At 40.6% G+C, this 72,089-nt stretch overlaps 1 long non-coding RNA gene across 1 annotated transcript; it reads left to right on the plus strand.

The window, feature by feature from the left end:
- Positions 1-31,222: 31,222 nt before the first annotated feature.
- LOC132379238 (uncharacterized) lies at positions 31,223-52,402 on the plus strand. Its single transcript, XR_009507338.1, has 3 exons — positions 31,223-31,289; positions 49,157-49,304; positions 52,318-52,402. It is a non-coding gene; the product is annotated as an uncharacterized LOC132379238 (long non-coding RNA).
- Positions 52,403-72,089: the final 19,687 nt, after the last annotated feature.

Below are 72,089 nucleotides of genomic sequence, written 5' to 3' on the forward strand. Positions count from 1 at the left end.
AGTGTGTTAAAGCAAATGAATTAATATTGGAAGTGTGCTTACTGATGAAATGTAGGAAACCTTTCTTATTTTGATTTTAAGGAGTGAATGATCGTCAAAATGCCAAAAGACTTGTGGAGCGACACACACAAAATACAAGAGGAACTCAGCAGGTCAGGCAGCATCTATGGGGGGCAATAAACAGTCAACATCTTGTGCCAAAACCCTTCACGAGGACAGTCCTGATGAAGCCTCTCAGCCCCAAACGTTAATTATTTATTTCCCTCCATAGTTGGCTACCTGATTTGCTGTGTTCCTTCAGCAAGCTGGGTACATTTCACTTGATGTCCAGCATCTGCAGAATCTCTATAGAGATCTCAGAATCTCTATGGAGGAAAATAAAATCAACATTTTGGGCCAAGACCCTTCATGAGGACAGTTCTGCTTTTTCTGGGGCTCTTTCTGGGATGCACTGAGGTCAGAATCAGAATCAGGATTATTATCACCGGCATGTGACGTGAAATTTGTTAAGTTAGCAGCAGCAGTTCAATGCAATGCATAATATAGAAGAGAAAAAAATCAAAATAAAATAATAATAATAAAAAATAAACAAATATATAATTACAGTGTACATATATTGAATAGATAAAAAATTCATGCAAAAACAGAAGTAATATATATAGAAAGTGAGGTAGTGTCCAAGGGTTCAATGTCCATTTAAGAATTGGATGACAGAAGGGAAGAAGCTGTTCCTGAATCGCTGAGTGTGTGCCTTCAGGCTTCTGTACCTCCTGCTTGATGGTAACAGTGAGAAAAGGGCATGCCCTGGGTGCTGGAGGCCCCTAATAATGAACGCTGCCTTTGAGAGACACCGCTCCTTGAAGATGTCCTGGGTACTTTGTAGGCTAGTACCAAGGTGGAGCCAACTAAATTTATAACCCTCTGCAGCTTCCTTCAGTCCTGTGCAGTAGCCTCCCCCCCCCGCCATACCAGACAGTGATGCGGCCTGTCAGAATGCTCTCCACAGTACATCTACTGAAGTTTTTTAGTGTATTTGTTGACATACCAAATCTCTTCAAACTCCTAATGAAGTATAGTCGCTGTCTTGCCTTCTTTATAACTACATCAATATGTTGGGACCAGGTTAGATCCTCAGAGATCTTAACACCCAGGAACTTGAAACTACTCACTCTCTCCACTTCTGATCCCACTATGAGGATTGGTATGTATTCCTTTGTCTTACCCTTCCTGAAGTGCACAATCAGCTCTTTCATCTTATAGAAGTTGAATGCCAGGCTGTTGCTGCGACACAACTCCAGTAGTTGGCATACAGACATGCTTTATTGATCCTGAGGGAAATTGGGCTTTGTTACAGTTGCACCAACCAAGAATAGAGTAGAAATATAGCAAAATAAATCCAAAAATAATTAAATGATAATAAGTAAATTATGCCAAGTGGAATTAAGTCCAGGATCAGCCTATTGGCTCAGAGTGTCTGACACTCCGAGGGAGGAGTTGTAAAGTTTGATGGCCACAGGCAGGAATGACTTCCTATGATGCTCAGTGTTGCATCTCGGTGGAATGAGTCTCTGGCTGAATGTGCTCCAGTGTCTAACCAGTACATTATGGAGTGGATGGGCGTCATTGTCCAAGATGGCATGCAACTTGGACAGCATCCTCTTTTCAGACACCACCGTCAGAGAGTCCAGTTCCACCCCCACAACATCACTGGCCTTGAGAATGAGATTGTTGATTCTGTTGGTGTCTGCTACCCTCAGCCTGCTGCCCCAGCATACAACAGCAAACATGATAGCACTGGCCACCACAGACTCGTAGAACATCCTCAGTGTCATCCGGCAGATGTTAAAGGACCTCAGTCTCCTCAGGAAGTAGAGATGGCTCTGACCCTTCTTGTAGACAGCCTCAGTGTTCTTTGGCCTGTCCAGTTTATTGTCAATTCGAATCCCCAGGTACTTGTAATCCTCCACCATCTCCACACTGACCTTTTGGATGGAAACAGGGGTCCCCGGTGCCTTAGCTCTCCTCAGGTCGACCACCAGCTCCTTAGTCTTTTTCACATTAAGCTGCAGATGATTCTGCTCACACCATGTAACAAAGTTTCTCACCATAGCCTTGTACTCAGCCTCATTTCCCTTGCTGATGCATCCAACTATGGCAGAGTCATCAGAAAACTTCTGAAGATGGTAAGACTCTGCACAGTAGTTGAATTCCGAGGTGCAGATGGTGGAGAGAAAGGGAGACAGGACAGTCCCCGTGGCACCCCAGTGCTGCTGACCACTCTGTCTGACACACAGTGTTGCAAGCACACATACCGTGGCCTGCCAGTCAGGTAATCAATAATCCATGACACCAGGGAAGCATCCACCTGCATCACTGTCAGCTTCTCACCCAGCAGAGCAAGGCGGATGGTGTTGAACGCACTGGAGAAGTCAAAAAAATGACCCTCACATGCCTCGCTCCTGTACACCCTCTTGTCACCAGCTGAGATGTGGCGTCAGTTGGGAAACATTGTCCAGATAAGGTAACATGTCTTCAGTATACCCCACAGTGACATCTGTATGGCAGGTAAAACTCCCAGTCATCTGACCTAAAGGACTGTGTTTTACTCACTGTTGTAATAATTCCAGAGACTGCACTAATAATCGCCAACACGAGGAAATCTGCAGATGCTGGAAATTCAAGCAACACACACACAAAAAAATAATCGCCATCCGCTCTCTGTTACCATGTTATTGTTGCCCATTTTAGTTTTTATGTTTCCTTGTGACCTGATCACTGCTTTTGCATCACTTTGTACTGTCATCACTCCAACAATACTTTGGCCAAATCCATCTTTTCCTGATTAAAGTAAACTGTCACAGTCAGCAGGGTAGCAATGTTTCTTTCCCTCTCTTAAACCAAGCATAAAACCTTTCCCAGAGCAGATGACATGAAGATATATGTCTTCAGTACCCAAGTGTGATGGAATCAATGGACTTTGCACATTCATTATCTAAACTATTCAGGTGGTTTCCCGACCTTCCTCCAGGGTAGGAGTCCATCACTGAGTAGCATAAGAATTAATTTAACCCTTTAAACGAGGAGCGGTTGAAAAGACCACACAAAGCTAATTCTGCTCTGAGGGGATAAAGGCAGGTTGATAAATGGACTCGGCTGTAAACACATCAATGGGATGTTACGACAAGGAGGTTAGGCCCTCTGAATTAGAAGCAGCTCCTTCATATTTCACCCTTAATAGACCTGAGTTGTGCTTTATTTTCACAGGTGAATGATTGGCATATTGGAAGACAATATGAAATGTTTGCAATTGATAGTGATGCAAAGATATTGGTAGCCTAAACTTGCTGAGTTAAACCTTGAATATAATTTCTGCCTCTTTTAGGAATCTGTTGTTTAACGACCTATTGAACAGATGAGATTTCTGTTCATGTCAAAAAAGGAGTTGTTTTTATTGTATTTGCCTTGCCTCATTTTGTCTCCTCCACAATTCTGTTCTTATAGAAGAACAGGGGACCAGAGGGTAGAGCTGCTGCCTCAGACCTCCTGTCACCTCACTTCAATCCTGCCATCCAAATCTGTTTGTGTGGAGTTTGCATGTTCTCTCTCTGGCTGTGTGGATTTTTTTCTTGGTGCTCTGGTTTTCATCTCACAAGCCAAAGATGTGCACCTTGGTATGTCTTCTCCTTTCTTCGTAGGTAAATGGTAGAATCTGGAGGAGAGGAGGGCAATTTCAGGAGAATAAAGGGCTTATTGCAGGGTGTGCAGATGTGGTGGGCTGAAGGTCTTTTTCTGTAGAAGCACAGGCAAAATGCTGGGGGAGCTCAGCATGTCAGGCAGCATCTGTAGAGAGGAATAAACAGCCAACATTTTGTACTAAGACCCTTCTTTAGAACTGCAAAGGAAGGGGGTGGAAGTCAGAATAAGAAAGTGGAGGGGAGGGAAAGAGTGCAAGTTGGTGGGTGATTGGTGAAGACAGGTGAGGGGCAAGGTGGGTTTTGAAGAGAAAGGATGGAAGGTGATGGTTGCATGAGGTAAACGGCAGATCAAGAAACAATTTGGTAGGAGAGGAGTGGACCATGGGAGAAATAGAAGCAGGAGGGGCACTAGAGGAAGGTGATAGGCAGATGAGGAGAAGAAAAAGAGTAAGAGCGGAACCAGAGTGAGGAATGGAATAAAAGAGAAAGTGGGGGGAGTGGAATTATCAGAAGTTAGAGAAATTGTTGTTCATAGTTGGTGGCTACCCAGAGGGAATATGAGATGTTGCTCCTCCAACGTGAGAATGACCTCAGTGTGGCAATAGAAGGTCTTTCTCTGTGCTGTGCGAGTTTGACAATATTTATTGCTCTATGCAATATGTAACATTATAATCTAATATGAGAACAGCAAACAATCTGTTAGAGGGTCACATTGGTTCGAGCAGATTATGTTGGGGAGAAGGAATTGTTGATGTTTCTGGTCAAAACCCTGCATAAGTACTGAAGGTAGGGATGGAAGATTGTCAGTATAAAGGAGGAGAGGGATGAATGGTGAGGCAGGGTTAGTAGATGATTGGTGGAGGGAGGAGGGATTGGAGAATGATGGACAAGAGGAACCAGTAGAAACTAGCTTTCTTTTTGTCGGCCTGCATGTATCATCCTCCTACCTTGTCCTCCCAACTCCATACCTCCCATTCCCCTACCTAAATCCATCTGGCCAATAATCTTCACCTTTCCTTGAGCCACCAATCACCTATTAGCCCCTGTCCCATCATCCCCCCTCTCCTCTTTTGACTGGCTAACTTCCATCTCTGCCCTCCAAACCGATGCAAGGTTTCAATCCAAAAAAATCAACAGATCAACAGTCCCCCCCTCACAAAGATGTTGTTCGACCCCCAGAGTTCCGTCTGCAGAAGGTTCGTTGCTCCAGATTCCAGTGACCACAGTCTCTTGTATCAACACAGCCAGAAGGTTTTTTGCATGCCTGAACATTGTTTCTCCTTCACCATCCAAATAAAAGAATTAACAATGTCTTCCAACATACTGCCTTCCTCCTGTCGCCTGGATTCATCTATTACCTGCCAACTCTTGCTTCTCTCCCTCCCCTTAACCTTTTACCTTGGCTTTTGCCCCCTTTGTTTCCACTGCTGATAATGTGTTTTGACCTGAAATGTCGACTGCCTAGTTCCGTCTATAGATGCTACTTTGAAAGGTTGTTTGAGATAGGAGCTTTTTCCTTGGAGCAAGCTGGATGCAAGGAAATTTGATACAGGTATAACAGAGAGGAATAGACAGTGTAGATAGCCCAAAATCATTTCTTTCCAGGGCAGGAATAGCTAATACCAGAAGACAGTGTTTTAAGTTAAGTGGAAGAAGGTTTAGGGGAGATGTCAGAGGTAAATTTTTTACACTGAGAGTGGCATGTGCCTGTAATGCACTGACATGCGTGGTGGTCAAGGCTGGTACATTAGGGACATTTAAGAGACTCTTCGATAGGCACATTGATGAAAGAAAGATGGAGGGTTATGGGCTGTGCAGGAGGGAAAGGTTAGATTGATCATGGAGTAGATTAAAAGTTCAGCATCATTATACAAGGGGCCTGTACTGTGCTGTCCAATGTCCATTGTGGTCAGAATTAATTGTGCTTTTTTTCGTTTATAGAGATGGTCTTGAAGACAGATCATGGAGTTGGGGATTAGATTAGAGTTTAGGGATGGGGGAGGGAGTTATAGGTCAGGCTGGAGTCCAGGTTAGAGCACTCCACAGCTGAAGTCCAACGATCTCCTTGGATGGATGAGTCAGCAAGCGACGTGGATGAAGACAAGCAAGGATGAGAGCTGGTGACACCCAGTTTGACGAGACCACCAAGTCAGGATTGGAAGTCCATATGGACAGAAGGCATGAGGGCTAATGACCCCCTAGGTCTGAAATTTGAGGCCTAGAGTTCAGGGTCATTGGCAAGTCCTGGAGTCAATACCAAAGATCTAAGTCTGAAAGTCAAAGACAAAAGTGGGTAAATCTGGAAGATGAGCCCCACAGTCGAAGCCCTGGGTTTATGCCTCTAATAATTTTACGAACTTCAATCAGGAGTTGAGTTTTGCAGTGATGTTTTATAGCACACACCATACAGATGCCATGGATCACTCATAAAGAAGCAATTCTTTAAGTATTTATGAGAAACCCACCAGCAGCGCTCAGCCTATGGACTCCAGTGTGGAGAAGTCATCTTGAACCGCTCCACTCCCCCACCACCCAACTTCATCTCCTTTCAATGAAACACACCATTTCTTTCAATTTAACTGGTACTGCTAAAGCTTATTTTCTGCAAATAAAAGGGTCTAGAGCAATTTCACCAAAAGAACAATACAGTAACTCTCAACACCATGTATCTCAAATGTGTGCAAGAGATGAAGGATTTCTATGCTCTGATTTTTGGTAAGTGACTGTGTGTTTAATATCGGAATGTAAAACCTCACAGAAACAGTTTAATTACCCAATGATGAAGAGCTTGAAATTAATTTCATAATTACCTTACAAATCAATAGTGCAGAGATACATTGAGCCTTTGATAGAAATGAGAGAGAGAGGAAGACTTCTCGAACACAGTTAAATATTTCACAGGAGCATTTCTCTCATGGGTTTGTGGTTGTTTTGAGAATTATCTACTTAGTCTCAAGTTCTGTCCTGATCCACCACACTTAGGCACAAATTGACAGCTTCTCCCCCTGCTTTTTGGCAGCATTGGCCCTATTAAATGCATCTGCAGTATATTTCCACTCGAGAAATGCTAGAAGTTTCAGAAAAGGAAAAGTCTTCCTTCAGAAGGTATGAGGAGGTCAGACATATTCTTGCTCTGGAGTGAATTTTATGGATCCAAATGTGTTTACTGGAATTGACTGGCTCGAGGTGAAAAGGCTTTTTTTTCTATTGGCAGGAGAGTGTCGAACAAAGGAACACTGTGTTAATAAAAGGGGTCAGTCATTTAGAACTGAGGAGAAGCTGTGAACCTTTGCCATTATTTACCTCAGAGGGCTCTAGTTGTTGTGTACATTCAGAGCTGATGCTGATGGATTCTTGAAAACCAGGAATATTGATAGATTTAGGGATTCAGCATGAAAATGGATCTGGTAGGAAAGTGCTAGATTTATAGAATCATAGAACATTACAGCACATAAAAACATACCCTTTGGCCCACCTAGTCCATGTCAAGCTATTATCTGCCTCATCCCATCGACCTGCACCTAGACCATCACCTTTCGTAATCCACCCATCCATGTACCAATCCACAATTCTCTTAAGTGTTGAAATCAAATCCACATTCTCCACTTCTGCTGGCAGTTCATGCAGTGCTCGCAACGCTCTCTGAGGGAAGAAGTTTCCTCTCATGTTCCTTTTAAGCATTTGACCTTTCACCCTTAATCTATGTCCACTAGTTCTAGTCTCACTAACAACAGTGGAAAAAGCCTGTAAACATTTACTCTATCTGTACCCCTCATAATTTCTGTATACTTCTATCAAATCTCCCTTTATTCTCCTATGCCCTTATCTTCTTACAGACTTTGACAACTGTGCTAGGGAAAGAGAAAACCAGATTTTCATTTCATGCAAGCACCTCATCACACTTCTCTGGTATTTCACATTTTCTGTCAGCAATCATCTTCTATCTGAAGCAAATAAGCTGGGAAATAGTCTTTAAGTGCAGCAGACTCCTATTACTTGTTGCAGGATTTCAAAAGATGGTGTAAAACAATGTTTATCTTTGTGATCTTCAGAATGGTGTGTGTAAGGTGATTGGAGAATTGCTCACATTAATTCCAGAGAGCATTAGGTACTCCATCAGGATAATTGCAGCCCAATAACCTGACAAATCAGCTGCTGAAGATGTTGGAACTGTACAAGAGCTCTAATATCAAATCTTATCGTCTTATCGTCTAATATCAACTCTATCGTCTCGTTCTTCCTGATGCAGGGTCTGGGCCTGAGATTGTGGCCATCCCAATTTCTCGATAGTTGCTGCTCAACACTTTTGAGTTTCTCTACCAGTTTATTTTTGCTATCTGCATAGTGCTCCTTGTTCATTAACTATCTGATGTAACAACTTCTGTACCAATGATCATTTCAAGGCTTTTATTTGCATTGAGCTACATGGCTTCTGTCATCTAAGGATAACAAGAGATGTTGGCCTTGCCAGCAATGCATAAAAGGATTAAAATTAAAGTTATTTGGCCTATCTGATCTGTGCTGGCATTTGTGTTTCACACAAGCTTCCTCTTTTTTCTTTACCTCACTATCTCAACAGACCCATTTATTTCCCCTCCTTCATATATTTAGCATTGTATTTTAAGATTCATCAATGCTTTTCACCTCAAATGCTCAAGAAGGACATATATCAGCATATTTGGGGGAAAACAATTCCATCTGTATTATCCACGATGGGATAATAATCTGTATTCATTGTCTCCAGTTGTATAGATCCCTTCTACTCCATTAAGCCCTTTATAACTTTAAGCAGCTCCATCAAGAAATTCAACTGTCTTCTCCCTTTATAGACAATGGATTCCCAACCTGTTCAATCTTTGCTAGTGGGCATAACTTATCAAATCTAGCATCATTTTTTATTGCATATTGTCCTGTCTCTCTCTTTCAGAATCAGAATCAGGTTTAGCATTACCGGTATATGTTGTCTTTGTGATAACAGTACAATGCAATATAGAAAAAAAACATGGATTTCAGTAAGTATATATAAATTAAATAGTTAAATTAAATAAGTACTGCAAATTTTTTTTAAAAAAGTAATAAGGCAGTGTCACAAAGTGCTGGAGGAAATCAGCAGGCCAGGCAGCATCCATGGAAAAAAGTAAACAGTCAATGTTTCGGGCCAAGGACCCTGACGAAGCGTCTGGGCCAGAAACATCAACTAATTACTCTTTTGACAGATGCTGCCTGTCCTGCTGAGTTCCTCCAGTATTTTGTGTGTGCTGCTTGGATTTCTAGCATCTGCAGGTTTTGTCTTGTTAATGAGGTAGTGTTCATGGTTCAATGTCCATTCAGAAATCGGATGGAAGAGGGGAATAAACTGTTCCTGAATCATTGAGTGTGAGCCTTCAGGCTCCTGTACCTCCTTCTTGATGGTAGCAATGATCAGGGTGATAGGGGTCCTTAATGATGGACGCTGCCTTTTTGAGGCATCGCTCCTTGAAGATGTCCTGGATATTACAGAGGCTCGTGCCCATGATGCAGATGACTTAAGTTTACTAAGTTCCCTTTTTCGGGATGAGAGTTGGTCACAGTATTCCAAGCGTGATCTAACCAAAGTTTGATAATAACTTTCATATAACTTCCCAACTTTTCAAATGTAGCCCTTCGGAAATAATCCCAGATGTCATATTTGTTCGTTTCAAGTTCTTATAAGCTAACATTGCTACATTAATGACTTGTGCTTCTGTTATTTTGCTTCATATTAAGACTACTTTGCGGCTTTCTGGAAGCAATGAGAGAGCTTATTCCTCTTAGAGCTACTTACTTTTTTAACCTTTTCCATTCGCTGTGGGGCATCATGTATGCCTAGATTCATCAACAGCACTGAACACTGAATAGGGCTGGTTGCTCTGCAGTGTAAGCTTTTGCTCAGTGGGAAGACGTTTCATCTGTGTTTAAAGGACTGAACACTCACTCCGAAGACTTGGCATGAAAACTTTGCCATGCAGAAACACACTAAGAGAGCGCCATGCTGTTGGAGGTGCCATCTTTTGGAAGTGATGTTCTATCTGCTCTCTCTGGTGGAAATATATATTCTATTGGCTTATGTTCAAGGTTAAGTTTACTCTCATCTGACTGTACATACAGTATATACAACTGGACCCACAAAACAGCACACACATAATAAAAATAAATATTACCAGAAATAAGTGAAGAAAATATAATTCAAAGTGCATATAATGCATGGCACAGGTAATCAAGAAACAGTAAACAGCTTGCAGTCTTGGAGACGAGACCACAGTGGTGGCAAGGTATTAATTAGTCTCACAGCCTGAAAACTTGTAAAGATCTGGGGTGTTACCTTCAATGTTTATACCTCTTAACACCTCTAACCTAGATTATCTGGTTGGCAACATGTTGACTATGCCAGAACAAATTAACTGACATATATTAGCAAAGTACTTGCACTTTGAAAGTCTTCTGTTGGTTGCTCTGGATGAGATGTGAGTGAAGTTTCAGAAATGCCAGCCTTCCTATTGCAACCAGACCCAAGTGCTACTGTACAAAGTCCTGATAGGACCATTAAAGGACCACTAAATGCAAGCCTTCCTTTTGCAACCAGACTGTACACCACTGTACAAAGCACTGATTATACCACTCCTGGAGCACCCCAACCAGTTCTGGGCACCGTTTCTTTGAAAGGAACTTGGAAGGAGTGCAGAGCTCATTTATAGGGAAGATATCTGACTCCGTGGGATAAAGAGAACGAGGGGAGAACTGAGCAGCCTATTCAGTTCAGGTCAGATGTTAATGAGTCATCCTCTCCTTTGAGTAAACTCTTTGACAGGGGCTCTGTTTTGCTTCTATGCTGCCAACCACAATCATGAAAACACTGGACAACAGTCAGGACATTTCTGGAAGATCTGGCTTCAGGATTCTGAAATAGGCTTCCTGATCCTAATGCCCAGATCCTGCTGGTTCCTGTCACAGGGCTGCACTCTGTCAATCTCCACTGGAGCCGAGTCTCTTGTTTCCAGTCATCAGTACTCAAACGCTTCATCACCTGTCACTTTGCTGCTTCTAAGCATCTCAAGCATACATGATACAATGGTGCTGACGGTACAGCTGCCACCTCACTGGTGAAGGAACCTGGTTTGATCCTGACCTTAGGTGTCCTCTCCATGGAGTTTGCACATTCTCTCTGTGACCATGTGTGTTTAATTCCACGTCTCAAAGATTTTTGTATCTTTCCCCCCATGTAGGCGGGTCATGAAAATGTCAGGCTAGAGTTGCTGGACATCAAGTCAAGTCACTTTTTATTATCATTTCGATCGTAACTGCAGGTACAGTACACAGTAAAAACGAGACAGCGCTTTTTCAGGACCATGGTGCTACATGAATAATACAAAAATTACACTGAACTACGTAAACCGACACAAAAACTACACTAGACTACAGACCTACCCAGGACTGCATAAAGTACACAGAACAGTGCAGGCATTACAATAAATAATAAACAAGACAATAGGCACAGCAGAGGTCAGTAGGTTGGTAGTCTGATGGCTTGGGGGAAAATCTATTACATAAGTATACAGCTGATTGGCAGTGTCTGGGATTCCGTTCGTGTCTGTACTCCCGCCGAGTATTTCATTGCCACAGATGTAGTCCAGTTTAATGTCCATTGGAGAGCAGAATGGACGGGAGGGCCGGCCGGCTGGGGCTTGCATTTTCCCTGGCACGGACTCCTGCCCACCCGCCTCGCTTCCACTTCCTCGCACAAGACAGGTAAGAGATGATAGGTTATAGAGAATAAGTGAGAGAATGGGATTGATGTGATTGCTCTGAGAGTCGTCATTGACACAATGGACTGAATGGCCTTCTTCTAATTAATTAATTTATTTAAAGATAACAGTAACAGACCCTTCTGGCCCAATGAATCCACAGCATCTAAATACACCCCTGTGAACAATTAACCTACTAACCCGTACATCCTTGGAATGTGGGAGGAAACCGGAGCACCCAGAGGAAACCCACATGGTCACGGGAAGAATGTACAAACTCCTTACAGAGAGCAGCAGAATTGAACCCGGGTTGCTGGCAATGTAATAGTGTTATGCTAACTGCTACATTGTCATACTGCCCCATTTTGATGTCATAGGAAAATTTGCAATATATGAATATATGGGGCTAGTTTGTATATATTTATCTGTTCCTTCATTGTCGCTGGCTCTGCTTCCTGGAACTTCTTCCCTAACTACTCTGATCTAAACCTGCAGGACAGCAGCAGTTCAGGTAGACAGCAGTGCACCAGGGCAACCAGGAATGGGCAATAAATGCTGGCCTTGCCAGTGGAGCTCAGTTTCTGAAAAATGAATAAATAATTTGAAGTTAGTCATTGGTAGTTGGATTATCATTGTCACAGGGTCAAGTTTGCTTTGCATGCCATCCATACAGATCATTTCAGAATATCACTATATCAAAGTAGTACAAGAGAAGAATGATAAACAGAATGTAGAATATATTGTTACAGAGAACATGCAGTGCAAGCAGACAACAAGGTGTAAACCCACAACAAGGTATTCAATAATGTTATAACAGTGGGATAGAGGTGTAGAAGCTGCACTTACACGTGCCATGCTAAGAAAGTGCACCAGCACCTTTACTTCCTTAAGAGGATGAAACATTTGGCATGTCCCCATTGACCATCACCAATTTCTTTTTGGATGCATCATGGCTTGATACGACAACTGGTCTCTCCAAGACCACAAGAAAAAGCAGTGAGTTGTAACACTACTCAGCACATCACAGAAACCATCCTCCCCTCCTTCTTATACTCTGTCTTCCCTTCTTGTTTCCTCAGTAGAGCAGACAACATAATCAACGATCCTTTCTGTCCCAGAGTTCTCTGTTCTCTCCCCCCCACCCTTTCCATCGGACAGAATATTCAAAAATCTGAACAAGCATACCACCAGGGTCAGGGACAGCTTCTATCCTGCTGTTATAAAACAACCAAATGGTCATCTTTCATGATGATATGAACTTTTAATTTCATAATCTTTGAAATGACCTTGCACTTTATTGTCAACCAGCATGGCGTACTCCTGCACCTATTTTCTATGTTTTCTATGGCACTTCCTCTCTAACTGTAATGCATTCTGTTATTGCTTTTCCCTTGTACTACCCTGAAGTATTAGAACAGTACAGCACATTACAGGCCCTTCGGCCCACAATGTTGTGCTGACCCTCAATCCCTGCCTCCCATATAACCCCCAACCTTAAATTCCTCCATATACCTGTCTAATAGTCTCTTAAATTTCACTCATGTATCTGTCTCCACCACTGACTCAGGCAGTGCATTCCACGCACCAACCACTCTCTGAGTGAAAAACCTTCCTCTACTATCCCCCTTGAACTTCCCTCCCCTTACTTTAAAGCCATGTCCTCTTGTACTGAACAGTGGTGCCCTGGGGAAGAGGTGCTGGCTGTCCACTCTGTCTATTCCTCTTAATATCTTGTACACCTCTATCATGTTTCCTCTCATCCTCCTTCTCTCCAAAGAGTAAAGCCCTAGCACCCTTAATCTCTGATCATAATCCATACTCTCAAAACCAGGCAGCATCCTGGTAAATCTCCTCTGTACCCTTTCCAATGCTTCCACATCCTTCCTATACTGAGGCGACCAGAACTGGACACAGTACTCCAAGTGTGGCCTAACTAGAGTTTTATAGAGCTGCATCATTACATCGCATTTCTTAAACTCTATCCCTTGACTTATGAAAGCTAACACCCCATAAGCTTTCTTAACTACCCTATCTACCTGTGAGGCAACTTTCAGGGATCTGTGGACATGTACCCCCAGATCCCTCTGCTCCTCCACACTACCAAGTATCCTGCCATTTACTTTGTACTCTGCCTTGGAGTTTGTCCTTCCAAAGTGTACCACCTCACACTTCTCTGGGTTGAACTCCATCTGCCACTTCTCAGCCCACTTCTGCATCCTATCAATCAATGTCTCTCTGCAATCTTCGACAATCCTCTACATTATCTACAACATCACCAACCTTTGTGTCATCTACAAACTTGCCAACCCACCCTTCTACCCCCACATCCAGGTCATTAATAAAAATCACAGAAGTAGAGGTCCCAGAACAGACCCTTGTGAGACACCACTAGTCACAACCCTCCAATCTGAATGTACTCCCTGCACCACGACCCTCTGCCTTCTGCAGGCAAGCCAATTCTGAATCCACCTTGTCAAACTTCCCTGGATCCCATGCCTTCTGACTTTCTGAATAAGCCTACCATGTGGAACCTTGTCAAATGCCTTACTAAAATCCATGCAGATCACATCCACTGCACTAGCCTCATCTATATGCCTGGTCAACTCCTCAAAGAACTCTATCAGGCTTGTTAGGCACGATCTGCCCTTCACAAAACCATGCTGACTGCCCCTGATGTGAAGGAATTATCTGTATGGATGGACGGCATGCAAAACGAAGTTTTTCACTTTACCTCGGCACTTGTGATAACAGAAAACCAATTCACCAATTTTCTTTAGACTGGTGGTATATGCTTTCAGACTTTTCTATCAGCTCATCAACCTGTTCCTTATCCAGTGGGATGACCCAACTGCATGTACCTCTATATGTATATTAAACAAAAATATATTCATCTAGTGTTTTAAAGATAGCAATTAACTTTATAGCAATTGCCTTTTGCCAAAGGAGTTCAGACCACCTTGCGTAGGTGTATTTTATATTTTCCCTCCTTAATGGCCTGTTTCCAATTTTTAGACTTCATTCTGTAGATTAAGACTTTTGTAAAAGTGAAAAGAGTTCTACTTCTTCTACTCTATGTTAGTATCTTGAAAAAATTAATCGAATCATGTCTACATTCCGGGCATATGAGTTAAGTGTAATCCTGCTCTGTGATTTAACCCTTGATAAATCCACACTGCATTCCCCCCCAAGGCCAATATATCCTTTCTAATGAGTGGTGCTCACAACTGTTCAAGAGATCTGAGAACTGCTATTATCAGGGATTTGTATGGTAACACCTGTAACTCTGGTTTTATTGAAGGCCAGATTTCTATTTAATGCTACGTTGTGTTGTAATTTAGTTTTGGTATTTGGGTTCTGATGTTCTGGAAGAGTTTCAAGAATAGGGGCAGATTACGTTTTTGAAATTATTCAAAAATAGCATCATAATTACAAAAATTATGTTAAATTTTACAATAACATCAAGCCAAAGAAGAAATTGCTGAAGGTGAGGACAAGTTCTGCCCGGTGGAGGAGGATGGTGGTGGAAAGGAACTGGTTGGTTCTTTTATTGAGAAAGAGACAAAGAGCTGTAAGGCCTTCATCACGGGTGATAGAAGTGTCCAGGGACTGGTATGGAACCAGCCTTCCAACTATTAAGGACATCCTCAAAAGACGGTGCCTGAAGAAAATGGATCCATTATTGATGACACTCACCATCCAGGACATCATCCTTTCATGACTATCATCAGGGAAGATGTACAGGAGCTTGAAGGCACAGACTCAACATTTTAGGAACTGCTTCTTCCCTTCTGCCATCAGATTTCTGAAAGGTCATGAACCCATGAACACTACATTTCTAATTTGCTCTCTTTTTTCCAACTATTTTTCATGTATTTCTTATTGTAACTTATAATATTTTTATAAATTGCACTGTAATGCTACCACAAAACAACAGATTTCATAACATATGTCAGTGATAATAAACCTGATTCTGTTTGGAATCAACACTTCCTCATACACTTATAAAAACATAATGGTTCACATGGTGGCTGGACTCAATCACTGGTATATGGGCCGAGAAATAACAGTGAGCTATTGGATGTCAATGTCATGATCTGGATACAGGGACCAGCCACACAATTCTTCACCTGGTCTGTCTTGCAAAGAGGTAGCCTCCAGCATGATTTACCTTCTAGGAGATGTAGCCTGTCAGAGCTGGCTTGGGATTTTTGTGGGAGCTAAGTGTGAGCTGCAAAATGGATCAAATTTAATCCAGGTCAAAACCTACAGGCTACTTCCTACTGTTGGACAGTGTGGTATTTACCCTGATATCCCAGGATTTTGGCTCTATTTGCTTTGCAGTTAAGGAAATGATTTTTTTTGTGTGAGGTTCATTTAAGGGACATGGATTTCCTGGGCTGATCTCTGGTTATGTTTGATGAAGTAATTAGTACCAAAGGGAAGTGGTAGAAACAGATGCAACAGCTTAAGGTGCATTTAGGCAGAGAATGGAGGGATTTAGACCATGTGCAGGCAGATGGGATTATCTTGGATTAGCATCATGATTGGCGCAGATATTGTGTGTTTTAGGGCCTGTTTTGGTGCTGTACAATGTTCTATGGACACTAAAGGACAGTGAAATAATGAACAGCATTTCAAGCTTCTCACAATATTTTTGAAAAATATTTCAAGATATCACAAGTACAAAGAAATCCCTGAAAAACATACCTGTTGTTATATTGGCCAATATATGCCATCATTTTGCACACAGTATGTTATCATGAACGTACTGTGATAGATGAAAATTTGATCAATGGCTCAGTTTTAAAATTCTCGACTTTGCATTGAATTCCCCACACTGTTTCATTCCCATTTTCTTCCAGCCTTTCAGCCCTCTAAGATTCAACACTACAACAAATCTGGCCCCTGATCTTTGAATTTATTTGCTCCAGCTGTTACTGAATGGGATATTATGTACAGAAAAGGAAATAAATAAAGAGAGAAAGAGAGAGAGAGAGAGAGAGAGAGAGAGAGAGAGAGAGAGAGAGAGAGAGAGATTTATATAGGTTATGTCAGAACAGAAAACCCAAACCCTCAAAATTTAGCACCTTTATGATCTCTGTGAAGAATGTCATGAATGTTCACATTTAAGTTGAGACTTATTGTTTTGGGCATACCATACATTTCCAGGGTATAAATGCCATGAACACTTGTTTTTTTGCAACAACAGTGCAGTACATCACAGACATAGTATCATTGTAATTTAAAGTATACATTACTTACAAACATGCATAGACATAATGACATTAATGCAAGCTGGGGGAAATAAAGTCTGATGATAAAGTCTCAGGTCAGTTCAAGAACTTCATGGCAGTGGTGTAGAAGCTTTGTTGAATATTGAGGTGTGGATCTTCAGGCACCTGTTCCTCCAGTACTGAGAAGAGGGCATGGCCCAGAAGGTGAAAATTTTTAATGGTGGATTTTGCCTTCCTGAGACATTGCTTCTTACAGATGTCCTCAACAGTGAGAGTACTGTGAAAATACATTGGAAAATACATGGCTTTACTTGTTCCCTTTCTTGGTAAGACAAGTTGATATCCTTTATTTATTTACTTTTGGTTTGTGGGCCTTCTCAAGGACAGTACTTGTCAATCCCTAACTGCTCTTGAGAAAGCAGTATTCAGCCCATCACCTTGAATCAATGATATTTGTGTAATGATATCATCTTCTGAAATGCTATTAGGTACTGTTTTGTGAATGCATACAGATTTTTTAAATGTACAGTCTTTGTCCCAAGGCTGGGGAATAACTAAGTCAAGGGTACAAGTTTAAGGTGAGAGGGAAAGATTTAATATGAACCTGAGGAACCAGAAGATTGAGGAACTGATGAAGGAGCTTGGCCCAAAACATCAATTCCTCTCCATTGATGCCACCTGACCTGCTAAATTCTTCCAGCATTTTGTGTGTGTTACTAAGAACCTGAGGGGCAACTTTTCCATACATGGAATGAGCTGTCAGAGGAACTGGTTGAGGTAGGTACTGTAACAGCATTTCAGAATCAGAATCAGTTTTAATATTACTGGTATATATCATGAAATTTGTTATGTGGCAGAAGAACATTGCTTTACATAATATATATTGTTACATACAATATATATTGTTATATACTCACGTTTGAACACAGGACAGTAAGATGATATAATGGTCTTATGAGTGGGATGATGTAATTGTCTCATGACCGTGGGGTGATGTTATACCACGTGGTGGCATGTCCAAGCGGTATTTAAACCAAGCCCGCGGTCTGTGACGGAGTTCTCATTTTTATTTTTGTGCAACGTTTTTGTTGCTGGTTGGAGGTGTGGAGGCTCCACCGGTTTTGTTTGATGCATGTTTATTTTTCCTTTACAGTCCAGTATCGGAGAGTGAAGACATTACTGGAGTTATCAGAGTTCAAGGCATTGGATAAAGTTAATGTCGTTCAGCGTTTTGGGGAAAGGTAGACCTTTGTGACTTAGTTCAGGAATTGTGGCATGCACATTTGAGTTAAACCCCTGCAAGGTCGGGAAGGTTTATGCAGTGACCACCCTCCAGTCAAAAGGTCAGTTCCTTTTATTTCCTCGTGATTTCTTCGAACAAGGCACCTCCAGGCTGTGGGATCGGCAGATCGTTGTTACTTCGAAGGAATCATTGTTTCGGGGAAGTCTCTCCTTAATGACTGTATGAATCACATGGACTTTTGAATTTATCACTTTAAGTCTGTGCTTGGATGAGAACTTGTTAAGACCAGTTTCTAAGTTTGACTGTTTGTTAGGTATTGCCGCCTAACTGTTAACTTCCGGTTAAGTTAGTCGTTTGTTTACTTTTGTAAGTTTTGAGTAGAGGTTAATAAATCTCCGGATTTGTTTTCAACTCCGTCACCATTTCACATTCATTGCTGCTACATTCATAACAATATATATATAAAATATGTAGTGCAAAAGGAGAAAAACGAAGTAGTGAGGTTGTGTTCATGTGTTCAATGTCCATTCAGAAATCTGATGGCAGAGGAGAAGAAGCTGTTCTTGAATCATTGAGTACGTGTCTTCAGGCTCCTATACCTCCTCCATGTTAGCAGTAATGAGAAGAGGGCATGTCCTGGGTGATGGGGTTCTTTAATGATAGATGCCATCTTTTTGAGGTGTTGTTCCTTGAAGATGTCCTGAATGCTGGGTGAGGTTAGTGCCCATGATGGAGCTGACCAAGTTTACAACCTTCTGCAGCTTATTTCGATCCAGTGCTGTGTCGCCCACTACACCCCCCCCCCCCGCCATTCCAGCATTCCAGATGGTGATGCAACCAGTTAGAATGCGCTTGATGGTACATCTATAGAAAATTATGAGTGTCTTTGGTGACATATCAAGTCTCCTCAAACTCCTAATGAAGTAGAGCTGCTGTCATGCCTATATTGTAACTGCATCGATATGTTGGGCCCAGGATAGGTCTTCAGAGATGTTGACCCCCAGAAAACTTGAAATTGCTCACCCTTTCCACTCCACTTCCGATCCCTCAATGAGGACTGGTGTGTGTTCCCTCGTCTTACACTTTCTGAAGTCTGTAATATGTTCTTTGGTCTTACAGACACTGAGTGCAAGGTTGTTGCTGCAACACCACTCAACTAGCTGATATTTGAACATTTAAAAGAGATTTTGAACAGGTACATGAACAGGAAAGGTTTAAGGGTCAAATGCAAGCAAATGGGATTAGATGAGATTGGCATCTTGTTTAGCATGGACTAGTCGGGCCAAGGCACCTGTGTCTGTGCAGTATGACTCCAAATTAAGGACTAGCTAAAAAGAGGCAACAAAGATTAGAGAGTGGGGAGAAGTGTTTGGAAGTTGGGCAGCTGAAGATGAAGATGAAGCTGCAACATTTTTGCCTGCAGTATTTTACTGTGAGACTAGCTTACAAATGCCTTCGTTTTTGTCAATTCACTGATTTGCTTTGATGATATAAAAGATGGCTCCAAAATAACGTCACCTGCGGAGAGCATTGCATGACTAACTACAGCTTTAGGATTTCTTCATTAAGCAATACACACACAAAACGTTTGCTGTCAGCTTCACAATGTAGAAACAGCAAATGATAATAGCTTGACAAATAGCTGGCCAAAATGAGTTGCACACTCCAGTTTAATTTGTTAAATTGACCAATGAAATAGCTCTCTTAAGTCAGTACAATTTGATCATCATTCATACTCATTTACATGGCAATCTGTGTTTCAGATGTACTTGCTGAAGTAATGCTTTCTAAACTAATCCATGATTTATGAGTAAAAAAAACAGGCTGCACTTTACAAATTTTGGTCAGAGTCTAAATTCTGATAATCATTATTGGACAGCTGTAGGACTTGAAATCTCAGAAAGGCTAGACTAAAGAGACATTTGCAATCTCTTCTTTCCCTCTGAAATGTAACTTGTACCACTTTCACGGGACAGTACCAGCTTCTTTCTTTGGTTGGAAGTATCTTTACCAAGTGTCTATGCTGCTCTTCTGCTTGTCCTTTCTCAAATCTAATCCAGCATTTGCCTTGTAAAGTGTATAAATGGAGATGACGAAATTTCACTTTACATTCATTTGCATTTACATAGAAAGTTTACACTTTACTGAGGTGTTGGGTAAGTTAAGTGACAGTTCCAATAATTTTCAGCTACTTCTCACATTAGAGCCTAATATACTGTCATCGTGATATATGTACAATTACACCTTCATGTAAATTGTCTTGGAATATCTTATTAAGTGACCTCTCAGCATAATCTTCAAAATAATGTAATAGTTTTATTTCATCAATAGGACTTTGCTCTTGTGTGTAACTCTTTAAATGTCCACCTTCATCAACACAGAAATACATTATTTGGTTATGAGTGCAGATTAGTGTCTGTAGGAAGGCTTGTTCTGCAGAATTGTCTACACTGTTTCCTACATTTTAACAGTGCAGCAAGCATAACATTTCATCATTTGTAAAATGCATCACAGCATCCAGATCCTAATAGAAAATCTTTCTTTGAAAAATTAATAACTTAACCAATAGTACATTGACATCCAATAGCTGTTCTTCACATTGTTTAGTAAAATAGAATGCAAATAACCACGTAATGTTTATTTATTTATTGCGATACAACCCTTCAAGCCATGCTGCGCAGGAACCCCCAGATCTAATCCTAGCATAATCACGGGACACTTTACAATGACCAATTAACCTACTAGCCATCTTTGGACTGTGGGAGGAAATCAGAGGACCCAGAGGAAAGCCATACAGTGTTGAGGAGAACGTAGAAACTCCCCACAGGCAGCGGTAGGAACTGAACCCAGATCGCCTGAACTGTTGTGCTAACCACTACGCTACCGTTTCTGGAAGATTATCCAAAAAGTACCGAGTTCTGTCGATTTTATCAATCCAGGATGCATTCTGGGAATGCAGTTAAATATTAGATTCATATGGCAGCGTTGATCATGAATTAACTGTCAGTGAGAATGCAGAATCATTCAATATCAACACGCACAGAATACTCAGCACACCAGGCAGTATCTATGGAGAGAAATAAATAGTTGATGTTTTAGATCAAGATCCTACTTCAGGATATCGAATATCAGCCTATTTCCATTTCCCAGATATTACCTCAGTCCTTCCACTTCTGTACAAGGTTGGATAAGGTTAAGCTCAGACTCAAAAGTGAGGCTTCACACTTTTGAGACACAGAGTGGGCATTCATATCCTGTCCTTGAACCTTACTTCTTGTTGTCAGCAATTTGTCGGGTGGAAACTGAGCCAATAGTTACCATTTAATCTAGTTAAATTAGCTGTTACAATGCAGAGGTACTGGATGTAGATCCAAGGAAGGAGTTTCTAAAGTCTGTCTCCCAATTCCATCTTGATAAATATAAGGTGACACTCTTGCAGCAGCTGTAATATTCTAATGTCTCGATTATCGCTTTTTGATGGGGATAATCATCTCACAATAATTACAATACATGTACAATAATTACACTGCTGCTAAAGTGGAGAGTTGCCCAAGACAATGTAACCTGTTGTAACCATCACTGGCAGTACCTGCTGGAGGCCTCTCCCTCAACAAGGCAAAATCTATCATTAAAGATCCCCACTATCTGGATCAAGGCATCTTCCCGCAGCTACCATAGAGTAGGGGGTATAGAAACCTGAAGTCCTGCACTACAGCTATTTCTCTTCAACTGTTCAGCTCTTGAACCAACTGCACATCTCTAATCTCCACCTTGACATAGCAACACTTGACCACTTTGCACTACAAGGGACTTTGATCATGGATAACAGCTGGGTGGCACAACGATGCATCTGATGGAGTGACTGTCTCACAAATGCAGTGACCTGAGCTCAAACTGTTCTGTCACAGCTGTCTGTGTAGAATTTGCATGTTTTTCTTGTGACCCTGTGGGTTTCCTCTGCGTATTCCAGTCTTCTCTCGTATCCAGGGGGGGTAAATGAATTTTGCATCTTCTGCTCATTGGGAGAGAGCAGAAGAGAGAATAAGAGAGGGGTCTTGAACACTTTTGGCTGTTTTCCTAAGGCAGAAGAAAGTGTACATGGGCAACACACACAAAATGCTGGAGGAACTCAGCAGGTCAGGCAGCATCAATGTAAGGGAATAAACCATTGGAGTTTTAGAAAGAGACTCAGGACTAGAAAGAAAGCAGCAGAAACCAGATTAAGAAGGTAGGAGAAGGAGGACGAAGAATACAAGATGGCTGTTGATAGGTGAGACAAGGTGAGGGGGAAGGTGGGTGGGTGGAGGGGGATTGTAACGTGAACAAAGTTATTGGAGAGACACTGAGGATAGTGGAAATATAAATGCTTTATTCAACAAAAATGAGCAGCAGGCATCATAGTGAGACACAATATCACATGACATTTTTATATGCTAAAGATCAAAGGTAACAGTAGGGCAAATCTATAGTTACAATGTATCTACAATGCTTCCTTTGAATTATATATTGTTTTCTCACACCTCCTTCTTCGCACCCACACTCTAAACACAAAATGAATGTTACTCAGCCTCACCCACAAAATGCTGGTGGAACGCAACAGGCCAGGCAGCATCTATCTGTAGGAAGAAGTACAATTGACGTTTCTGGCCGAGACCTTTCATCAGGACTATTCAGCATTGCTTGGTTTGTGATCAGCTCCGGACTACAGCTCCAGGAAACTATTGTCCAGGGCTGCATTTTAAATTCAAACTACAATCCATGTTCAGGTCTGAAAATTGGCTGCTGGTGAAAATAATATTTGCTATATGCCCTAACTCCAGAATACACCCAGACAAGGGGGATGAGGTAAGAAACTGAGAAGTGAGAGATGGAACAAGTAACTGGCTGAAGAAGAAATAATCTACTGTACCTTCTTATTCCTGCTTTTGCCTCCTTCCTTTCCAGACCTGATGAAGGGCCTCGGCCTGAAACATTAACTGTTTATTCCCCTCCATAGATGCTGCCTGACCTGATGAGTTCCTCCAGCATTTTGTGCGTGTTGCTCAAGATTTCCAGCATCTCTTGTGTTTCAGAAGTGGACGTGGAGTCAGTGGAGGGGGAGGCTGGTTTTTGTGATAAGTATTGCAGTAAAGACTAACATTTGTGCTCTGCAAAATATTAGATGCCTCTGCAGGCATACCATAACCGGATCTTTTAAAATATTGCTAGAACTTTGCACACAAGATCTTAAAGGAAGTGACATTTATATCCGCAATCTGTGCAGGAATCTGGCACTCAGTTATTAGAGATTCTCCCATCAAGGACACAGCACAGAGTCTCCTCACATTCTGGCATTAGCACCTTTTGTTTTCAAACATTGTATTGGTGTCATTTCAACATGAATGTCATTTTAATAAGAAAAAATTGCTGGGTTCTATGGTCTGATAGTCACCTTTTGCAAAGCAATTTAACAAATGCTCGTGAGGCTGTGACAATTTGTGGATAAATAAAACAGACTGTTATGCAGATTTAATGGGATTTTAATCGCTTTCGCATCTTATCTGCAAACCTACACAAAACAAGCTGTCTTTGAAATTGGTTTTCTTGTACGTACAGCTCCAGCTTCTAGACACAAAGCTCGTGTCAATCTGAAGGGAGAAAAGGTCTTGTACATTGCTGCTGTTGAATTGTGGCAGGTGCTTCTGTTACTTGCAAGCTTCTGCTGGGAAATGTTTCCCGGGTGAAAATCACTCTTGTGAATTTGCTTTCATCGTGATTTTCTGATCTCAGTAGACATTCATTTGCTTCATAAAGGAAGGTGCTTTGTATGATATAACAAGGGGACAGTTGGTGTGATTAAAAGGAAAATTTTACAACTTCAAGTGCTTTACAGTTAAAGGCGTACAATTGAAGTGCCATCACTTTGTAATCCTGGACGACATTTTCAGCATAGTGAGTTCCCAATAGGAGCAAGCAGCAGCTGTCTAAACTTTCCTTCCCAAATCTTCTACATCCTCTCTCTCTCTTCTCCATCCTCTCTCTCTCTTCTCTTTAAGATGTCTTTTAAAACAATTTATTTTAACAAGCCTTTGGTTATTTGTTCTGAATTCTCATTGATATAGTTTTGATATTGCTCTTCTTTAAAATGTTATATGGTGCTGTGTGATGTGATGTATGTGGAAGCTGGTGTAGATGTTATACCAGGACTTGCTGATCCCTCATCGATGCTATACTTACTGATAAAAGCAATGGTGTTACACAACATAGCAGAGGGATAACTGTGTGTAACAAAAGAAAAGCTTTCAACTTTAGGATATGCTGAAATGCATTTATGTTATCAGCTTGTATTTAAAGTGTCATCACTATTGTAATTTTGGGAAATGTGGAACCAGGATCTGAAGCTTTTTGTCTCACAAAGAACTGCTCTCGGATAAGGCAATTACAAAGTTATCATCCTTGTTTTCAGATATCTTTATCATTTTACCCTTTCTAACTTCTCTAAAATCTCCTCCAGCCCCACAAGCTTCCTAGTTCCTTATACTCCTGCAAATGTGGTTCTTGTATATCTCTGAATTTAAATTGCTTTTACATTGGCCCTGTGCTCAAGCTGCCTAAAACTTAGACTCTGGAATTTTGAGTTTGGTCAAAAGCCTAATGTCTCTATATTTCGCTCAGTGTCAATATCTCATATTTAATAGCGCTACAACTTATGAAACTCCTTGGGATATTTTCAGCACGACTAAGGTGCTTTATATGAAGTTGTTATCCACACCAGACTTTGGAGGAAAAGGTCACAGGTTCAAATCTGGCTGACTCCCTGCATGAGTTCTACTCATTCTGGGTTAAGTGTCGAGCTAGCAACTTGGCCTCATAAAACAGACAAAAGCTAATGAAATGGCAATGTTGCCCCCCAATGCGCCAAAATGAGGTGGAGAGGAACTGATATGAAGTCGTCGTTCTTCTTGCTTTAAATGTTTCACATTAGCTCCATCATGTCAGTATTATTTTATACCATGGTTCTAGGAATACACCTTCCTTATGAAAGAGATAAATCTGAAATGTGAGAAGCTTTCAGGTCCTACAGCACACTGCAGCTGAGGAACTAATCACTGCAATCTCAGCATTTATAAACTGAGGTGGTTTTGAACAAACTTTAAACACCTGCGTTGACTGCCTGATGGATTTTACTACCTCATCAGCTCTATCAGCTCCCATTAGGGGAGTAAACATGCTTACAACTCTCTTCCATTTCTGACTTTAAAACTCAGCATTGCGAGGAGGCTACCAAGTTTATTTGTGAACTCCTGCTCATTGTTAAAAGGAATGGAGCTGAGATTCCTAGGTAAAGATGGATATGAATATGGATTCTGGTTATCATTCTCCCAGGCACTTGTCACACATGCAGGGTTCAGATACAACAAACAGCAATTATGTACAGCTCCCAATTTAATGAAATGTCCTGTTGCATCAGTTGAATATCCAAGATGCAGTTACTTTGTCTTCATATGGAGTCCTTTCATGCTGAAATCACCAAAAATATTTGAAAAAACAGGGAAGAATATGAACCATGTCTGTTTGTGTTTGGAACAGACTCCCAGTATTGATGCTTTTGAATAAATTTGTTTCTACTTTTCAATTGTTAAATGTTGAATTGTGAAAATTCACTTCAGCATTGAAGTGGTGGACACATGCCACAGATAAACTGCAATTTGTTTAAAGATCCTGCAGAGATTCTGTGTAAAAGATAAGTGACAACCAATCCTACTCAGGATTACCAGGGTGGCATGGTGTGCAGCTGCTCGTGTAAGACTAACACAGTGTCAGTGACCCTGGTTCAGTTCTACTGCTCCCTGTAACGAGTTTGTATGTTCTCCCCGTGATTTTATGTTCTTTTTCCCAGTTGCTCCAGTTTCCTCCCACATTCCAAAGCCATATGGGTTAGGGTTAATAAGTTGTGGCCATGCTATGTTGGCACTGGAAGCATGGCAATACTTGCAGGCTGCCCCTGTCAGAGTGACATAGTTCACACAGGATTCAAAATGAAGCTGTTTATAGGTGTGCAAATGTCTCTTGATACCACTGTCCATGACACTTTCCATCACTTTGTTGATGATTGACTGATGTCTGAGGGTCAGATTGAATGAAATTGGCTGTTCTTTTTCCAATATTGCACCAGTAACAATAGAAATTAACTAATCGGTTGCAAGGTTTTTAGTGAAGTTTTGAGTGAAAGTAGAAGTGCATTATATAAATGCAAGCTTTTGTTTCACTCTCCAGAAAAGTGCAGAGAGGGTAAGGGGCAAGAGATACATTAAATTATTCCCTGACAGTGGAGGATCGGAAGGAATTGACATGGCTGACTCAAGCGATGGGAATCTACAGACATATACAACATTGCCTGTGGTAAACCATGTTTAGAAAAACTGCAAACATCTTGGGGTCAGTTCCATTCCACATTACTTTAATGGAGTTAAAATTTCCTGAGTGTTTATATGGATTTTTTCATGCATTGGAAAAACTATAATGTACAAAATCAGTCAACATGATCACTTCATGTAAATAAAGAGTGTTGCTTTCCTTTAAAATTCTGGTTTGAAAGCTCGAGTATAATTTTCTTCCTTGCAAGCAGTATTCTGACACGCATATAGCTGATGAATAATAAAAGTTAACACTGCAGTCGTAATCACAGAGGAAGGGGAAATTCCAACCAGCTTCCTCTTCAGAATTTATTTCAGGCTTCAAATCGAGGAACAGATTTTAAACATTGTGAAATTCTGCACTAAACTTCGCACAAATTAGTTGGTGTTTCTGAATAGATGTTTGATTCCAACTTGGTATCTATGCAGAGAACTTTAGTTGGATAATGTAACAGGAAGGAAGAAACACATTTCCACAGAAGATGGACAGCGTTAGAACGGACAGTTGTATCATGGAGCCAAGACTGAAAGCCAGTTGTAGAAGGAAGTGAATAAATACTTCAAAGATAAATTTAAAACAACTGAAATACACATTCAGAGGCCACTTTATTAGGCATCTCCTGCACCTAACAAAGTGGCCACTTGGTGCATGTTGATAGTCTTCTACTGCTGTAGCCCATCTACTTCAAGGTTCAACGTATTGTGCATTCAGAGATGCTCTTCTGCACACCACTGTTGTAACACACAGTTATTTGAATTACCATCACCTTCCTGTCAATTTCAATTACTCTGGCCATTCTCCTGTGACCTCTCTCATTAAGAAGTCATTTTCACCTACAGAGCTGCTGTTCACTGGGTGCTTAATGTTTTTCATGCCATTCTTTGTATAGTCTAGGGACTTGAGCATGAAAATCACAGGAGATCTGGCTCCATGGTCAAAGTCACTTAAATCACATTTTTCCCCTTTATGATGTTTGATCTGAACAACAACTGACCCTATTGACCATGTCTGCATGCTTTTATGCACTAAGTTGCTACTACACGATTGGCTGATTAGATATTTGCAACACAGATGCATCTAATGAAGTGGCCACTGAGTGTGCATGGGGAAAGGTAATGGGTGATGTGGATATCAATTGCACAATGGCCTGAATGGCCTCCTTGGGTATAAATGATTTCTTATTCCTTAAAAGGTTGTGTTTACTGTCATCTTGGCCACCAAACCCAATCACCCTTAAACCAAGAATCTTGCTTGATGTTTTCAGAGGGTGTATAGAGGGTGTTTAGAGTGGCCCAGTGGCCACTTTATTGACCACATTGAATGTGCCTGGAGGCACACACAGGCTTGGTGTGATAAGAAAAGAAACTTCTTCCCCGATGGGTTTTAGCAAACTATAACAATCTATTAGTTTTGTGACACCCATTAACTTGATGTCCAGGTCACCAACTGAATAAGCTACCATTGCAACTTAGTTTTGTGCACTTGTTTTGTGCTTTGCTCCTTTATTATATAAACTCTTGCTCCAGCCCTTGGAGGAGGTGAGTTATTCATGTCTCTCTTCTGCTTTTGATTTCTCTTGCTGAGAGGTTTGACTTTTTTTTCAAATTTGATGAGCACCTTGTGACTTCCATTTTCCAGAAAGCCCAGTAAGGGCTGCCAGTCAGATTACCTCACATTTGTGACTCTTGGTTTACTGAGAAAATGTCATTTTCCTGATGGTTTACTTATTTCATTGTGTTGACCTGCCATTGACTAAATCACTTTTCTGCAGAACTGCATGCAATTTTTTCTTAGCAGCCCACACAAAATGTTGGAGGAACTCAGCAGGTCAGGCAGTATCCTGACCAGCATGGAGGGGAATAAACAATCAATGTTTTGGGCTAAGGCCCTTTATCAGGACTGGAAAGAAAGTGAGCAGAGGCCAGAATAAGAAGGTAAGGAAGTACAAGACGGGAGGTGAAAATGTTATTTCCTTCTCTCATTTCTTCAGTCTCTGCTGGATTTGTTCTCAGGATGAGGCTTTCCATTCTAGAACATCTGAGATATCTTCCTTTTTCAATAAATGGACTTTCCTTTCCACTTTCATCATGCTTGGCTCATCCAGAGTTCCTCCATTACCCATGCAACTGCCCTTACCCATCCTCTCAACATCATAACCACCATTCAATAATCCCTCATGTCCGAGACAAATATTAGAGTCGTGTTGTACATTGACAATAAAATTAAAACTAATCTTGAACCTTGGTCATTGACGTACATGATGCATTTCACTATATGTTTTGATGTACATATGACAAATAAAACTAATTTTTAATGTGGTGACCAAAAAATCTAGAACTCCAGATGCAGCCTAATCAGAGCTTTATAAAGTTGCAAAACACGTTACTGACTCTTGAACTTAGTGTCTTGGCTAATCAAGACAAATATGCCACACTCCTTTTTATACCACTCTATCAACTGGTGCAGTTGAGCAGAAGGGAGAATATTTCTTTTGTTTTGAATAGTTGAGAATTTTCCAACATGTGAACATATTGTCGAATAAGGTAGCTTGTGTTAATAGATGTAGCAGGCAATAGCAGGACACCAGCTGTTAACAGATGTTACACTTCACCTTGCTATATCTCTGCAGGAAAACACAGAATTTATATTGGAAAGTTCCAAAATACTCTCTGTGAATGCATCTGATGTGCTAAGTAGTGTTGAGGTGCTAAGTTACTCACTATAAACAGGTTGACAGTTTTGCTACTAGAGCAGATGGTGTAAGTGCAGACCAAAAGTGTACCTTAAGAAAGCTTTGCACTTACACTCACTGACCACTTTATTAAGTACAGGCAGGAGCTAATAAAATGGCCACTGAGTGTATGTTTGTGGTCTTTTGCTGCTGTAACTCATCCGCTTCAAAGTTTGACATGCGCATTCACAGATGCTATTTTGCACACCACTGTCATAACACATTATTATTTGAGTTACTGTTACCTTCCTGTCAGCTTGAAGCAGTCTGGACTCTCTCCTCTGACCTCCCACATTAACATGGCATTTTTGCCCACAGAACTGCTGCTCACTGGATGCTTTTTGTTTCTTGCACTACTCTGTGTAATCTCTAGATCACAGGTGTCAAACTCAAGGCCCGCAGGCCATATCTGGCCCGGCGTACAATTATATCCGGCCCGCGAGATCATTTTAGATAGATCTATTATTTTAATTATTAATGGCCCGATGATATGAAGCCTATGATTGTAAGTTAATACCAGTCATAAAAATAATGCTTGCTCAGCAGTCTTCTTCATAAGAAATGGAATTTGTGAAGTGAAACACTTTGTAGTTATAGCAGAGACTGAGACACATGAGAACAGGCTGAAAAAATGGAGGCAAAGAAAGTTGCGTTCGCACGCGCCTGACTGATCCGGCCCGCATGAAGCTGCATTTTGCCCAATCCGGCCCGTGACCTAAAATGAGTTTGACACCCCTGGTCTAGATACTATTGTGCGAGAAAATCCCAGGAGTATCAGCAGTCTCCAAGATACTCAAACCACTCCTTCTGACACCAACAATTATTCCATGGTCAGTGTCACTTAGATCACATTTCTTCCCCATTCTGTTGTCTGGTCTGAATAACACCAAACCTCGTGACCTGTCTGCAAACTTCTATGCACTAAGTTGCTGCCTCGTGATTGGCTGAATAGATATTTGCATTAATGGGCAGGTGTACAGATGTACCTAATAAAGTGGCCACTGAGTGTATATCATCTTTCATCACTCTACGAGGCACGTCAAAGTCTATGAACTATTTTCTATTGGATTGTCATAGACGAGAAGCATAGGAAAAGCTTCCACAGATGGAAGTGTGATAAGTACTTGAACATCTGTTCTTGCGATGCTGATTGAACTAAGTATTGGCCAGAACACCGGGGGATGGGGGGGGGGGAACCTTTCAACTCTTGCTCAAAATAGATATAGGGTGAAGAGGATAGGACCTTTTGTATGAAAGGTCACACGTCCAATAATGTTGTTAACTGCCCTCAGTACTGTACTGATGGGTCAAAGTTTTTAATTCTTTAGGATGACACTTGAGCCGACAAGACAAGCTATGCTACAGACAGATGACACCAAAAACCAGCTGTCAACAATCCGATTTCATGCTCAATATTTCACCCAAGGGTGAGGGGACAGCTACATCTTTTTTTCTTGCATCTGGCCACTGAGATTGACGACTCCCTGAACTGAAGTCAACAAGAGGGAAGTGGGAGATTCGGTATATAGCGACGGCATTGCACCAAAGCCAGTAAGCAAGATGTAGAAACCCCAAGTACCTTGTTAAATTTCCTTAGGCTCATTCGGAATACAATAATAAAGAAGTATTGACTTGTTAATTTGTGCGTAATTCTCCGATAATGTGACGATGGGTTTGCATAAAATCGGTTGAAACATAAGCAGGGTAGTTTCAACTTGTCAGAAGTGCACTGACACATGGTGATGAACTTCATAATGAAAACAGTTTGAGAAGAGTCTATAGTCTGGTGAGAGGCCAATCTGAACTGCTGGTGTATAATGGATAGCAGCCTTGATGTTTTAGGAGTACTGTATAATCATTGACCTCATCAGGCTTTGAACTATGACTTTTTTTGCAGTGTAGGAGGTCCAAGCTGGTTTACATAGAGATGAACAAGAGTAAAACTTCTGCACTTTATTCAAACCATTGTGTGTATAGCCAATGAGGCCACTTATGTTCAGCTAAAACACAAATATTTAGCTGCAGTTCACTTCAGATGACTGGTTATTGAAGAGAGGTAACGTATAAGTAGGTCAGGCAATTAGACAGGACGATAGGGGAGTGGTTAGCATAATGCTTTAGAGTACAGACAACCCGGATCCATTAGGAGTTTGTACGTTCTCCCCGTGACTGGCTGGAATTCCTCCTGGTGCTTTGGCTTCCTCCTACAGTCCAAAGATGCACCGGTTGGTAGGTTAATTGATAATAGATAATAGGTTAATAGGCAAGTTGTCCTGTTATTAGACTAGATTTAAATAGGGGGATTGTTGGGTGGTATGGCTTGAAGGGCCAGAAAGGCCGATTCCATACTAAACTCAAAAAGTTTAGACATGAGTGGAGGCAGAAACTGAAGATTCAGCTGGGTAGTACACCCTCACAGCTCAAAAGATTTTGGTTCAATCCTGACTTCTGGTACTATGTTGTGGAGTTGACATACTCTCTCTGTAACGGATTGGGTTTCCTCTCATTTCCATCCGTGCTCCAAAGATGTATGGATTGTGAAATTAATTGCCCTTGGTGTGTAGATGTCTGGCAGAATCAGGGTGGGGGGAGAGGGAGGGTAGTTGATGGCGGATTAAGGAGAATAAAATGAGATTAGTGTAAGATTAATGTAAATGGGTGTTAGATAGTGAGGAATTGAAGGGTGAAAGGGCTTGTTTCAATGTTGTGTCTGTTTATGACTATGAATCTGAATGAAGATCAATGGCATGAAACCAGACATTTGTGTGGCTGGGTAATTAAACTGTCGATATGAAAATAATTTTTCACTGTTGAAGGCTAATTTTAACTTTACTTGTAAAACTGTAATCACACAAGAAATAAATCAGAAGTTCCTCAGCTCAGATTCTTACTCTTTCAGAAGCACCGAGTGTGAGACTTACTTATCTTGAACTATTGAATTAACTGAATTAAAATTTATATTATTTATGACCAGAAAAAAAATAGCTTTTTGAGGTAGTTAATTCTGCACATGAGGTCATTTCAGTATCTAGGTATGCGGTCATTGCATCAGTCAATGTAGAGTGAAGGGAGAAGGGGTATGTCATAGACTTTATTATGCTGTTGCCTGTTAGCTGTAACTCAACAGGCAGTGGTTTTATCCAGAAACTGAAGATTGTTAGTTCAAATCCCATTCCAGATGCACGAGAACAGAAGTTTGTGTTTGAATTCCCAAAGAGAGAATGCTGAATTGTCACAGGGTCTGTCTTTTGGATGGGAAGTTTAAACAATGCTCCACCTGTATTCACACAACTGTATGACTCTTTTAAGCACCCTTTTATTTCCTCTTAGAGCTGTGTATGGTTCTGAGCATGCCCAGAGGTTCAGGTGTGGCAAGATAGAAGGCAGCCGTGCATGTACACTAGTGATGGGTGTGTGCAATTAGTTTTGAATATTACACACAATTAACTTCAGATATCATTTGTGATCTAATATTCCCTTTCTTGTAGCTGACTTAGCCTGCCATTTAACTCTGCTGCAGTCAAGAAGACATTAAATTTTCACACCTACTCTAATTAAACCAAAGCTGCTCAAGTCAATCTCCACTGAACATATATATTTAAATAAACAGTGATCCTCAGTCTGTCCACGTGATACCCATGTCTAATCTTACGCGATTTCAAGTGCTCTTCCAGCCTTCTGAGTTCTGTCCCACCAGGAAGAATGGGTTCATGTATTTCTAGGCTCAATGCCAGGTTATAGATTACAAAAACATAATAAAGAAAACATTCCCATTATACTATGGTGGTGAAGAACTAAGGAGAATTTCTAAAGTGTTATTAGTTCCAATGTTAGTTGGGAGCAAAACTACACCAACTGCACATTCCATAGCAGGATGAGGTATCAGAGACAATTGTGCTCTGTTGTACAAGGCAAGAAATGAAAGAAAGCGTGGATCAATATTGCATGTATCCACGACAACTTGTCACAAAATATGATTTCTTTTGATCTTCAGCAAGAGCTGCAAACACTGGTAGTTTGAATATCAAAGCATCTTTAAAGGAAAACTGAAGGAATATCAAACTGTCCAAGTTGTTTGAGATGGTATTGTCATGTTTAGAAAATGGAGGTTTGGCATGGGAAGTCCTCAAGATTCTGCTGTGAATATGAGAGAAATTAGGAATAGGTTAGATAACTTTGCACAACATACTCAACTATAAAAACAGAACTTAAAATGGTGCTCAAACTCAAAACGGTGGTGGCAACTAAACTCACAAAGTGGAATGCCCTACTAAGGGGCAATATATAGTGAACTCAACCACCTCTGAACAATCCTCATTCCACAAGCTTATCAGAGCTCATCAGATCATGGTGATTGTTGAAACCAATGCATGAATCGACAAATTTTCTGATGATATTGTGTATGGATTTGTTATTTACCACATGAGTCAGATCTGTCGGCCACAGGTGGAGATGAACAACTGCAATTTGTAAATCAATGTACTGGATGATGCAGGCACATCCATCAATATGATGAGTGAATGAATCTTTAATAATCCCCTGTCATCCAACTCCAAATCAACAAGGATATTTCCTTACATTAGTAACTCGCCACTGAGAGCCTGGGAATATTTTCATTGTGTATGATGTACAAATCCAAATGTGTTAACCTTCATAGAGATAGCAGAGAAATAGGCTTTTTGGCCTTTCTCTCAGGGACTCTACAACTCTTGTTCTTGGTATTGTTTGTTTCTCTTTTTTTGTATTTTTTGTCCTCTGTTCTCAGGATTGCTGCGGAGAGGATGAGACAATATTCCACTTCTTTGTGGACTTATGCATTTGCCAAGAAGATCCAGGAAAGGGTGTAAGGGTCCTTGTCAAAATTTGCCCCAAGCAGCTGCTTAATGAAGGACTCTCGAATAGAGGCGGTGCCGAGGGGCACACGCTGAGACAGACATCAAGTGCCAGTGAAAGATGCACTTTGGCATGCCCAAAGCATGTTGGCCTTCTAGTACAACGTGTTCATAAACGAATACGGCTGACTGGTACATATCAAGCTGCATGAGTACATGCTCAGGGATGCTGAAAGGCTTTGTGGGGAAAGACTGCATCTGAAGTCCTGCTGCCACTGGACACTGAGGGGTGGGTCCTATTGAAATGCCTCCCCAATGCTCAAAGTATGCATTCTAAACACATGACTAGTCATTGATTACTTGTACAAAGAATGTACTAATGCTGCAAATGTGTAGACCTAATTATACCATGATTTGCTAGACTATGAATGTAAGGAAAGCTAAGCACTGATTTTTGTATTTCTCATATAAAGTCTGTTTCTGAAATTAAGAAGGTCCTGTGCATTATCGTTAGTAACAGTGCAGTTATCACAAGTCTGTGGGCTGCAATAGTAACGGTATAATTCTCATTTCTAACTTTGAATTGTGGGGTGAAGTGGCTTCACACTGATTGGATTTGATGGTCTCAAAGAGTATTCAGCCAGACTTAATGAAATGCTGCTTGCTTTTGGAACTTTGGGTGTACAATGTGAAACTCAGAATGTGAGCATGTGTCATCGGTGTCAGGTCACCAAGAGATCACGACGGCACTTTATTGATAAAGCAGATTAACTCTACGTTCTGATCAGCAAACCCATTGGTTTTAATTTTAATCTTGATTCTCATTGTAAGGTGAGAACTGTCTGCCATTACACACCATGGATTCATGACTTGAAGGCACTGTTTTATGGGGTGTGGAATTCAATATTGTATTGCCTGTAGAAGTCCATAAAAAGGGATTTGAAAAATTTTTCACTTAACTGGTATAAACAGAGATGTATTAGCTTGTCATCGGAACACCTTCAATATTTCTTCAAGCATGTAAATAAATCTGGATTTTAAGATGTTATTACCAGTGTAAGTGTTGTGTTTCAGATAATGGTTAATATAGTATTTGAAAAATGTGCAATTTTCTTCCAGTTATTTGTGTTATATAGGATTATGTACTGATACAAAGTTTTGAAAAGAAGAAATTATAAATTTCTGTTTGTTACTAAGACATAAGAGCTTCTGAGGCATCAGGATTGTAGGAGTGATCCTGGAGATATTGCGAAAACTTATTTTACATGAAGGGAAGGGAGGCTTGCTGGTTGTACAGTGCCTATAAAAAGAATTAACCCTCCCCCCCTTGCAAGTTTCTTGTTTTATTGTTTTACCACACTGAATCACAGTGGATTTAAATTTGGCTTTTATTTGACATTGATCAACAGAAAAACTCTTTTGTGTCAAAATGAAAACAGAGCTCTACAAAGTGATCTAAATTAATTACAAATATGAAACACAAAGTAGTTGATTGCATAAGTATTCTCCCCCTTTAATATGACACACCAAATCATCACTGGTGCAGCCAATTGGTTTTAGAAGTCACATAAGTAGTTAAATGGAGATCACCATGTGCCGTCACGGTGCAGTAGAAATACACCTGTATCTGGAAGGTCCAAATGCTGAGACAGTATCCTGGCAAAAACTACATCATGAAGACAAAAGAACACTCCAAGCAAGTCTGTGAAAAGGTTATTGAAAAGCACAATTCAGGAGATGGATAAAAAAAATTCCAAGTCACTGAATATCCCTTGGAGTACAGTTAAGTCAATCATCAAGAATTGGAAAGAAGATGGCACAGCTGTAAATATACCTACAGCAGGTTGTCCTCAAAAACTGAGTGACTGTGCAAGAGGGGGATGAGTGAGGAAGGTCTCGGAATATTAGTCAAGTGACTTAACCACCATGCTACTGTATCCCGGTAGCACAATCCTAGAACTAAGGTCCTTTGCTGTGCTTTTTAAGATATTTACCATATTAGTAAAAAGAAGATTATTTTATTTTATTTTAGATTATTTTATTGCAGATATGCAAGAAAAAAACATGTTTTTTGCACCTATTCCAGGACATCGCAGGGCACTTTACAGTCATTTGAACTGAAATGACTGCTGTAACATAAGAGACAAATTTGTACACTTCAATCTCCCACAAACGTCCATGGGACAATGACTGACAATCCAATTTTAATTACATCACGTTAGAGCTGAAGGCAAGGGTAGGCACTGTTGAGATTCTTCAGAGACTTTACTGGTTGTGCAAGGAACATCTCATCTGCAGCTGCACCTTAGGCAGAACTGCCAGCTTGCAGGGTGCTAAGTCACCATTTATTTACTGCACTGTAAACACTATAAACCACTTTTTATAATACAGTTTACATTGTAAATACATGTCGGTATTTGTGTATTTATGCACATTTTATTCCATTTCCATACTTCAACAACAAACTTTATATTTTAGGTAATTTGTTATTCTTTATAATTGTCGAATAACAATTTTTAGTTTTATGTGGCACCAACATACCACAGCAAATTCCTAATCAATGTAGATGTATATCGAGAATAAGATTGATCTTTGGTAAATACTCAATGCTGGGAAAAACACTGTAGTTAAAAGCAAGAACAACTGAGGCAGTGACAAGACTGATAAACTTGTAGATGTGATGGGTGAGAATTCTTTCAAGTTTTTGTAAGGTACTCAACCCCCTCTCAGTGGGACTATCTCCAGCAACCTAAGATTAAAATCTGTGGTGTAATTATTGGGAACATTCTGAGTGCGAATTCACATGAATAGTGCAAGGAGAATAAGATGGCGCCAGCTATCGATGCTACCAAAGGCAACAGACTCATGATGGTTCATGGAGAAATTCTTTTCACTTCTTTTACATCTTCTTAATCAGATATGGTTCTGCTACTGTTTGAGCCTACTGTTTATATTCTGATGTTGTGATTTTGGGTGACTGGGTCATTTATCATTTTGCCATCTCTGAGAATGTTCCTCGCGATTGTGAGCAAAGCTCGTGGCATAGAGGTCAGGAAGCCATGAGATGGGGCACGGGTCAAAGATTGCCTCCATCTCTTGTTGATCAAAGTGTCGAGGAATATTGAAATTATCAATGTGGGAATGGAGTGTCAGTGAGTGTTCAGTGGCATCTACCAGCTTCTCCCTTACTGCCGCTGGAGAAGGTGGCAGCACATGATGGTCTCCCACTCTCTCTTACTTGCTGCTCCTCAGGGAAGACCCCTTGCATTTGAGTTTCTCCCGCTCCCTCGATGCTGTCAGCAGATGGGGCTGGAGCAAGGTATAACCGACACAGATTGGAGATTGGGACTCTAATTCAGTTTTTTTATGTGCTCTAGTTCTCGTTTTAGCCATGGCACTCTTTTCTGTTACTATTTTGAGGCAATTTTTGAATTGGTGCAGCCTGCATATAATATAATGAACACCGAGCTGAACTAAAATATGATTGTTGGTTCTTGTGTTTTATATTCTGTGTTTTCAATCTCTTTTTTCGTTGCCATTGTGTGAATTTTTTTGCACATAGATGGAGGGTGGTTTGATTTTTGATATTTTTCTTTGACAGGTTGGTTTCATGGTCCTTCTTTGTATCATGATAATACTTTGGTAATAAATGTACTTTGAACTGACAAATTATATATCACCTATCCTATATTATACATTTATTGGAACTATGAAAGTAAAAATAGAACTATGAATGTTGAAATAATATCAGGAAGTGCTTGAAACACTCAGCTTGTCAGGCAGCAACTGAGGAAAGAGAAACAGTCAATGTTTTAGGATCTTTGTCAGAATTGAAAAAGAGAAGGAAAGTGTTCATTTGAACTTGTAGAGAAGATGAGGAAAGGATGGGTTGATCAAAAGCGATATGTCTGAAAAGGGTGATATCAGATCATTCAGTGAGGAAGATTATACCTTTCTTTGTGATGTGACACTAAAAGCAAGCTGTGGTCCATGCCTAGCATGTCAGGCTGCTTCATTGGGAGAGGAAACAGAATTAAAATCATAGTTGAATCACTGGATAAAATTGCCCGATCCAGACATACAGAAACAGTGAGAGAGTTACTTCAGGCTGGAGAATTCAATATTGAGTGAAATATCAATATTCAATATTGGAAGAAGTAAAAATATGGATGTTGTGTCTTCTCTGCAGTTACATTCAAAAGTATCGGAACAACGCGAGCAGGTGGTGGCAGCAGAAGGGTGGAGCAAGGAATGGTGTCTTCAGATGGGGAGGGGAGGGTAAAATAGGTTTGAAAATTTAATCTCACTGAGAGCAGAGGAAATTGTAAAGGTTGATTGGTTGTGTGCGATGGCTGGTGAGATGGAAAATGAGGATCAGGGGAGCTCGTAACCTGTCCGAGAGGTGAAGGGTTGAGAGCAGACATGCATGAAGTAGATGGGGTGCAGTCAAGAGCTCTTGATAAGAGGCAAGGAGGGAGGAGCTATAGTTGGGGTAGTGTTGGTGCCTGTGGATGTTTGTCACTAACCTATCTGCTCATCTGGAGAAAGAGATCTAGAAGGGGAAAGAAAGGAAGAGTCAGAGATGGATAATAAAGTGAGAATAGGGTGGAAAATGGAAGCAAAAATAATGGTATTTTTGAGTCGTGTAGTACCTGCACAGTCACTGATGTGCTGGAAATGGAGTTGAGGAGGAGGCCCTATTGCTCCATGGATCCAACAAGAAGATGGGGATTGCCTAGGCCCACCTTTGATCTGAAGAAATTGTGTGGACTCAAAGGAGATGTAGCAAGTGTGAAAGACATTGTTGTCCAAAGAATCTGTTCCTCTGCCGCTGCTCTGTGTTCTATGGTTCAGGCTGGAGAATCAACATTGATGAAGGGGGATTTGTTGGACCTCTGTTCAAGGCAGAAACAGAGGGTCTACGGTGGTGTCCACTGTCCATACTAACAATGAGACGTTTGGGGCCACAGAGTTAGAAGCCATCGAGTGTGTCAGAGGTGTCACAGAAGTGTATGGGAAGGGACTGCATTCATTTGCATTTTCTCCATTCTGGCGTACTGCATTCAGGTTTCACAACTGTTATCTCCTCTGCACCAGAGAAGTCAAACATGAAGCCAAACAGCAGGACTGTTCTGAGCTTCTTGTCCATTTCATTCTTTGTTCTGTCTGTCATGCTGCATCTATAGGATTCTGCACTGTTTTACTGTGGCCATGCATAAGCTGAAGCAACTGAACCTTATCTTGTAGCCTCCTGGATACGAATGAATTCAGCGACTTGTCCAGGCAGCGTCCTCATAAATCTCTTCTCTCCCCTCTCCAGCTTGATGAAACCTTTCCTATACTAGGGTGACCAAAACAGTACTGTATCACTCGATCAGACTTTTTACTAGTTCAAACCTGGAATCTACTACTGTGCTGTCACACTTTAAACTAGTTTTTTTTTCCCGATTTGCCTTTTCAATAACAATGCAATATCCTCTTGTGAGTCACCTCTCAAGTGTCAAGATGGAGGTAGAGGTGTCAAGATACGTGGTTGATGCAGAGGAAGAGGTTGAAATAGCTGTGTTAACACTTGGAAAGCAGTTGTCCAGGTGACTGGATTGGAGGGGTATAGAGAGATTTGGGGCTAACCAAGGTAGGTAGTTTAGTTAGCATGGACTGGTTGGGCTGGGTGGGGGACCTGTTTCTATGCTGTAAAGCCCCTGAGTTTTACTTTCCTCTTTTAATGGTGCTATATACTGGAGATGTACATCACCTATCCAGCTTAAGGAACCTAAGATGCTCTGCTCTTGCTCCTTGCTCACAATCAAACGTTATGTGGATTTTCTAGTGTACTCTGTTTTGTCATATGCTTTCGTGATATCATTCTGGAGGAATGTTGTCTCATTTTTTAACTGCATTGCATTTATGGTTTCTAAATGACAATAACCTAAATCTGAATCTGAATTTCTCTTCTGCATGCGACTAAAGAGTGTCTCTCCTGTGCCTCAGTGACCAGAAGTATTCATTACGATATGTATTGAGGACTATACAATGCAACCGTGTCTTTCCCTCATTTATAATCTGCAGCTCTGACTGTATAAACAATTTATTTAATTATTTGTTTCAGAAAGAGCCATTTTGTTAAATCAGCATTTTACTAAGCTTCTTCTTCATATGTAAATTATTCAAAGCATCTCTTTTCAAAGGCTTAAAAAATTATTGTAATGGAGTCCCAATTCCCTTGTTCAACTGAAAGAGCTGTTTAAAAGTTTTAAGAATTTTTTGCCTGGCTTCATCAAACACTAATTATTACAGAATGGTGATGTAGATATGAATGTAGGTTAAAAACTTGTCCATCTTCAAAATGTAGAAGGTGCCCATTTGAGGTCAAATGGTTAGCGGCAGCATTATTTGCAGTCCCAGTAAATGTATTGTAGACTGCAGCAATCTTAGACAGGACAGAAAAGGGCAAGATTGGATGTGCGGATTATATTCTCAATAGTGGGAGAGTCTAGGACCAGAGAGTACAGCCTCAGAATAGAAGAACGTTCCTTTACCTGCCAGAGATGGGGGATGAATTTCTTTTGCCTGATTAATAGTTCAACACAGTCTAGATGTGCTGAATGGCCTATTTTGTTGCTGCAGTGTTCTATGACTCTATGACTTCCTTGGGAGTTTGAGGAGATTTGGTATGACACCAAAGACCCTCACAAAATTTTACAGATGTTCGGTGGAGAGCATTCTGACTGGTTATATTGCTGTCAGGTATGGAGGGACCAATGCACAGGTTCAGAGAAAGAGGCCCTGCTATAGAGTCCTAGAGACATTGAGCACTACAGCACACGATCAGGCCCTTTAGTCCATCCAGTCTGTGCCTAACTTTTGTTCTGCCTAGTCCCAACAACCTGCATCTTGACCATAACCCTCCCTTGAATATTGAAATTGACACATCTGCTGGCAGCTCATTCCTCACTCCCAGCACCCTCAGAGTGAAGAAGTTCACTTCCTTCAACCCACATTCCTTTACACTTAAATTCTGGAAAATCTGTTGATCACAGGCTTGGCATCGTTAAACAGGAATATTCAAAGACTGACAACACTCTGATGGAAGATTCCATGTTGATATCTGATCCAGATGAACAAGGCCAGTGATGGTGATCTGCACGATCCTATTCTCCTTGAATTTGTAATATTTTCCACATTCCAAACCTGAACTTTCAGATCTGCACCAAAGCTACTCTTTCACAAACAGAGAGAGACTGGGGCCACAGTTTCTCAATATACAGTACTGTCGCATGTTCCTTAGCAAAACATATCTGAAGCTTTGATGGAGACCAGTGAACCAAGGAATGAGGTGTGGTGCTATTTCACATAATTTTGTACAACTGCCAGGTTTTTTATAGAATATCATATTTTCACCCCTTGCCTCATTCCTGCACCATTCACCATTCACTTCAGCCTCAGTGAGATAATCTTACATTACGCAGACACAATGATTGTTTCCAGAAAACTGCCCTTCAAAAAATAAACCGTAACTGTTTGAAAATGCACAAGGAACTTGACAAGCCAAAAATTAAATTAGGGGATCAGAGTTTATCTTATAAAGGTTGGAATATGACTGCATCAGTGAAAATCTTTTATTTTCCTTTTCCATTGTTCTGTCAGCAATATAGTTATCAACTGCAAGGCAGCCAACACTGGCTTGCATCTGCTCTAGTTCAAACTAATGAATTTAATATTGTTTTCATATGGATAAAATATCTCATAATCTTGCAGCCAAGTATTACAGCCAATTTAGAAAAATGCAAGCACTTTAAATTTGAATATATTTAACAATAGAGAACAATGTTTACTACAAGTCATAAATCAAATCAACCATTGAATGATTAAAAATGGCATAATGAATGAACACACAGCTTTAGCATAATCAGTTTGGTATGATGAGATCGCTGGGATGTTAATGAACAGCAGTTACCATCAATGAAATATAATCATTTATGCACAGAAATATCACCATGAATTATATTCTCCTGTTATTAATGCTTCATTGCAATTATATGCTAACAATATTTTTCAGGTGCCCATCATAGTTAATTAGTCAGTAAGTGATGTAAGATACCAGTGGCTATTGACTTCCTCAATGTACTGGATTATACCAGAATAAGATCTAGGATGGATGAGCCAGCATTAGGCTTAGCCTCCTTAAGCACAGGGTGCAAATGGTTTGCCATTAACTATTTAATTGTTTCATTTGCAGTTACATTTAAAGTTTTTGTGAGTAGTCCATTTTAATCAGAGTGCACATGGTCATGAAAACAATATTTAGGCACTGAAGGAGGCCTTTTTATGACTTGACCTCCTCAGCCGTTTGTGGGAATGAATTCGGTATGGCTAAAAAATTCCATCTCATCTCTGTTCCATATGATGAGATAATTTATTATAGTGATGCAATTGATCATTATGAATTGGGAGTACTTTCCTCCAATGCTTCAAAATAATGTCATGGGATCTCTTATATTCACAGAACAGAGCAATGATGTCAGTGTAATATCATCATCAGCCTACATCTCAAGACCTCTCTGTGTGTTGTATCGGAGCTTCAGTTTAGAGCAGTTTTGAAAGCCCATTGTTCTGATGCAGGGGTATGAGTTCAACCTTCTGTGCATTATTGTTGGGATCTTATTGCTGGGGATTGGCAGCTATGCCCCCGTTTTTCTTTGTTGGACAAGACTGATCTTCAGATTCACAAAACTTACCCTGCATCACTAATTCTTCTAGTGGCTGGAGAAATGAGAAGGGGTGCAGTGAAGGGCTCCTGCTAACTTTGAATTCGCACAGTGCAAGCATTTTCATTGAGAGCTGACGTTTCTAATCCCATTTGTGACACCATCAATAACAGTGCACTTCTCTCTGCATGAACTAGAATTAGCTCATCCATGCTCCATTACTACTGGCTTGAAACAAAGTTGCAGTTTATGTGATGTCTTTGATAATTCCAGCATATAACCCATTCAACTGAACTAAATATATTTACAAAAGCGTTCCTAAACGGATTTGACACTAGCCCCTGTAATGAGCCTGTAGAAAAGATTATCAAAATCTCAGCCAAATCAGCAGGTTTGAAGGTGCATTTTTAAAAAAGGAAACAGGTGGAGTTGAAGGATTACTGAAGAAACTTTTAAAGTTTATTATAGCCTTGGCATTATCACTGGCACCAGGGGGAGCTAGTGAGTGAATAAGACAAAATTCACAGAGCACTGCAGATTTCTTGGAGGTCTATACAGTTGAAGGAGACTCCACATATAATTTTTGGTTGCTTATAAGGGAATTTAATACACATGAGATCAGAATGAAATTGAGTCCTAAGAAGAAATGACCATAAACTAAAAACAATAAGGAACCTGAATGGTTAGCCTATGTATCAAAGCAATTAGTAAGAAAGCGTTGGACCCCATTAGGTTAAGCACAAGAACAATGTAGGAATGTGAGTAGGTCAGCTGGCCTCTCAAGCTTGCTTGGCTTTTCAAGATGGACAGAGTTGATCTTCTCTAGGCCTCATCTTTATTGGGAGAACTTCACTTATCCCTCAATTCACCAATCTTAGAAAAGCTCATCTACCTCCTTTTCCAATGGTCTAGTTTGCTTAACTCTCCGGGCTGCACATAGATTAAGTACCGGGACTGACTGTCAGTGAAACAGAACATATTGGATAAGGATTCCACAGAGTTATGCAGTGATAACTGTCCTGCAGACCACAAATTGTCACCTGAGCTGCTCACTATGCCAAAAGTCAGAAGGGACAAGCACAATCTGTTATTGATCAGGAGGCTATCTCCCTTCCGGATGGTAAAACTGATAAATGTTGCAACTGCTTATTTAGTTTCTTTGAGCTAAGCAGGTTTTACTTGAGTTAAGTGTTTTATGGATATCTTTAAATGAATGGTAATTGGGCAGATTTGAATGATTTAAATTTAAACATTTGGCTAGTTGTTTTGAAACAGATCCAGTGGCCTTGCTTTCTTGGCCTTGTGGCTTTGTTAAATATTACTGCTGAAGGCAAAACAATTCCTGTCAGATATCTGGAAAATCCTTTCTATCCTTTACTTCCCGAGGACTGAGATGGCAGATTGTGTTACTCTAAAGATTCAATTTAGATTGGATTATCTTGAGCACCAAATTATGGAGACCTCCAAGCTAGAGCTGGCCAACCTTACGATATTACAGATACATTTGTGGCCATATCAAAAAACACAATCTTAATAAAAAGTTTCTGAAATATCTTTGGCCAGCACTTACTGCTTGGGTGTTCTATTTTGGCAGAAAGGCCACTAGTTATCAATACATCCATCACAAGACAAGTGAAAAGAGCTTGAAAGGAGCCAAAGATGTTTTGGAAAGGAACTCAGCATTCTTTTTGCTGAAGTTAGGCGCTGCTAAATAACAGCTGATTTAGTGAAGGGATTACTCAAAGTGCAAGGCATATTTGTGTCCAAGAAACATTTACCCACACTTCAAACCCAACGTGGTGGAAAATTGAAAATGTAATGGCATTACAGCTGCATGTGAAATGAAATCAGCTGACCTTGGTCAGAGTGATCACTACTAAAGTTCTCCAAGAATAAATCAAACTTCAGCAACTATCTCCACATGCTGGAGAACAAGTATCCTCAGAAACCGCACAAAAACGTCATAGAAGAAAACGAGTTTAGAAAGTTCCATGAAGATCCTACACTATTTGTGGTCAAATAATAGAAGCACACATTATGAAATCTTCACTAGTTCTGGAGAACTGTGAATTATCTAGAGGGATTCTGTGGAGAGTTCTGTTCAGCCATAAAAATTGGTACCACATTCACCAGCTCCAGAAGCAGGTATCTGGCCAACCTCAGTACCCCACAAGGTAACTAATAGACCAAACCACTTAACTTTAATCAGCAACCTATGCAATCATCTGTCCACCTCAGCATTGTGACCATAGCATAAGGAGTTCTCCATTCACCAATCTTAGGTTCCCTGCCATTGACCTGTAAATTCTGGCCAGTTCAGATTTAATTAGATTAAATTATATTAGATTAGATTATGAGGACACTCAGTCCTCGTTTATTGTCATTTAGTAATGCATGCATTAAGAAATGATACAATGTTCCTCCAATATGATATCACAGAAACACAAGACAGACCAAGACTGACAAAAACCATATAATTATAATATATAGTTACAACAGTGCAAAGCAATATCGTAATTATATAAAGAGCAGACCATGGGCACGGTAAAAAAAGTCTAAAATTCCCCAACAGCTCATCACCTCACGCAGACAGTAGAAGGAAGAAAAACTCTTCCTTCCATGAACCTCCAGCGCCACAAACTTGCCAATACAGCACCTTGGGAGCCCCGACCACAGCCAACTCTGAGTCCATCCAAAAACTTTGCGCCTCCAACCAGCCCTCCGACACTGAGCACTGAGCACCATCTCTGCTGAGCGCTTCGACCCCAGCCCCGGCCGCCAAACAACAGGCAAAGCCAAGGATTCGGGGCCTTCCTCTCCAGAGATTTTTCGATCACACAGTAGCAGCAGCAAAACAGGCATTTCAGAAGTTTCACCAGATGTTCCTCCGTGCTTCTCACATCCATCCCCATCAAATCAGGATTGTACACGACATCCTACTTGACAAATAACAGATACTCATCCCGGAGTGGCCACTGCGTGCTGTGTCACGCCACCATCTTCTCTGATTATAATATTTCAGATTGAGCTGGTCTCACCTGCAATTTGCAGAGAAACCTTAAAGAACTTTAGTAGCCAAAGGGAGTCATACAGCAAGTTTCCATAAGACCATTAGATATAGGAGCAGAATTAGGCTATTTGGCCCATTTAATCATGGCTGATTTATTATCTCAACCTCATTCTCCTGTCATCTCTCATAACTTTTGATGCCCTTACTAGTTAAGAACCTATCAACCTCTGCTCTAAATATTCCCAAATGACCTGGCCTCCACAACATCCGAGGCAACTAATTCCACAGGTTCACCTCCCACTGGTTAAAGAAATTCCTTCTTACTTTTGCTTTAAAGGGATGTCTTTCCACTTTGACCTGTGCCCTTCGGTCCGATACTCTCCCACTATTGGAAACATTCTCTCAAGTCTATTTTATCTAGGCCTTTCAATATTCGACAGGTTTTAATGAGATCTCCACTCATTCTCTAAACTGCAGCGAGTATAGGCCCAGAACCATCAAACACCCTTCATGCATTAACCCATTAATTCATGGGATAATTCTTGTGAGCTTCCTCTCGATCCTCCCCAATGCCAGCATATAATGTCTGTGTAATTTTCTGATGCAATTGCACTACACACATCTCAACAGTATATGGAACAGCTTGCCTATGTTGTTTTTCATATTTATTTATTTCGTAACATATAAATACGAAATTGATTGTTGTCAAGCCCAGCATTTATTGCCCAAGCCTTCTTGCTCACGACAAGTTCACGATTGTTCTGGTGAATGAATCCCCTAATAACATGGTTGGGTATAGAGCTCCACGTTTTGGAGTCTATGGCAAAGAAGGAAAAACAATATATTTTCAAAGTCCTGTGTGACCTAGAGAGGAACCTGTAGAGCCTGTGTGTTTCCTAAATCTGCTGTCCTTGTCCTTCTTAGTGGTAGGGCTAACAGGTTAGTGGGTGGGGTGCTCTTGAGGCAGCCTTGGTGAGTAATTGCACTGCACTTTGTCAATGGTACACCCTGCAGTCATTGGAGATGATTCAGAATAAATGAAAAAAAGAACTGCAGATGCTAGAGATCTGAAATACATTCTGAAGGTGCATGAATCATTCAACATGTCAAGCAGCTTCTATGGAAGGAAAAACAGTTAAAGGTGCAGGTCAAAAGCCCTTTCTTGGAATTGAAAGAAAACAAATTGGTTTTGAGTTGGAGATAAGCCAGAGGAGGGATGGATGGTTAAAGCGGAATATCTCCAATAGGGCCAAAACAAATGGCAGGTTGATGCAGAATATGCTCCCTTTTCTGTGTTCAGTGTTGCTAACACCCAGCAAGTTTGCCCTGGGAGATTGAAAATTCGGTTGATTGGTGTCACAACAATCTCTCACTCAATGTCAGCAAAACCAAAGAGCTGATTATTGACAACAGAGAGAAGATGCTGAATGTCCATGGACCAGCCCTCATCAGGAAAACAGAGTGGAGATGTTCTGCAGCTTCAAGTTCCTTGGTGTTAAACATAATAGAAGATCTCTCGTCGCACCAGCACATAAGTGTCATCACAGGTATGAAAACACTAGGAATAGAAAAGGCTTCATAAAATTAAAAAATTACGTAACGGATAGAAAAGATACATAGAGGCAGTAAAGTTGTTTCCACTAGTCAATGCAACTAGAACTAGGGGACATAGCCTTTCCTAAAGAGTAGTGAATCTTTGCCCAGTATGGAATCCTCTGCCCAGGGAAGCAGTTGAGACAATCTCAATAACCATGTTTAAGACACAGTTAGAAAGATTTTTGCAAACCAGGTGAATTAAGGGTTATGAGAAGGTAGGCAAGTTGAGTTGAGTCCTTTGCCAAATCATTCATATTTCTTATTGAATGGTGGAACCGGCTTAAAGGATCGGATTGTCATTATGTGCTTATACACAGAAAGTGGTGGATACAGCCCAGCTCATCACAGGTAAAGCCATTCCCACCACTGAGTATATTTACATGAAAGATACTAAACCAGCATGGATAACTTCATTCACCTCAAGTCTGAACTGATTTTACAAACTACAGTCTCACTTCCAAGGACTCTTTACAACTGATGTTCTCAATATTCAGTATTATTTTCATTTGCACAGTTCATCTTCCTTTGCACATTTTTTGTTTGTCAGTCTTGGGTCATTTTCATAAATTCTATTATATTTCTTTTTTTGCTGTAAATGCCTGCAAGGAAATGAATCTCAAAGTAAAATATGGTAACATTCTGTGTATGTACATTAATAATAAGTTTACTTTTTTCCCGCACAGAATTAGGCCATTTGGGCCATTAAAACCTGCTCTATCATTCCATCACGGCTGATTTGTTATCCCTCTCAATCCCATTCTCCTGCCTCCTCCCCGTAACCTTTGACGCCCTGACTAATCAAGAAGCATCAACTGCCACTTTAAATATACTCCACGACTTGGCCTCCACAGTCATCTGTGGCAATGAATTCCACAGATTTACTAATCCCTGGCTAAAGAGATTCCTCCTCATCTTTATTCTGAGGCAGTGCCCTCTGGTCTTAGATTCACCTACTAGACTCATCCTCCCATCCACTCTGCCCAGACCCTTATGAATCCGATAGGTTTCAATAAGACTCATTCCTCATTCTTTATAAACTCTGAGTACAACCCTGGAGCCATAAATGCTCTTCATACAGAACTGTGCATACAAATAGCTAGGTGCCGAAGACTTTTGCGCAGTACTATATGTCTTTTCAGTTACCAAATAACACAATACTACTGAACTAATACAAACCTATTTCTGTTTCCCAATCACCTTCCCATATGCAGTACTGTGCAAAAGTCTTTGGTAATGCGGCACAGTACTGTATATTAACCCTTTCATTCCCGGAATCATTCTTGTGAATGCCCTCTGGACCTTCTCCAATGCCAGGACATATGGTTTTGAGTTAACAAGCCCAAAACTGTTCACAATGCTCCAATAACCAATGCCTTAAAAAGCCTCAGCATTATATTTTTGCAGTTATGTTGTAGTCCTCTCAAATTGATTATCAACATTGCATTCACCTTGCTGTGGACTCAGTTTCAAGGAATCTTCATCTCACGTTCTCAATATTTTTTGCTTATTTATTTATTATTATTATTATTATTATTATTATTATTTCCTTTATTTATTTGACAGTTTGTTGTCTTTTATTCAGTGATTGTTTATGTGCCCTGTTGGATGTGATCTTTCATTGATTCTATTATGGTTTTTGGATTGACTCACTAGATGCTTGCTAATGAATCTGAGAGCTGCATATCGTGATATGCATTGATGATACATTGATGATAAATTTATTTTGAACCTTAAACTTTTGAACAACCAATTTATCCTGCAAGTTATCCTTTAGGGAATCCTGCTTAAGGACTCTCAAGTCACTTTGAACCTCTGATGTTTGAATTTTCTCCCCATTTAGAAAATATCTTTATTACTTTAACTAAAATGCATGACCATTCATTTTCCTACACTATATTCTATCTGCCAGTTTTTTGCCCATGCTCTCAATCTTTTTAATTCCTTTTGCAGATTCGAGGAAATCTGCAGGTGCTGGAAATTCAAACAATGCACACAAAATGACAGTGGAATGCAGCAGGCCAAGCAGCATCTAGAGGAGGAAGCACTGTCGACATTTCAGACCGAGACCCTTCGTCAGGACTAACTGAAAGGAAAGATGGTAAGAGATTTGAAGGTAGGAGGAGGAAGGGGAAATTTGAAATGATAGGAGAAAGAAATGATAGATATATAGGGACTGGACATCCATGATGAACATAAAGCGGTGGGGGCCAGGGAACTTAAAATCATTGAAAAAATTCAGAGTGTGAGAAGCATCATGAACATAGGTGAGAAGACATTGAACAAGGGGGGATAAAATAGTGTCAAAGTATGCAGAAATGAGTTCGGTGGGGCAGGAGCAAGCTGAGACAATGGGTCTACCTGGACAGGCAGGTTTGTGGATCTTGGGTAGGAGGTAGAAACGGGAAGTGCGGGGGGTGGGAACTATGAGGTTTGTGGCAGTGGATGGGAGATCCGCAGAGCTGATAAGGTTGGTGATGGTGTGGGAGACTATGGCCTGGTGCTCCTTAGTGGGGTCATGATCGAGGGGTAAATAAGAGGAGGTATCAGCGAGTTGTCGCTGTGCCTCGGCAAGGCACTGGTCAGTATGCTAGACTACAATAGCACCCCCCCTTATCCCCTTATTATCTTGTTCTCAAGTTGAGTTTGGCTAATTGTTTGGCTAATCATGGGCTACTAATGGAGTTTCACTGATGCCAGAGCCAATTTTGCCCAGATGTCAGAGTATTAGTGCATGGAGTAACATATTGCAGTGATAATCACTAACAGCCTGCACAAGTGATGCCCTGATGTCCAGCTGTGCGGATCAGGCATGATTCCAGTGGCTGAAGTCATTGGTGTGGCAGTCAGGATCTTGGCTTGGAATATCAGAGAGAGAGAGAAAGAGAAAGCTGTTATTTGTTTTCTTTGCTATCCTTCATGTTGACCAACAGATAAGGACGAGCAGACTACTATCGATCCCATTAACCAGGCTTTTCAATGCAATAAATCGAAAGGATTCCTAGCAGAATATCACTGTTTAAGTACGGAGAGAGCATGCAGACTCTGTACAGATAGTGTCTGATGTGAGGATCATTCACGGATCACTGGAACTGGGAGGCAGCAAAGTTCAAAGAACAAAGCAAATTCATTATCAGAATACATTCGACCCTGAGATTCTTTTTCCTGCGGGCATGCTCAACAAATCTTCAGAATAGTAACTATAACAGGAACAAAGAAAGATTAAGTAGAGCATAGAAGACAACAAATTGTGCAAATGCAAATATAAATAAATTGCAATAAGTAAATGAGACCATGAAAGAACAAGGTAAAGAGTCAGTCAAATCATTGGTTGTGGGAACATCTCAATAGATGAGCATACTGTAGTCATCCCCTTTTGTTCATGATGGGTGTAGTGTGAGTTAGGACAAAGGCAGTAGAGCTTCAGAAGACCTCATAGAACAGGAAAAGCCCAACAGGGCTATGTAGAATAGCCAAATTTGGACATAATGTGGGTAAGAGTTTCAGCATTATGATAACCAGGATAGGAGCAGAATTAGACAATGTAATAAGTGGTCCAGTCATGATAGCAACATTTTCATAGAGTCATAAAGTATTCAAATCTAGCCAAGTAACAGCTGAAATTAGCAATATATCTGTGGTAATTTAGTTTCATAGGTTTCCAGTTTCTTGTGGTCACTAACTCTATGGAGCATATGAGTGAGGCAGGATGGAACAAGAACAAAAGAAAAGACTGGTGTTAGAGTGCAGGGCAGGAGAGATTAAGTACTGTGGCCCAGTGGGAAAAGCTCTCATCATTCACTAGGTGGTGGGTCCAAGACAGTTTTTCGCCCTGCTTTACTGGGCATTTCCCTCACATCTACCCTCAGGGAATTAGAATCATCCCAAACTTGAAGTGAGCCATGTTCTTCCTCACATCTCTGTGGTCCTTCTCTCAGTGCAGCTTCCATGTGGTGTAGTCCTCCAACAAAACAGTGCTTCCTCTGTAGACTGCCAATCCTTCTGATGGTCAGCAATCCCTCCGGTCCAAACCCATAACCTAATTGGAAATTACTGAGCACCAGCTGTGTAATTTATCAGAGAACTATTATAACAGAGGGCTCCTAGGATTACACTCACGCCATCCCTAGTATGAGGAGGGAGCTCCACAATCAGCCACTGCAGAATCTTCAGTACATAACCTAGGCTGATGCTAATGCATTATTGAGAGAGCACTGCACTCTTGGAAGTGCCATCTTTCAAATTTCACATTAAACCTTATCTGTCCTTTAGTATGGATGTTAAATTTCCCACAGCACTATTTCCATGAAAATAAATAGCCAACAAGCCAGGATATTTGTTTCTGATTTGTTATATTCAACTGAACAGCTGGAGGTAGCAGGTTCGGTGGCTCTTAAGAGGACCTGCATGTATAAATGAGAAAATGAATGAAGTTAAAGGGGAATGCATCTCAAAGAGCTGCCACTTGTAAGATGGAGCGAATAGCCTCTTTACCATTCCATGACACATTTCTGACTTCTCGATGTTCAATGCAAGATAAGACTTTCCATCATGCTCGTAGTTTCAAGGTTCCGGTTATTTTGTAGATTTTCACGGTGATAAATTATATTCTTAGCGCAGTCTAATAAAGCTTATCAGAGAATTCTTCAAGTTTTCATTGTGGCAGCAACACTTCCTCATTCAGTAAATAATTCATCAGTCATAGAAACACTGAATAGGACAACTCATAACCAGACCATTAGTCCTTTCAGTCTTCATCAGCTCTTTAAAGGAGTAATCTAATTGGCTGCATCTTCAAACTTCTTTCTCATGACACTTAAGGGTATTCCAATCTTAGAAACAACTTCTCTTCATTTACCTCACAAACAATTTCATTTTATTTTTTCATCCAGCTCCTTCGAGATTTAAACACCCTCATCAAATCTTCTCTTCATATGGTTGATTGGTTGTCCATCTTATCTGACAATGACAGAAAATTTTACCGCAGGACTTGATATTGTGAACTATAGGAAGAAAGCTGTGTGGGAGCAAAGTGAAGAGTTCAAAATAAATTTATTATCAAATTATGTATATATATGTCACCAAATACAACCCTGTGATTTGTTTTCTTACAGGCATTCACAGTAAAGACAAGAAACACAATGGAGTCAATGAAAGACCACTCCAACAGGGCAGATAAACAAACAATGAGCAAAAGACACCAATTTTCTTTAAAATCCTGAAAAATTGCATGAACTTTTGACGGAAGGCAATGCATATCTCTTGTCTAAAGGAATAGTTACAAATGACCCATCAAAATATCATCCTATTACATGTTTAAAAACTATATGTAAAATTGCAACATGATGCATCTTACAGCTCATCACCACTCACTTTGGTAAGCACAATATACTTACAGAAGAGCAGAAAGGATGCCGTAAGGGTATGAAAGGATGTCAAGAACAACTGATAATAGATTCTGTAATTCTAAATCAAGCTCGGCAGAAAAGCCGTTCATGTTGTTATATTGATTATCAAAAAGTATTTGCTTCTGTCTGACACTCAAGGTTAATAGAAATTCTGTATCAATATAAATTACATCCAATACTCACGAAATTCCTTCGCTATATAATGAAGCATTGGCATACTATAATCACCATACCTATAACAACCAAAAAAGAACAATCGCTGTTATCAAAATAAACGGAGGCATTTTCCAGAGCGATTCTCTCAACCCACTATGTTTTCTATTAGCTTTAAACCCGCTCTCTAATTTACTGAACTAGATGAAAATAGTACCTCAAATCAGAGACAACCAAACAAATAATAGGCATACCTTCTATACCTGGACAATTTGAAATTATACACTCCTTCATCAGTAAAGCTAAAGCAATTAATTCAAATAGTACAACTATAGTCTAAAGATAATGTATACGCATGAACTTTGGACTAGGTAAATGCAGAGCATTAAACATAAAGAAAAGTGCAATAGAGTTAGTAGAATATAAAACAGAACAGCAGGATACAATACAACTGATGGATGAAAATGAAACAGATAAGTATCTAGGATACCAACAAAGAAAATAGATCATGGTGTGGTAGGTTAAAACTTTCAACAGAATTTACTTCAAGATTAAGAATCTGAAGTTTTTAAAAATTATTCAATTTGTATTCAATAGTAAAAATATAACAAAGGCAATTAATACTTTTGCTATACCCATATTAACATATTCTTTTGGCATAATATCTTGGTCCGAAACCAATCTGGAAAATTTACAAAGAAAAATTAGAATGGAAATGACAAATTTTAGAAAACGTCATGTACACATAAAGAAGCTTAGATGAACACTCCTAGGACGGAAGAGGAAAATGAATAACAGACATTAAAAGTTTACACAACAGTCAAATAAAACTTCTAAGGATACACTTTCATCAATGAAAACAGGATTCAGCGTTTGATGTGAACAAATGCAGTTCTGATAAGATGTACACACCACTAAACTAAAATTAAAACACAACCCAGAAAAATGAAGAAATTATCACTACAAAGAAAAAGTTAACCAATGGAAGAGCATGACTCTCCATTGAAGACTTCCCCATGATCTGAACAGACTAGATGTTGACAAGGAAGTGTCAAACTCCTGGCTCAGAGTTGGAGACCTCTTCCTAGAAACAGAAGGGTACCTTGTGGCAATACAAGACAACATTGGTAACACAAAAAAATTATCAAAGATACATAATAAAAGACCAACAAATTCAAGAAGATAAATGAAGAAAGTGCTGAGAGAAACCAGAAACAATCCAATAATTACAGAATCCTGCAGCAGTTTAACTCAAAATGATTACTACACAGGAACTCTCAAGTGACAAATATCATTCTCCAAAATCTTGCTTCAAAATACAGACTCATAAAGGACAGCATACCTTACCACAAATACAGGACTGATCAATGTTAGAGATCGAGGTCTACAGATTATATCACGAACGATCCATTATTACGGACAGGACAATCCATTATAACCGCCTGGATATAATATTACAGGATAAACTAGCCAGAACAACTTACTTAATAGATGTAGCCATTCCAAACACACATAACATACAGAAATCAGTAAGCGAAAAATGCCAGAAATATGCTGAATTAAAAGAGGAAATTGAAAGACTTTGGAACATGAACAGGGTATACTTAGTCGCAATAGTAATATCTGCAAGTGGTATCATCCCAAAGGAGCATTAATTAATTAAGCCGACACAGCAATATTTAGGCAAATCTCTGAAAAGCCACAATAGCAATAGCAAACACCACGAGAAAGTTTCTAGCTATTGAGAAATAAGTATGCTTGGCCTTGCTCATACCTTAAGTTTTACCAGTTTGAGCTGAGAAAAAAAAATACAATAAATATTGAGAATATGAGGTGAAGAGTCCATGAAAGTGAGTCCAAAGGTTATGGGAACAGTTATGTAATATGTGAAGTTATCACCTCCGGTTCAAGACCCTGCTAGTTGATGATAACTGTTCCTGAAGTTGGTGGTGTGGGTCTTGAGTTTCCTGTAACTTCTTCCTGACGGTGGCAGTGAGAAGAGAGAATGGTCGGATTGTGGGAATTCTTGATGATGGATGCCACTTTCCTGCAACAGGGTTCTGTGTAGACATGCTCAATGTGGGGAGGGCTTTACCCATGATAGACTGGGCCATATAGAGTACATTTTGTAGGATTTGGTGTTTCCATACAGAACTGTGATGCAACTAGCCAATGTACTCTCCACCAAACATCTATAGAAGTTCACCAAAGTGTTAGATGACATGTCAAATCTTCGCAAACTTCTACAAAAGTAGAGGCGCTACTGTGCTTCCTTCGTAATTGCGTGTGTACATGCTGGACCCAGCAGAGATTCGCTGAAATGTAACACTAAGGAATTTAAATTTGCTGATCGTCTCCACATCTGCTTCTCTGGTGAGAACTCGCTTATGGGCCTTTGGCTTCCTCCTCAGTAATCAGCTCCTTACATTGATTGAGAGTTTGTTGTTATGGCATCACTCAACCAGATTTTCAATCACTCTAAAGTCTGTCCCAAGCCTTATAGGCTCATCAGGCTGGTGCTTATGCCGGTTTCTGTGGTGTGAAGTGAATGAAAGTACGAATGAAAGTACAAGAGTTCCCCCCCCCCCCACCAAATAGGACGCCAGTCTATTGCAAGGTTAACCCCCAGCATTTTGCTGGTACCCATTTCCAGTTGGGTGGACTGCAGCAATGTGTGGTTAAGTGCCTTGCTCAAGGACACAATGCGGTGTCTCGGCTGGGGTTCAAACTCATGACCTTCAGATCGCTAGTTCAACGCCTTAACCACTTGGCCACACACCACTTTCAATCACTCTCCTTTATGCTAATTTGTCACCACCTTTGATTCAGCCAACAGTGGTGTTGTCATCAAATTTAAATATGGCATTGGGCCTGTGCTTAGTGGCATGGTCATCAGTATAAATTGAGTAGGGCTGGAGACTCAGCCTTGTGATGTGCCTGTGCTGATGGAGATTGTGGAAAGCTGTTGCACTGGGGCAGTTCCACTCTTCCAACCCCAGAAGTCCAGGTCCAGTGGTATGAGTAGTTGTCAAAACTGGGGTTTTCCTTGTTGAAGTGGATGACAAAAACTTATTCTGTGCCTTGTTATGCCCTTTGCTCTCCATGAAGTGTTGCAGAACTGCAATGGGATCACACTGTTAAAATTATCTGCCCAATCCACGGAGCTGACTTTGCATGCTAAGACAGGAATATCTTTACCTCACTGAAGTACAGTACTGTGCAAAAGTCTTAGATACATTCTCTGTCAATTTGGAGCAGAGAGCAAGTTTGTAAACCAGGATAGAGCAAAGTATGTTGGGAATGGTGAGGGTAGAGCACCATGGGAGAAGTGAGGGGCAGCTGGAAGGGAAGAGTGCCAGGGCCGCGGGGTGTGGGGAGGTAGTGGGAGGGTGGTGGGGTATGCATGGTGTATGTGCAGGCACACCCAGCCCTGAGACACCAGGCAGGGTCATTTGATTCCAAACAATTGGTTTATTGATCATTACAGAATGTCTCTCTAGTGCTTCCCACTCCCTCCCCTGTCCCTTCCACTTTTTCCCAATCATGATTCCCATCTCTTGGCCTCATTCCCACTCTCAGTCCACAATAGAGACCCATACAAGGTTGAACAAGTTAGGTCTTTATTCTTTGGAGTGTAGAAGGTTGAGGGGGGACATGATATTTAAAATTATGAGGGGAATAGATAGAGTTGACGTGGATAGGCTTTTCTCATTGAGAGTAGGGGAGATTCAAACAAGAGGACATGAGTTGAGAGTTAAGGGGCAAAAGTTTAAGGGTAACACGAGGGGGAACTTTTTTACTCAGAGAGTGGTAGCTGTGGGGAATGAGTTTCCAGTAGAAGTGGTAGAGGCAGGTTCAATTTTGTCATTAAAAAAAAAATGGATAGGTCTATGGACAGGAAAGGAATGGAAGGTTATGGGCTGAGTGCAGGTAGGTGGGAATAGGTGAGAGTAAGCGTTCAGCACGGACTAGTAGGGCCGAGATAGCCTGTTTCTGTGCTGTAATTGTAATATGGTTTCATGGTTATATGGTTATATCAGAATCAGTTTTATCATCACTCACAAATGCCATAAAATTTATTTTTTATTGTGGCAGCATTACAGTGCAATACATAAAATTACTACATTACTGTGAAGAAGTCTTAGGCAACCTTAGCTGTGCTGTATATATGTGCCTAAGGCTTTTGCATAGTACTGTATGAGGCCCGCCAGCTACCCTCACCTGGATTAGCCCACCTGTCAAAGCAGTGTACCAAGGTGTGGCCAATGTTGCATGCAAACAGCTAATTATCACTGCAGACGTTAGCTGAGTGTCTGGTTCAGGGGTTGGCAACCCGCGGCTCTTTCATCTCTGTGCTGCGGCTCCCTGTGGCTTTGGAAAATAAATGATGAGTATTTAATTAAAATGTATTTTATGTTAGTTTGTTAGTTTTTGAAATGTAATTCTAAATTTGAAGATTATGGTGATCTTGTACAATCTAAATAAAACGTGTTTTTTGTCGCTATTAATATACGTCACCACTGCCAATGCCCGACACCCATCAGTGCGCGATTTCTTTAATTTTTCGATCCAAGGTAGGCGAACTATGGAGAATTCTAAAAAAAGAAAAGTGACTGAAGAAAATAGAACGTTTAATGATACTTGGGCAGATTCATTTGCTTTCAGTGCTGACGAGACTGGTTTACCGGTATGCTTAATATGCAATGAGAAAAAAGCAAACAACAAAAAGTCAAAAGTCGCAAGACATTTCCAGCAAACACGCAGCCTTTGATCAAAAATATCCCGATGGAAAAAAAGCCGTTTCTGAACTGATACGGAAGGTTGAGCTGAGCAAAAATCATTTCAAGAAGTAGATGAAGTCTGGAAAATCAACTACACATACTAGTTTTGTTGCCGCTCAGGAAATAGTCAGGCACGGGAAGCAGTTTACAGATGGTGAATATATAAAAGAATTTTTCATTAAGATTTCAGAACATCTATTCACGGACTTTAAAAACAAGAGTGAAATTGTGCAGAAAATCAGGGATATGCCCCTCTCTGCAAAGACTGTCAAAGACAGAACCATAAAAATGGCAGAAGACATCACAAGACAGCAAATCAAAGACATCAGTTCAGCTGTGGCCTACTCGATTGCCTGTGACAAGTCTAAAGACAAAGGTGATATTGAACAAATAGCGCTGTTCTGCCGGTATGTAAACTCTGCCTGGCCACCGGAAGAAATGATTGAGTTGATACCTCTAAAAGGCCAAAAAGGGGGGGAGGACATCTGTGAGGCTGTCTTGAATTGTTTAAGAGGCAAAGGAATAAAGACCACCCACCTGGTGTCAGTAGCTACTGATGGAGCAACAAGTATGATAGGAGTGTACAAGGGATTTGTGGCTTTACTGCAGAAGTCGCTGGGCAGAAATCTGCTGACTTTTCACTGCATCTTGCACCAAGAGGCACTGTGCGCTCAAACATTTCCTCCGGAATGCATAGAAGTAATGGATGTTGTCATTCAGATTGTCAATAAAATAATGGCAAAAAGTTTAAATCACCGTCAATTCCGTTTGTTACTGGACGAGCTGGAAAGCGCATATTCTGTTCTCCTGCTGCACAACAAAGTCCGGTGGCTGTCAAGAGGGGAGGTGCTGAAATGCCTTGTCGCGTGTCTGGAAGAAGTGAAAACTTTCCTGGGCAGCAAAGGGCTCACCTTTCCTGAGCTGGAACAGCCAGAGTGGCTGGAAAAGCTACACTTCATGGTAGACATGACAGCGCACCTGAACACGCTGAACACAGCTCTTCAGGGGAAAGGACGCACAGCCCTGCACATGTTGGAGGATGTTTTGGCATTCGAGCGCAAGTTGACAGTACTTGCCAGAGATTTACAGAAAGGCACATTGTCTCACTTCCCCAATTTAAGAGAGTTCAAACAAACTCACGACATGATAAATTTGGAGCATTTACATTCTGCAATCAGCGCAATGCAAACATTGTTTGGGAAACGCTTCTGTGAGTTCAGAGAGGAAAAAAACACATTATCCTTCCCGGTCACTACCCTAAGCATCGATCCATCCCTACTGAATACGACTGCATCGGCAGGTGTGAGTCAACCTGATCTTGAGATGGAACTGGCCGACATAGCCGACAAAGACATATGGGTGTCCAAGTTTAGACGCTTGACAGCAGACTTTGAAGATGTTGCCCGTCAGAAGGCCATTCTTGCTCAGAATCACAGATGGAGTGATATTGAAAACCTCTCCAAACCGGACAAACTTGTGTTCAAAACATAGAATGCTATCCCCGACATTTATGTAAACATTAAAAAGTATGCGCTTGGAGTCCTGTCGATCTTTGGATCCACATATGTATGTGAGCAGGTGTTCTCCAACATGAACTTTATTAAAAACAAACATCGCGCACGCCTCACAGATGACAGCTTGCGATCCTGTGTAAAGATGAAGGTGAAGTCATACAGCCCTGATGTGCAGATGCTGTGCGCTGAGGTCCAGGAGCAGAAATCCCATTAACCAAGTATGATAAATATTTTAATTGCATATTATTTTACGTATATTCAAATGTTTTTATTGTTCAGTGAAATAGTACTTTTATTTTCAGGTTGACAGCTGGCTGACGTTATTTTTGGTTTGCTGCTGGCAGACAATTTAAGTTCGGTGTTTTTCATAAATACAAGAAGGACTCAAATAGACGTTGAGTATTTTACTTAAAAGTAACCTTCAACCCAACGTCTTTTTTTTGGAGTTCAAAATGTTTTTGTTGCATGCAGAAATGGAATTTCGTTTTCTCTGCAGGAGTTCATCGATTTCTTAAATGCAACACATTATAGTTTGTTTATACATAGCATAAAGGCAAAAAAAAAACGTTGTATGCAGTGTTATTTCATTTTAAATGTCAAATGGGTTTTGTGGCTCCCAGTGTTTTCTTTTCTGTGGGAAACAGGTCCAAATGGCTCTTTCAGTGGTAAAGGTTGCCGACCCCTGGTCTGGTTTGTACCAAAGGTGAGTGAGCTGCCCCAGAATGGTCATGACAAGCACTTCACCAGAGGTGTAGCCCTCCTTGGATTAACCTGACAATCCATATAGTTTCAGAATTATTACAGTAAAGAAATAGGCCCATCGAGCTCAATGCAGCAGAACCATCAGTTCCATTCTTTTATATTTTCATTATAGTCCTGGAAATAATCCCCTCTTAAGTTCCTATTAGATTCCCTTCCAATTATTTTCCCTCCACTACCCTCTCCAGGAAATGAATTGCTTTTAATTTCGGTGAAGTCTAATCCTTCTATCTAACCATCCCCCACCTCCCAATTCCTGGAACTGTTTTGAGTGAATATTTAGCAGCTCCTGTACATACCAAAGAGAGGACTCAAAGGAAGGTTGAAGCTGCCCTCATATTTCCTGAGTCGCATGTTGCTGGTTTATGATGAATATCAAGTCTACGATTTCTGTGCCTTAATTTTCATCACATAACCCAGCCTCTGTTTCCATTCATGCTCTGCGGTTACTAGAAGCCAGTCATTATCTCTACCTTGGAATAAATCTTCCACCCTCTGGAATGATTTTCAGTTTGCTGGGAGATGATTATTGTGTAAAAGGAGTGGAGATCCATTTAATTATGGTTATAGGATCCCTGGTGTGGCTGTGTTATTACTAAGAGAGGTACTTTTTTCAATTTAGTGAATTGAAGAGGGACAACAAAAACTAAAATTGGAAGCACAAACATTAAACAATGTATGTTGGAAACTTGCGTCTGGGCAAGTTTTCAGTTCCCAGTCGGAGGTCCGGTTCTGCTGGCAATGAATGTGATGCAGCACCACAGTAACAATTTGCCTTTGTGTCATTTTGCATGCAAGAGGAGCCCTGTGCCTTAGTTAGCTGATTTTCCTGTAGCTTGCTGAATGACTTTGTCATGCTCGCTCTTCCCTAGTGACGCAGCCAATTAAAGTAGCAAAATAAAACACAGATGCAGTCATACCTGAGCACAATTGTTCTGACAGAGTTGTTCTTGGCAGACAGATGAGAGGGAAGAAAGTGGAAAAGTTAAACCTCAGTGAAGATTTGCTGAGCCACTTACAGCATTGTGGAAATCAATAGCAGTGAGACCAGTCCAGTCAGTCTACTTTCTAAAATATGTTTCTGTCTAATGAGTCTAAAGGACTGAGCATTGATTTGAGAAACAGCAGAATTGTGTGTTTGGCATCTCAGTGAACTGAGAATAATCAGGCAGTCTATAGGTGCCTAATAAACTAGTTTGTTGACATTATTCATTATTCGCCTTGCTACTTTCCTAATGACAATAATTTAAACTTCTCAGAAATTCAGGGCACAGTTTTTATCACACTCAGGCTCGCCAGAGTTGTGATGTGGGACAAAATATTAAAGAGCTCTTCGTGTGCACAGTAAGACCAAGAATTGACTGTGGACTTCAGGGAGGGGAAGTTGGGAGAACACACATCAGTCCTCGTTGGCAGATCACTTGTGGAAAGGGTGAACAAATTCAAGTTCCTGCACATTTACATCTCAGAGGATCTATCCTGGGCCCAGTATATTGGTGCATTCACGAAGAAGGCACACTAGCAGCTCCACTTCATTAGGAGTTTGAGGAGATTTGGTATGTCACCAAACACTCTTGCAAACTTCTACAGACGTATTGTGGAGAGCATTCTGACTGGTTGCATTGTCATCTGAAATCGAGGAATCAATGCACAGAATGACAAGAGACTTCGGGGGTTTAGACTCAACCAGCTCCATCATGGGCAGAAGTTCCCACACCATTGATGGTACCTTCAAAAGGCAGTGCATTAAGGAGGTGGCATCCATCATCAAGGACATTTTCTATCTGGGACGTGCCTTCTTCTTATTACTACCATTGGGGAAGAGGTACATGAGTATGAAGACTGACACTTAATGATTTAGGAACAGCTTTTTCCTTTCTGCCATCAGGTTTCTGAACGGTTATTGAACCCATAAACACTATCTCATTATTCTGCTTGGAATGCACTTGGAGTACTGTGTTCTGTTCTGGTCACCCCATGATAGAACCAATGTGGAAACCTTAGCGGTATAGAGGGGATATACCAGGATGCTGCCTGGATAAGAGAGCATGTCTTATGAGGGAAGCTAGAGTGAGCTAGCGTTTTTCTTTTTGGAGTGAAGGAGGATGAGAGGAGACTTGTCCAAGATGTGCAAGGTGATGTGAAGCATAAATAGGGTGAACAGACAGTGACCTTTCCCCAGCATGGCAACAGCAGATACAGGAGGGCACAATTTTAAGCTGGTTGCAGGAAAGTAGAAGGGGGGTGTCAGAAGTAGTTTCTGGTTGGATAATATCATCTTATGCACCCCAAAGAGGAATCTGGTTGGAGTCACTAGGGCAATTGATAACAGGAAGTGGCTGGTCAAATTTACAGAATGAGGGTGGCTTTTATTGTCTTTCAGTAGGATCATTTTGGAAAAACAAAGAAAGCTTTTACCTGAACTTCCATCATTATCGCAAATGATTGAATATACCACGAGACTTTTTCTAGTTAGAAGTGGGTTCCAGCTCTCATAACCTCCTAACTGCCCTAAAATGGAATTTCACTTTATTAGGGTGATAATACGTTTGTTCTGATGTTGGCTGAAACCAGTGCTATCCTTAGCGTGGCTTCAGAAAGGAGGGGGTCCCTTGAGTCTCTAGGGAATCAGAGTCTCGCAGTGGGATCCCAATCTCCTTTGACTGAAATGTGTTAGTCTGTGAAGCAGGTGACCCCACACAGGATAAAGTCTGACCTCAAACTGTCAAGCAAAAATGCAAGCTTCCCATTGTGCCGCCTTCATGGCCAAATGCATCAGAAAACATCCAATTTAAGCTTTCTCTAAATGTGGCAAGGAAAGGGAAGTGAATAAGAACTCTTTGTTTGCAATATTCTTCACAAAGTTAATTAGCGTGAGGGTGTTAGTGTTTATAATAAATCTAATTCAGGGAAGGAAACCAATTGCATCCCAAATGAGCTAATAGGCATTTTATCTCTTCTCCATTGTATCTGGGATCCAACCAAGTCCCAGTCAATAAAAAAGGAAGATTCTTTTATAAAGTTCATTTTAACAATATTGCAAATAATATACACAAGGAATTCAAAATCAATTTTCAAGGTATGAGTAAATAAAACTCTAAACTATGTAAAATAAAACCCTCAGAACTCCCCAGACTATCTTAGAACTCAATACATGTTACTGAGAATGTGATAGCCACCTCTGCACAGCAGGCCCCTGTCCACAGTGACCATCTCACCTGAATTTTAGTTACGTCAGCCAAGGGGTGACTAAAGTAATGTTCAGAAGGTAAAACGTGTTGTGCTTTCTTTTGCACTTCAGATGCTGTTCTGGAGACCTCACAGAAGTTTATAAAATCAATGGGTGCATGGATGAGGTGGACAGCCATCGCCTTTTCCTCGGGGTTGGGAGTCTAAAATGAAAGGGCACAGATACACGATAAGGGCAGAGAACTGAGAGGGAACCTCTTTACACAAAGAAGAGAGGGTACCTGGAACAAGCTGCCAGAAGTGGTTGAGGTGAGTACAATTTCAATATTAAAGAAGCATTTGGATAGGTAGGTACATGGAGGGGAAGGGGTTGGAGGGTTATTGGCTGAACATGAACAACTAGGACTATTAGGGAGGTTGCTGTAGTTGGCATGGACCATTTGTGCTGAAGGGCTGGTTTCCATGATATAAGACTCTGGCTCTATGACATGGGGAAAACTACCTGGAAGTAAAGGGCCAGGTTAACTGTTTGCCTCCACCTTTTGAAAGATTGCATTTTTGTCCTTATGAATGCAATGGCTGAATTTTTGACGATTCTGTGGCCGATTTTCCAGGGCCACCAGAGGAAAATGCACTTCGGTCTTGTTCACCTAGGAGACATGGTTTCACTCAAGACGTTGCACCTCCACAGGATGGCTGAGTGGAAGGAAACATGAACTTTTCATGCAACTGTTGGTCTGTCGGTTCAAAACTTAAGGTTTAGGGTCAGAGGTGAAAGGTTTAATAAGATCCTGAGGGGCAACTTTTGTTTTCACAGAGTGGGTGTTAGATACAGTATATGGAACCAGCTGTCAGAGGGGTTGAGGCAGGTACATTAAATATGAATAAGAAATCCGTGGACAGATATGGATGGCAAGACGTTAGAGGGATATGGACCAAGTGCTGGGAAATGGGATTAGCTTGAATATACAGTTTGGTCAGCATGGACTTGTATAAACTGAAGAGCCTTTTCCTACACTGTACAAACCTATGGTTAATGACACTGCATAGACAGGTAGAGGTATTGATCTATTTTAAGTAAACAGACACACATTCAGATAATGGAGATATCTGGCTGCATCAGTAGTTCCTCACCCAGTATTTTCCAGGATTTGATGAAACATTATCCTGCATGTTTCTGCAGACCAAGACCGGCAGTGTAAGGCTCACTGTTTAAGAACCATTGATTACCTATCCTGTGGGAGGAAGCCTGAATGCCTTTCCAAGACCTGATCTTTACTCCTGGAGATCCTAATCTAGCTCGGGCCTATCAGCATTATGCTTTAATAGCTTATCAGCTATTAAAGGGGGGGGGGGGAAGCGTGCTTTTGTTTATTTTTACAGCTCAAAGTGTCTTCTAAAGACCCAGTAAATGAATCCCTGAAGACAAAGGTCTGGGGGTGAGATATGTCTCCACACAATTGGTAATTACATTTGGATTAGTAGCAGAATGCTCAAGGTTAGAGGTGGCAGTTAGAATTTCAGAGTTAGAGTGAATCATTCATTAAAACATTGCATAATATTTTCTTATTGTGTTTAGTATTTCCCATGTCTGTGAAATAAAATCAAAGAGTAAACTGGGAAGGCACTTCCTGCAGTTAGCTGCAGTAAATGGATGGTTAAAAACACTAGTTACAGTCTTATTTCCAATTCCTTTTAGCTTCTTCACACGGTTATGATAGATCTTTGCACTACCCATTTCTTGCCTCTTGACCATTCCTGAATTTAATTCAGTGTGACAGTAAACACGCAATGGGTTACATTTAAGGAATTAATATGCACTCAATGGCCACTTTATTAGGTACACCTGTCCTCCAAATCATTACGGTAAATATCTATTCAGCCATTTGTTATGTTTTGTAACTCTAAAACAAATAGCTAATTTAAATGAAAAAAAGCAGAGAGCCCAAAATGCTAGTCAAACTTTGTTTTTACTTTAAACGAGGTGCATGCATATCATGTGGTGGCACGATGATGTATGCTATTTACATACTTTTACATATAACCTGTAATGCATTATGCGAACACCAAAGAATGCTTAGTCGAATATGTGAATATATTCACATCACTCAAATATTACTGAAGTATTAAATACACAACACTCCTTCCTGCTTAACTATAAACTAGCTCAATATAGAATGCATCTCACTTTATATACATATACTATATATATATATACAGTATACCATATGATATAACTACTGTATAAAAATCCACAGCACAGTAAATTTTAAGTTTTCCCATTTGGGCCTGAAGTTCAAATGATGGTGGAGGATTTCTTACTCTTGAGGGATAACATCTTGCCTGACAAAGGGGATTACTGTGTGAGACTCGTGAGACAGTCTCAGATTTTGGGGCCTCCTCTGTGTGGTTGTAGGAGTTGACTCTGAGACTGCAGTGGTTCTGACAGATCTGGACACCTTTCTTCTCCTTTTCTTGGCTTTTCTCATTGGATCTACTTCAATCCTTACGTCTCTCCCTGTCCCATCACTTAATGACGTATGAGAAAGAGGATGGAATGGAAATGATGAATGCACTGGATGTCACCTTTCAAAATTACATCAAATTTAAATCGGTTTCCACAGGTTGGAAGGCAGCTAACTAAACTCATTGCCGAATGAAGGGGGAGATAAAACAGGAAACTACAGACAAGATTGCCTGATGTCAATAGGAGTGAAAGTGCTGGAATCTATCATGAAGGAAATAATAAGGAAATAAAAAATAATTCAGGAAAAATTTTGGGCACCATGGTAGCATAGTGGTTAGCATAGCACTATTACAATAGCAGTGACCCGTCTGTAAGGAGTTTGTACATTTCCCATGACACTGTGGCTTTGCCCTGCATGCCCCAGTCTCCTCCCACACTCCAAAGTTAATTGGTCACATGGTTGTTATCGGGCAGTGCAAGCTAATTGAGCCAGAAGGGCCTGTTACTGTGTAATATCCCTAAATAAATAAATAAACAAACAAGTACCAAGGCAGTTAAAAACTTACAACTGATTGGATTGCGGCACTGTTACACCAGGACCTGTTGGAAGAGGAACAGGATCTCATTTTCTGTCTGGGCATGCTACAGCCTGCAGGGCTCAATAATTTCTAATTTACTTGCTCTTTCCTTCTGTTTATATCATGACTGGCTATTTGTATCTGTCATTCCTTCTTCCCACCTGCTGATTTTTAATTTTTGTATATCCTGGCCTGATTAGTACATCTCAGTAGGTCAGACTATTTATTAGCCAGACTTCACAACACTAGCAACACATTACACAGACAAAGGAGTTTATATGTCCATTCAATGACTGTCCATTATTTCACCATATTACAGACATTCCCTTTCTTCTACCCAACCACTTCCACACCTCAGTTAGTTTAACTTGCCCCCCTCTCTTTTACTGCTTCCATGAATGGTTTTTGACCTGAAGCATTTACCTTTTGCTCTTTCCACTGTTGCTGCTTGACTGACTTTTCCAGCTTTTCAGATCTTGTTTCAGATTCCAGGACCTGCAATATTATTTGTTCTCAAAATGAAGATCGATAGAGATTACTATTACTGCCTTCCAAACTGCAGGAATTGTTTTAGATAATAAATAATGTATTTGTTTCTATTCTTTCCTCCTTTCAATCCAGAGATACAGGAAATCAGGTTCTGGAGATTTATGAGATTTTCCAAATTTCAAAATAAGTTTATTATCAAAGAATGTATATGTTTCCATGTACCTCCTTGACATTCACTGTCCTGCAGGTGCTAACAGTAGAACAAAGAAATACAACAGAATCAATGGAAACTACGCACAAAGATTAACAAACAGCTGATGTAAAAAAAAAGACAACTGTGCAAATACAAAATAGCATGTGCACATATAATACTGAGCAAATGTGCTGTTGAGTCTGTAGGTTGTGGAATCAGTTCATAGTTGAGGTGAGTGAAGTTGTTCATGCTGCCTGATGGTTGAAGGGTAAGAACTGTTCCTGGACCTGATGGTGTGGGGACTAAGGCTCCCATACATTCTTCTTGATAACTGCAGTGAGAAGAGACCATGACCTGGATCATGAGGGCCAGTGATGGTGGACATGAAAACAGGTACAAAATACTTGTTTAATTCCTCCATCAATAGATCTGGGTTCAATGTAGGAAAGAAACATTGAGATGTAAGATCAATTAAAGTGAAAGGCTTGATGGACCAATCAGTGAGTATACTGGGCTCTTGGTAAATATTAGCAAAACATTTCAGGAATATTTTTGACACACTTGGTATTACCATTCCATTTGCACTTTCTGGGAACTCCCTTGTGGTTGCTGAGTCTCATCGGCAACTGTTAATTTTCCAGCTGGGATGACAATCCTTATCCCTGGATTTGTCCTCCACCTACTACAACACCCCCCCCCCCCCCCCATCCCTCTCCCAAATCCCTGTGTTCCCTTCCCACCTATCACCACACTGAGACGTCCAGCCAGCAGGAGGCCTGACACCGGACCCTGCCCCCCCACTGCTGCCCTTCATTATATCATGGTGTTTCTTCATTCTCACTTTGGCCTTTGAAAGGCAGTCATTGTTTCTGATCATCATAACTTGTCAAAACCAATTTCCATTTCGGTGACCAGACGGTGTAGTTCACAGCTCGCCTCAGCTCAGGTCGGTCCAGCCCCTGTCAGTGTTAATTTAGTTCCTTCATTCATCTGAGATTGTGAGGAGCGGCCCTAATTTGGAACATGGAGCACAATAGACAGAGGAATCAATTTATTAGTACTCAACTAGAATGCCAGGAATCTTAATTAGGAGAATAGTCAATTATATCAACTGATATTTGTCCATATTTAATTATCCACACTGCTGTGCATTCTAAAGGATCTATTGTTCAACTCCGTTCAAGGCATCGACAGTTAGTGAGGGGATTTTGCTATGCAATCGGCAATAAAGGAAACTGTCCTCTTTCGTGGTTCTTTCTGGGCTTGTGTGGTTTTACTGCTGGTCAAGTAGGCATCCCTTTGCATTCTATCAGTTGACTTTCCGATACTCCATTACTCTTCCTTCATTTGCTGAATATTTCCCTTTTTTAAAAGAAGTGTTTCAAATGATCAAGGAATGAACCAACTTCACAAAAATTTGCTGGAACTTACTTTTTTTGGGAGAGGCTTCCTTGCACTCCATGAGTCAGTGCTTGGCCTTAGGGAACATAAAACAGTTTACAAAAGTATATAGGAGGTGAATATTTTCAGCCTGCAATTTAATATCAATATAAAATACTGAAACTGTTTGTTAAAATCTTTCACACTTCTTAAAGTCTGCATGTACTAACCTGCAAGTTTATTGGTCCAGTTAATTCCTCAAGAACTCTTTTACTTTCAGGAGGGAGCTACAATATACATTCAGTGGCCACTTTATTAGATATATCTGTACGGCTGCTCGTTAATGTAAATATCTAATCAGCCAATCGTGTGGCATCAACTCAATGCATAAAAGCATGTGGATATGACTAAGAGGTTCAGTTGTTGTGTAGACCAAAGTTCAAGGTACATATATTCTCAAACCATATATACTATATACAACTTTGAGATCTGTCTCCTTACAGGCAGCCACAAACTAAGTTTACTATATATAACCTTGATGACCATCTCCTTACAGGCAGCCACAAAACAAAGAAACCCAATAGAACTTAGTAAAAAAAGGAAGACCCAATTTGCAGAAAAAATAACAAATTCAGCAAGCAATAACAGTAAGCAAATAACATTCAGATCTGAAAGCCCTGACACTCTAACCTTTTCAATTTGGCCTGGCACTTAAATGGTCCAAACCCTGGGTTCTCAGACCTGGGTTCTGCCGCTTCAATACACTGCTGAGCCAAGGCCCTGCTGCATTGATTTGGCCCATACTTGACCTTTCCAATTCAGGTCGGTGCATACATCGATCAAACCTCGGGTCTCTCCTTGTTCTCAGGCCTGGGCCAGGGCCCTGCCACCTTGACTCTGTGTCGCCTCTGTTTGCCTTGTTTCTGTTCAGCCACATTGATTTGCTTCCATGTCCACTCCAGCAAAGGCCAAAGATTTGCTTATTCCCTATTCTTGGACCCGAGCCCCACTGCCTTGATTTGGCCTGGACATGCCAAGCCACAACTGTCCTACACCTTTAAGACTTCAGTTCATGTGGCAACAATGTCAGGTTGTACAGGGAAGTTGCAGGTTGTTGATTGCAGTAATTTCTCCAAACATCTGAATGGGGAATCAGAATCAGATTTATTATCACCAGCATGTGTTGTGAAATTTGCTAACTTAGCAGCAGATGTATAATGCAATACATGATAACGTGGAAAAGAAAAAATAAACAACTAAATCAATTATAGTAAGTATATATGTATTTATATGTATATTAAATAGTTAAATTAAAAATAGTACAAAACAGAAATAATATAAAAGAAAAAGTGATGTAGTGTTCACAGGTTCTAAGAAACGTGATCTAAGTAACCTTGACCATGGAATGATTGGTGCCAGATGGGGTGGTTTGAGTATTTCAGAAACTGCTGATCTCCTTGGATTTGCATTCACAACAGTCTCTTGAATTTACAGAAAATGCCACAAAAATCTAAAAAACATTTAATCAGTGACAGTTCCATCGGTGATAATTCATTGTTAATGGGAAAGGTCAGAGGAGAATGGCCAGACTGGTTCAAGGTGACAGGAAGGTGACAGTAATTCAAATAACCACATGTTACAAAAGTGGTGTGCCAAAGAGCATTTCAAAGCGGATGGACTACAGCAACAGAAAACCACAAACATAATCTCAGTGGTCATTTTATTAGGTACAGGAGATACTCAATAAAGTGGCCACTGAGTGTATGACAACAGCTGAGAGTAGGAATCCAATCATAAATAGAGCATAAGAACTTACAATGATACAAAAAAAAAATCCATTAAATGTTTACTTCTATTGGACCCCTTATTCAGCAATATAATAACTCTCACACATCATCTTCCTTGGATTTTTTGCCATTAAACATATTTTAAGGGGTAATTTGGGGTAGTTAGTTGAAGCTGGAGGAGCTAAGTTGGTCCTTAGTGTATGGGAGCAAATTGGCACCCAAAGGAAACTACTAAGGTGAACCTATAAATTCAGCAGCAAAGGCCAGGATTAAAGCCAGACCTGGGTATCTGTAGCAGAGAGTATTACTGTGTGCTTGCTTTCATTTGAGTACCTCAAATTCAATGTCACCCATTATGCTTTGTAACTCCAAAACATAAAACTAACTGAAAGCAAAAACACAGAACCAGAAATGCGCATCTCAGTTTAATTTTTATTTTAATAGAGGTGCGCACTTATGACAGGGTGGTGTGAAGACGTAAGCCATTCACGTACTTTTACATATAACCCATTATGAATTATTCAAACAAAGAATGGTAAATCAAACAATATATTTATAATATTATTCAAGTACCGTATGACTGAAGTATGAAATACACAGCACCCTTGGCTCAGTCGTTCAGTGCTGTGGCTCCAGCCTCTGAAGGTCAAGAGTTTGAGTGCCCCTTTATCACAAAAATCTAGACAGATGCTTGTGGTGTTGCATTGCACTGTCAAAGATGTTTCCATTTCGGTGAGGCGTTAAACCCAAGAAAAGACAAATAACAAGGTATCTGTGGCTTACTGTTTATATGTTGTCAGGCTCTGTCATTATACTGGTGAAGTTTATCAGAGCACTTAGACCCTACTGGAGAAATATACAAGCTAGCTGACCCTCTCCTGCTGACAAGTGACTGCAACCAGTCAGGAGTCAGCCTCATTGAAGGGTCTCGACTCAAAATGGCAGCGGTCCACTTTCCTCCACCAGTGCTGCCTAACCTGCTGAATTCCTCCAGCATCTTGCTTTTTGCTCCAGATTCCAGCAACTGTAGTCTCTTGTGTCTCCTAAAGAAGGAGAGGACTTGTGCGACCATCACAATTACAGGATGTCCACAAGTGATCTGAAGCTGCCTCCAAGCTGCAGTGAACACCAAGTACCTGGTGAGCGAGCTGATTCTATTAAACTCTTTTTGAGGCTATGGTTTAATAGAATTAGCCCAAACACAGGATACCTTGTGACAAAACTCTATGCACATTTAGCAGAAGGTTTAAAGTTCAGCATATGATAGAAGTCAGTGGTGACTTGTCAAAGGCAGTCAGGGTTCCAGGACCATCTTTAAGGAGCACATTACCAGGGTCACGCAGTAGCAAAGTGGTTAGTGCATCACTTTTCATCCCATTTCAGCGATTGGGATTCTATACCGCTATTTCCTGCAAGGAACTTGTACGTTCTCCCTGTTCTCCCCCCAGTTGCTCCGGTTTCTTCCCACATTCCAAAAATGTACGGTTAAGTTTCGTGAGTTGTGTACATGCTAGGTTGGCACCAGAAGCATGGCGACACTTGCATAACACTCACTGATTTGATTTGATGCAAAATGATGCATTTCACTGTGTGTTTCAATATTTTGATGTAAGTGCAACAAATAAAACTAATCTTTTAAATCTAGCCCACTCACTGCTTGAAGCACCCTCTGTGTTTTGGTCATTTGACCCTCCCTGTTTGCAATAGGTAAGAGTGGGCCAGAAGTTTGGAAACACATGTAGTTAGTTGGATCAAGACCTACTAGCCCAATATCCATTGCTCTTCATCGAGTGTGATATTTCCTACTTTATATCAATTCAACAACACATCACTGTCTGTGCCTTGTACTTGTAATGGGCACTACATAAATACAAGTTATTTCTTTCTCTAAGCCTGAATCCAACTTCATCCAATTGGGGCTGTCTCCTGACCACAGCAGCAGCCACTTGTCAGCAGGAGACGGACGGCTGGCTTGCATATTTCTCTGATGGGGTCTAAGCGCACTGATTGACTGCTCCAGCATAATAACATCACCTAGTTACACGAACAGAAAGCTAGACGCAGCTGCTCAGCAAATAATCCTTTTCTATTCCAAAACATCGCACCTTTCTGCTACATTAATCGACACGTCTGTGCCACAAAACAGGCCACAAGTTCTGACAGGAGTCTGACATGACCTAAACTGCAG

Source organism: Hypanus sabinus, chromosome 21 (genome assembly GCF_030144855.1).
Source record: "Hypanus sabinus isolate sHypSab1 chromosome 21, sHypSab1.hap1, whole genome shotgun sequence".
NCBI lineage: Eukaryota > Metazoa > Chordata > Chondrichthyes > Myliobatiformes > Dasyatidae > Hypanus > Hypanus sabinus.